At 46.5% G+C, this 58,741-nt stretch overlaps 2 protein-coding genes across 2 annotated transcripts; both read right to left on the bottom strand.

Moving 5' to 3' along the window:
• Positions 1-2,511: 2,511 nt before the first annotated feature.
• Positions 2,512-3,458, bottom strand: LOC129541338 (olfactory receptor 6B2-like). Its single transcript, XM_055403179.2, is given in 2 exon segments — positions 2,512-2,555; positions 2,558-3,458. Coding segments are annotated over 2 exon segments (945 nt in total).
• An 11,670-nt stretch (positions 3,459-15,128) lies between these two features.
• Positions 15,129-16,067, bottom strand: LOC129541311 (olfactory receptor 6B2). The gene has a single exon (XM_055403138.2). It carries the CDS (start codon positions 16,065-16,067, stop codon positions 15,129-15,131), a length of 939 nt encoding a protein of 312 aa, XP_055259113.2.
• Positions 16,068-58,741: the final 42,674 nt, after the last annotated feature.

Below are 58,741 nucleotides of genomic sequence, written 5' to 3'. Positions count from 1 at the left end.
AAATAAGCAGGGTGACAATATACAGCCTTGACGTACTCCTTTTCCTATTTGGAACCAGTCTACTGTTCCATATCCAGTTCTGACTGTTGCTTCCTGACCTGCATACAGGTTCCTCAAGAGGCAGGTCAGGTGATCTGGTATTCCCATCTCTTTCAGAATGTTCCACAGTTTATTGTGATCCACACAGTCAAAGGCTTTGGCATAGTCAATGAAGCAGAAATAGATGTTTTTTCTGGAACTCTCTTGCTTTCTCCATGATCCAGCGGATGTTGGCAATTTGATCTCTGGTTCCTCTGCCTTTTCTAAAACCTGCTTGAACATCTGGAAGTTCACGGTTCACATATTGCTGAAGCCTGGCTTGGAGAATTTTGAGCATGACTTTACTAGCGTGTGAGATGAGTGCAGTTGTGCGGTAGTTTGAGCATTCTTGGGCATTGCCTTTCTTTGGGATTGGAATGAAGAACCAATATATAAAAAGCAAGCAACATGTTTAGCCTGACAGTACACACAGTACCTTGAAAGTGCAGTAGTCCATGCCAACAGCTGGCACATGAGGGCTGGCATGGGTTGAACAGGCAAGAAGCGTTTACTGACTGGAGAAGAGAGTGGAGCTGGGCGGTGGTGGAGCTGAAGGGCCATCAGAAACAGGAGATGGCAGGCGAGCTGCGGCTTCCCTCGCGCATGACACGGGTGACACAGGCTACGGTTCCTTCCTGGGTTCAGTTCTGTCCACCCTCTTGAAAAAAAAATGATCCAGTGACGTCTGGATAGTACCTCTTTTTTCTCTTCATAGATGACATGGTAACACTGGATTGCATTCTGAATGGCTGCTGCAACCTTTGTGTACAGTTCTACTTGTGTGATTGGAGACACAAATCGTTAAGAGTCTGCAATTTGAATGTTTGTGTGTAGGGGACTTATTGTAACAAAAATATTATAGGTGCATTATCCTGAAGGCACATAGTGTGCAACAGTTTACTAATTACTTGATAAAAAATATCTACAAAAGCCTATAGCAAACATGATACTTGATGGTGAAAGACTGACGCTTTACTTCTAACCTTTCTGAAATAAGAAACCGGCTACAATGTCTGCAGGCTCCCTTGGTGGCTCAGCGTTAATCCACCTGACAGTGCAGGAGACACAGGACTGATCCCTGGGTTGGGAGATTCCCTGGAGGAGGAAATGGCAACCCACTCCAGTATTCTTGCCTGAAGAATCACATGCACGACGGTGGGGCCTGGTGGGCTGCAGTCCATGGAGTCCCAAAGAGTGGAGCACAGCTGAGTAACACTCACTTTCAAGGCATACAGATTGGAAAGATAGAAGTAAGACTATCTGTATATGTAGGTAACATGATTGTTTATGTAGAAAACTCAAAGCAACCTAAAAAAACTCCTAGAAATAATAAGTGAATTCAGCAAGATTTCAGGTTACAAAATCAACATGAAAATCAACTGCAATTCTATATACTAACAAAGAAACAAGTGGGAACAAAAAGAATGCAATGCCATTTATGATTGCTCCAAAGATGTAATACTTAGGTATAAATCTAGCAGAGACATACAAATCTAGCAAAGCATCCAAGATATGCATGCTGGAAGCTACACAACCTGAGAAGACTCAGCAGAGAGACGAGAATTCTCCCCCAACTGATCTGTAAGTTTAACGCAAGTCCTGTCAAAATCTCAGCAAGATTTTTGTTGACGTACGTGAACTTGTAATAAAATTCACTTGTCCAGGTCCTAGAGGAGCAGCAGCCATTTGGAAAAGGAAGAGTGAAGTGGGAGGGATCATTCTTCCACCGTTAAGGATTTACTCTGCGTTAATCGAGACCACGTGGTACTGACAGAAAGACCGACACAGGTCAGAAATGACGCGCACCAGGATTGTCGCCTGACGCTTTCCGGAGGCGCGGTGCAGCTCAGCGAAGGAGTGACAGCCTTTTGAGCAAATGGCGTTACAGCAGCTGGATGTCCATGGACAACAAACCTTAGTATGCCCATCACACCTTATACAGAACCTGACTCACAGTGGATCATGGCCCTTCACTGTAAGGGCAAAGCTATGAAGCCCTTAGAAAAAAGTCATAGGATAAAACCTTCAGGACTTAGGATTAGGGAAATAATTCTTGGGCTTGACATCAAGAGCATAATACACATGAATAGACAAACAGACCATGGACAAAATGAGTCCAAAAAGAGATAAGGAAAGATATTTGGTTTATGAAAAGGGTGATTTTGCAGAGGGCAAAGCGTTGTCTTTTCAACAAAGAGTGGGTTCTGGTCAATTTCATATCCATATAGAAAAGAATTAATGCTAACCCAGATCTCATACTGGAAATAAAAATCATTTTCTGATGGACTATAAATCGAGAGAAGAAAGGTAAAACAGCAAAGCTTCTGGAGTTACACAGGAGAATATCTTCATGATATTGGAATAGGCAAGCAATTCTCAAATGGAAGATAAGATGTTCTTCCTATTACCATCACAAATTAGACTATAGGACACTTAATTGTCCTGCTTTGAAACCTGGCCTAAGACCAGAGCCTTTTCAAGGCACCCTTGAACTCTTTGTTCCTCAGACAGTAGATCAAGGGGTTGATGATTGGGGTGAGGACAGTGTAAACAGCAGAGATGAGCTTGTTGGAGCTCCGGGAATCAATGGCCTGGGGCCGAACATACATGAAGATCATGGCCATGTAGAAGATGGTGACCACGGTGAGGTGCGAGGCACAGGTGGAGAAGGCTCTCCAGCGGCCCGTGGCCGAGGGGATGCGCAGGACGGCCAGGGTGATGTGCCCATAGGACAGCACCGTGGCCACGAGCGGGAACACCAGGATGAGGAAGGCCAGGATGAAGTCAACCAGCTCTGCGGTCGAGAAGTCCGTGCAGGCCAGTTTGAGGATGGGGGAGATGTCACAGAAGAAGTGGTTCAGGATGTTGGATCCACAGAACGTGGCGCTGGAGATAAAGTAGACCTTGATCACGGAGATGGTGAAGCCGCTCATGAAGGAGAAGGCCACCAGCTGGACACACAGCCCTGTGGTCATGATGGCTTGGTAGCGCAGGGGGTGGCAGATGGCCACGTAGCGGTCGTAGGCCATGGAGGCCAGGAGCACACACTCGGTGCACACCAGGGAGCTGAAGAAGTAGAGCTGGGTCATGCAGCCCACGAAGGAGATGCGCCTCCTCTGCAGGAGGAAGCCATCCAGCATCTTGGGGATGATGTCAGACACGTACCAGATCTCCAGGGAAGACATGGAGCCCAGAAAGTAGTACATGGGCCTGTGGAGGGAGGCGCTTCCCCAGACGGTGAGGATGATGGCCAGGTTCTCCACCAGCATGAAGAAGTAGGTGAGCAGGAAGAGGAGGAAGAGCAGGTACTGCAGCCGGGGGGCCGTGGGGAAGCCCACCAGGATGAAGGCGCTGACCTGGGTCACATTCTCCCTCCTCATCCTCCTGCGTGGGGCACCCAGGGCCACAAGCAACCTTCTTGCCAGATGACGACCAAGGGTGGCTGGGAGAGAAAGCAGAGGTCAGCCTGGGGGTGGGTTTTGACCCAAGGAGGAGGGTGCCTGTCTCTTCAGACAGCAGGGGAGCAGTGATACAGTGTTTGCCATGTTTTGAGTTACAAAAGCCTTTCATCCATTTACAGAGGTAATGACAGAGGACATCTCAGGAGAGTGGACATGCAAGGAGTAGTTGTTTAGGACCTAAGAGCGGAGAGCCTTTGCACGGCCCATCGGGATGTGTGACTGGAGCCAGGATGGCTGTATCGGCCCCGTCTTGGGCTGTGGGCCATGTTTTACAAGAGAACATGAGCCTGGATTCCTCGGCCACCACTAGCATCCACTGCCCCCACCACCTGCATCAGGACCAGCCATGACAAAAGCTTAGCGAATTTCCTTCCCACCAGGTTCTATACATGGCAGCTGCTCTTCCACCTGCTGGGCTCTGCCCTGGTGCAGAGAGGTGTACAGGGAAGGCGAGTCGGGTGTGACTGGGCTCATGCCTACCCCTCCCCAGAGGGAAGTGCTGCCAGGGCCTGAGAAGCTGCTGCAGGTGAGCGAGGGTCTCTAGGTCTCTGGTGGTACGACCTGCCACTCCCACCCTCAGCCCACGCCCCCAGCCATTACCGTACTCACCCACACACAGATACTCACACGTTCATCCAACACACGTACACGCACAGTCTCACACCTATACATAACACACACGGATACACACTGACACATTAATACAACACACGTACACTCACAGTCTCACACCTATACATAACACACACGGATACACACTGACACATTAATACAACATACCTACACTCACAGTCTCACATCTATACATAACACACACGGATACACACTGACACATTAATACAACATACCTAAACTCACAGTCTCACATCTATACATAACACACACGGATACACACTGACACATTAATACAACACACGTACACTCACTGTCTCATACCTATACATAACACACACGGATACACACTGACACATTAATACAACACACGTACACTCACTGTCTCATACCTATACATAACACACACGGATACACACTGACACATTAATACAACACACGTACACTCACAGTCTCACACGTATACATAACACACACGGATACACACTGACACATTAATACAACACACGTACACTCACTGTCTCACATGTATACATAACACACACAGATACACACTGACACATTAATACAACACACGTACACTCACAGTCTCACATCTATACATAACACACACGGATACACACTGACACATTAATACAACACACGTACACTCACAGTCTCACACGTATACATAACACACACAGATACACACTGACACATTAATACAACACACGTACACTCACTGTCTCACATCTATACATAACACACACGGATACACACTGACACATTAATACAACATACCTACGCTCACAGTCTCACATCTATACATAACACACACGGATACACACTGACACATTAATACAACACACGTACACTCACAGTCTCACATCTATACATAACACACACAGATACACACTGACACATTAATACAACATACCTACACTCACAGTCTCACACGTATACATAACACACACGGATACACACTGACACATTAATACAACATACCTACACTCACAGTCTCACATCTATACATAACACACACGGATACACACTGACACATTAATACAACATACCTACACTCACAGTCTCACATCTATACATAACACACACGGATACACACTGACACATTAATACAACATACCTACACTCACAGTCTCACATCTATACATAACACACACAGATACACACTGACACATTAATACAACATACCTACACTCACAGTCGCACATCTATACATAACACACACGGATACACACTGACACATTAATACAACACACGTACACTCACAGTCTCACATCTATACATAACACACACGGATACACACTGACACATTAATACAACATACCTACGCTCACAGTCTCACATCTATACATAACACACACGGATACACACTGACACATTAATACAACATACCTACACTCACAGTCTCACATCTATACATAACACACACAGATACACTGACACATTAATACAACATACCTACACTCACAGTCTCACATCTATACATAACACACACGGATACACACTGACACATTAATACAACACACGTACACTCACAGTCTCACATCTATACATAACACACACGGATACACACTGACACATTAATACAACATACCTACGCTCACAGTCTCACATCTATACATAACACACACGGATACACACTGACACATTAATACAACATACCTACACTCACAGTCTCACATCTATACATAACACACACGGATACACACTGACACATTAATACAACATACCTACACTCACAGTCTCACATCTATACATAACACACACAGATACACACTGACACATTAATACAACATACCTACACTCACAGTCGCACATCTATACATAACACACACGGATACACACTGACACATTAATACAACATACCTACGCTCACAGTCTCACATCTATACATAACACACACGGATACACACTGACACATTAATACAACACACGTACACTCACAGTCTCACATCTATACATAACACACACGGATACACACTGACACATTAATACAACATACCTACACTCACAGTCTCACATCTATACATAACACACACAGATACACTGACACATTAATACAACATACCTACGCTCACAGTCTCACATCTATACATAACACACACGGATACACACTGACACATTAATACAACACACGTACACTCACAGTCTCACATCTATACATAACACACACAGATACACACTGACACATTAATACAACATACCTACACTCACAGTCTCACACGTATACATAACACACACGGATACACACTGACACATTAATACAACATACCTACACTCACAGTCTCACATCTATACATAACACACACGGATACACACTGACACATTAATACAACATACCTACACTCACAGTCTCACATCTATACATAACACACACGGATACACACTGACACATTAATACAACATACCTACACTCACAGTCTCACATCTATACATAACACACACAGATACACACTGACACATTAATACAACATACCTACACTCACAGTCGCACATCTATACATAACACACACGGATACACACTGACACATTAATACAACACACGTACACTCACAGTCTCACATCTATACATAACACACACGGATACACACTGACACATTAATACAACATACCTACGCTCACAGTCTCACATCTATACATAACACACACGGATACACACTGACACATTAATACAACACACGTACACTCACAGTCTCACATCTATACATAACACACACGGATACACACTGACACATTAATACAACATACCTACACTCACAGTCTCACATCTATACATAACACACACGGATACACACTGACACATTAATACAACACACGTACACTCACAGTCTCACATCTATACATAACACACACGGATACACACTGACACATTAATACAACACACGTACACTCACAGTCTCACATCTATACATAACACACACGGATACACACTGACACATTAATACAACATACCTACACTCACAGTCTCACATCTATACATAACACACACAGATACACTGACACATTAATACAACATACCTACGCTCACAGTCTCACATCTATACATAACACACACGGATACACACTGACACATTAATACAACATACCTACACTCACAGTCTCACATCTATACATAACACACACGGATACACACTGACACATTAATACAACACACGTACACTCACAGTCTCACATCTATACATAACACACACGGATACACACTGACACATTAATACAACACACGTACACTCACAGTCTCACACGTATACATAACACACACGGATACACACTGACACATTAATATAACATACCTACACTCACAGTCTCACATCTATACATAACACACACGGATACACACTGACACATTAATACAACATACCTACACTCACAGTCTCACATCTATACATAACACACACGGATACACACTGACACATTAATACAACATACCTACACTCACAGTCTCACATCTATACATAACACACACGGATACACACTGACACATTAATACAACATACCTACACTCACAGTCTCACATCTATACATAACACACACGGATACACACTGACACATTAATACAACATACCTACACTCACAGTCTCACATCTATACATAACACACACAGATACACACTGACACATTAATACAACACACGTACACTCACTGTCTCATACCTATACATAACACACACGGATACACACTGACACATTAATACAACATACCTACACTCACAGTCTCACATCTATATATAACACACACAGATACACACTGACACATTAATACAACACACGTACACTCACTGTCTCATACCTATACATAACACACACGGATACACACTGACACATTAATACAACATACCTACACTCACAGTCTCACAAACACACACACACAGATACATGCTGACACATTCACACAACATGCCTATACTCAGACTCATACCCTTATCTACACACTCACAACACATAAGTACACACTGACACATTCATACAACACCGCTACCACCGGAGACTCACACCCATACATGCACACACAGATACACACTGACACGTCCTACAACACACATTCACAGCCCCACACCCATATATAAGCACTCACAAGACACTGACACATTCACACAATATGCCTACAGTCTCACGCCCATGTATACAGAGAGACACACACAGATACACACTGACACATTCATACAACTAATCTATAGTCACAGTCTCACACTCATATCAACAGACACACAGATACATACCACATTCATACAACACACCTACAGTCTCATGCCCATATGTTCATACACACACAGATAAACACTGACACAATCATGCAACACACACACAGATACACACTGGCACATTCATACAACACACCTACATTCACAGTGACACACATGTACACACACTCAGGAAGTCCTGGCTGCCTTTCCTGGCCAGAGCAGAATGTAGGGATAGGGGAGTGAATGGTGGGGGGGGCGTAGGTGAGAAGCTAGGGGTAGGGGGAGTATGACCAACAGAAGGATCAGGGCAGTCACTGCTCTGTATCAGATGGGAAGGAGGTCCCTTCCTTCCTGCTCAGCATCCACAGAGAAGATCTGAAGGAAATTTCCAAGCCTGATGAATACTCCCTCCTTCCCATCTGATACAGAGCAGTGACTGCCCTGATCCTTCTGTTGGTCATATTTCCCCTACCCACAGCCCTCAGGGAAGAATCCCCAACTGAGCTGAAGGGCTGGGAGAGGGTGGAGAAGGCTCCAGGAAAGGGTTGCAGGCTCACAGGAGATTACAGGCTGGGCAGGTGCTGTGGACCTCGCCTCTGCTGGCCCCTGGAGCTGTTTCCCCAGTCATCTAGGCAGGACATGAAGGGCAGACTGTCCTGGGGGAGGTGGGCAGGGGGCACCTGTGGTAAGAAGGCAGATGTCTGGGAGGGCAGAGCCAGTGGGCGTGCAGAGGGAAACTAAGGAGACCACTCCCAGCAAACACCCAGGATGAAGGCTGGCCTGAGGGCAGAGCGGCTCCACATGGAGCCTGACCTATATGGTGGCACCACAGGGCAGGATGACCTGAGCTGGAGGGTCCACTGCCTTCCCTGCCCCCCTGGGTGACCCCTGGCTCCCACCGCGCTCCCCCTGCTTCCATCTGCCCTGCTCCTTGCTCATCTGCTGATCTCCCTTCCACCTCACAAGGTGCCCCTTCTACTACTCTCTGCTCCAGCAGAGCAGCCTCAGGCCCTGTCTGAACCTGCTACCCACTTGCCTTCCCTAGGGTGGCACCTGGGGCTCTTGCCCAACCTCAGGGCCCCCGAGTCTTTGTCCCAGAGACACAGCAGTGTGTCCATCTTCCTGCCACACTGTAGGAGGTGATGGATGCCCAGCACCTGGGAACCTGACAGGTATGGGCTTTTATCCTGCCTGGATGCCCCACCAACCGTGCTGGCCACAGGGGACCCAGGCAGAGGGTATGGTTGCGAAGGACAACTCGCTAGGGTAATTCCAGGCATACATCACTGGAAAAGACCCTGATGCTGGGAAAGATTGAGAGCAGGAGCAACAGAGGTTGAGATGGTTGGATGGCATCACCAGCTCAGTGGACGTGAGTTTCAGCAAACTCCAGGAGACGGTGAAGGACGGGGAAGCCTGCTGTGCTGCAGTCCATGGGTTGCAAAGAGTCCAACACGACTTAGCAACTGAACAACAGCAACACAACATCTCGATTCGCACGTGATGACTGTATTACACGAGAACCGATGTGCCCAGAGATCACCAGCAGCTGTGAGCCTGTGAGAAGACACAGGGTCTCCTGGGAAGTGCTAACGTGGGAGCCCCGGACTCACGAGGGTTTCCCGGCCTCGGTCTCCATGTGGGAAGAGGTCTCCGTCTCACCAGCTCGGCTCTCACAGGTCTCTTGCTTCCTCCTTACTGTCCTATTTTCCTTGTCTTTGAAACCTATTTCTTGAACAAATGCTGGGGGCTGGGAAGGATATGCAACTGTCCTGTTCCTGATGGAGTCTGTGTTCCAGCTGAGGAGGCGGAGGACCCAGAAACACTGCAAAGGCAGCACTAAACCCGAGGAAACACGCTACATACGTGGGTTGAGGGCGCACGACCCAGAATGCGGCTCCTGGCACATCGGCTGTTTAATCTGGAAGGAGTCCAAGAAAATGGCAGGAAGAGGAGGGTCACCCTGAAGCCCCAGCACCACCATCTCCCCTGGATCAGGTCATGAGACACTCCCATGAGAGGGGCTCTTCCTGCACCCAGAGCAGAGGAGCATCCGTACCTCCAAGGACAATATGATGCTGAGAAGGAGCCAGACAGGCCTGGCTGAGGTTCCGCACTTGCCCTGAGTAGCCCCTGAGCCTCCTAGTCCACGACTGTCCACATCACATAGCATCACACCTCTAGTTATGGTAACTTCTTCAGATTTCCTTTCTTTATAAAGGCTCCTGTGTGTCACCAAATTTCTATTACATAAATACTTTTCTCCTGTTATTCTGTTTTTGTCAGTTTGACTTTAGACCCAGCCAGGTACCTAAGACAACATATTAAAATACAGAGACATGACTTGACAACAAAAGTCAGTGTGGTCAAAACTGTGGTTATTGTAGAAGTCATGTATGGCCATGAGAGTTGGACCATAAAGATGGGTGGACACCAAAGAATTGATGCTTTTGAACTGTAGTGTTGGAGAAGACTCTTGAGAGTCCCTCGGACAGCAAGGAGATCCAACCACCAATAATCGTATAGGAAATCAAGCCTGAATATTCATTGGAAGGACTGATGCTGAAGCTCCAGTACATTGGCCCCCTGATGGGAAGAGCTGACTCATTGGAAAGATAGGGAAGGCAGGAGGAGAAGGGGACAACAGAGGATGAGATGGTTGGATGGCATCAATTTACTGAATAGACTTGAGTTTTAGCAAGTTCTGGCAGATAGTGAAGAACAGGGAAGCCTGAAGTACTGCAGTCCATGGGGTTGCAAAGAGTCGGACATGATTTAGCCACTGAACAACAACTGATCACCAGTGCTTTGGCTAATTCGTACTAGATTATCTGGTTCCGTGAAAAATTGTGCTTATTTAGAAATTCTGGACAACTGGAGCTCATCATCCTTTGCCTGCACATAGGACAATGGCTGTGTTTTCTTTTTCAGCAAACCCTTTGTTTGGGAATAATTTTAGAGAAGCTGCGAAGATAGTGCAGAGGGATCCCACAGTGACATCCCCGCCCCACTGAGGGCACATCTCACACAGCACCGGAGTGCCTCAGGTCTCTGGATTAACCTCAGTCCCTGCCACCAACCAGACCCCAGCCCTGCTGGGATTTGGTCTTGTGTCCTTCTCATGGCCCTCTTCCATTTCAGGGTCCCATATGGTTTTCACAAAGCCTGCATTGTTCACGTATTGTCCCCTACCCATGCCTGTCCCCTGCTTGGAGTCCAAGAGCAGTAGGGAGCCTGGGGTTCTCTGCTGCAAAACAAGTTCTCCAGCAGCTGCAGAGAGAAGGCTTTCACCAGGCCAGTAAATGCAAACTCTTTTGGGTCCTTCTGGAAAACCCAAGAGGGGCGAAGGAAGACTCCCTTCCCAGGAAGGTGGGTTTAGGACTTGGGGGGTCTTAGAGCAGGGCCTCCCTGACTCCACCGGCACTGGCAGCCTGCAGCTGCTTGCCCCACGCCTTGGAGACCACCTGGATGGCACCTGAGCCAGCATGGGGACAGGTGTCCTTGGTCTGCCCGGTCCATGTAAGGCTGTCGTTGAGGCTGGGGGTGATGTCAGAAACGGGCTCAGCACAGGGCCCACAGGTGTGTCGTCAGCACGGGTCTACAGGTGTGAGGGCCATTTCTGGAGCACCCTTGAGTCTTGGTGATGGGACTGGAAAGGGGAGTCCTGCACAGTCCCTGCCCCAAATCGGCTGCAGGGGGCGGGCATGCATGCCCAGGCATGTCTTCTCTCTCACACACACACGCACACACATGCACACAGAATCACTCAGCCAGGATGCAGTGTACACACCACTCTCTCGAATCACAGTAAAATAACAGACACCAGCATGGAAGGTGCTGGATCCCACCTGGGGTCCGCCAGTCCTCACTGTGAGAGTGGCTTCTGGTGTCCAGCAACTCGCAGGCCAGCCACAGGACCAGTGTGAGTGGGACTCGCTCTGGAGAGGAGCATTGCCTGGGCGGCTCAAAGGCGCCGTAGTCTTGGCTTTTTCAGCTGGAGCACGAGGACTCCAGGGTCCAATTACCCTGCCAGGTAGGCAACACTGCCCACATGGCCAATTAGTGGGTCCTCGTGCCTCTGGGGCCGGCTGAGGGCAGGTCTGTGCATCCACATTGTGACCCCCGTTTCACTCCACGCAGCTCAGTGGCCGCGTCCTGGGTCAGCTTCAGGAGCCGCTGTCCCTGAGTTGGGCCTCGGTCCCACACCTCCATGCACAGGAGGGTGGCAGGGAGGGACAGCAGGCTGCTGTGAGGAGGGGTACAGGCCAAAGCCAGCGGCTTGGGACAGCCTGTGTTGACCACACAGAGTCACAGGACCAATGGGACAGGATCAGGCCCTGGACCCCAGCGCAGAACCTCCTCAGCGTCCATTCCTGAAGACAGGGCTTGGCAGGGAGGCTGGGCCACCGCCGGGAGCCTGCATCTCCTCTCTGGCCTCACCCAGACCCTCCCTCTCTCTCTGCTCTAACTCCACTGTCCTGGCCCCTCCCTCCCCCCCCACCTCAGGCTCTTCTTATGGCCCTGCCCCTCCTCCTGCCTTGGGCTCTGGACTTCTGCTGCCTCTGGACTGTCCTTCCCGAAGCACTTTCTCCCTTCCCTCCTTCCCCAGGACCATCTTGCTTTCCTCCCCACGGGATTAGTGCCCCGGATCTGCAGAAACAAAGCACCACAAACTAGGAGGCTTAACACAACACAAAATGATTCTGAAATTCCCACATCAGGGGTGGGAGTTCCCAGCTCCTCCCAGAGGCCCCAGACTAGGTTCCTTTCCACCTCTCCAGCCTCGTCGGTTCCGGACTCCCTGACCATGGACTGAGAGGTTCCCAGGAGATGGAAACGGCTTCTGTCTCAGCCGCCTAGGAGGGAGACAGGCTCTCAGGCCCCTGTGAGTACCCTGCAGTCGCCTCAGCCAAGCCGGAGCGGTGCTTTGGCTGGTGGAGCAGGAGGACGAGGGGGGATCCAGGAGGTGCCCTGCCCCTTCCGCTAAATCATGTGGGGCCATGGGGTCTGACCGAGCAGGCCAAGGGTGGACCAGACACAGATGAGGTTCTTCACACGGCAGAGGGGGATCCGGGCAGTAACTGACCTCTGCCCTAGGGCCTCCCTCCTCCTGCCCCCGGGGTCTCCCTCCACTGGCATCAGGTGCCCGCAGCTCAGTGTCCCCAGGACACACACTTCCTGCCCTTGGGAAGCTGATGTGGGATCCCTGGAGCCCCTGCCCTTCAACCTCCCACCTGCACTAGGTGGTCCCACTGGGTCTGCTCCTTGCTCAGGCTCCGACAGCACACTGCACGCCCCACACCTGACCGGCGTTTCGTGGTCCACTCAGGCCCTGTCTCCCTTGCTGGACCCTGAGGGCCGCCATGGCTAGCTGAGTCTCCCCCACCTTGTTTCTCTGCCATGGACCTTGGACCTGGCACAGAGGGATGACCAGAAAGGGAACCAAATGGTAGCAAATGCACGTGCCTGAAGGGACAAATGCAGAACAGAGATGGGCCGGGGGTCCAGGCAGCACCAGGCTCCGGCTTTGAAAGCCACTCACGTGGCGTTCCCCCCGTGCTGGTGTGAATCTGATGACTTGTTCCTTGATTCCTAATGAGACAGTAAATGACAAAGGGCCTGTGCGTGTCTCTATGGGTGCAGGACCCAGAAAGGTTAAGGGGCAGAGACCCCAGGACACAGAGGCAAGGAGGAAGCCAGATCTCTGGGGCCTCCACAGAGAGAGGTGGTCCATACGGAGCAGTTGAAAAGCCCTGAGGGTGTCCGTGGTCTCTACGGCTGTCCCCCTTTCCACACCTGGCCCTGGTCGTGTGGGTGCTCCTCAGATTATCTCTTATTGATCCCAACTGCCTGACTGACCAGGGTATGAACTCTGCAGCCAATCAGAGCTGTGTGGAAAGCTGTCTGATGTTGTGAGAGCCGTGAACACTCTTGGGCCCACACCTGTGATTCTGACCCTGGGGTCCTCAGGTGGTGACTTCGTGACCTCACCCCTGAAGGATGCTCTTCTAAGTTGCCAGCTCCTCTTCAGGACTCCTGGCGGGCTCCCTGGAGCATGAGGCTGGGGTGTTAGGGCTCCTGGTTCCTCCCTGCAGAGGACTAGAGCCTCTCGTTTGTACCTTGGAGAATTCCTTTGATAAATATTGGTGGGTTGCCCACCAGGCACCATGCAGGGCTGCCAGGGTCTCTGCACATGGCTCTCCAGGGTCCTGGGCACCTGCCTGTGTTACAGGTCAACCGGGATCACCTCATGCAGTAAGAAAACTCATTCTTTCAGCAGTGATGCATAAGGGGTGGGGGCTCATATACAGAAGAAAGAGGGGCGGAGTCTAGCCGGGACCTGAGAGGAACAGGACTTAAGCACTGAAACCAAAGTCTACGGGCCCTGATGACTCCCAGACTCACGTTGCTCTGTGGACACTGGTGCTCAGTTCACTGCCTAGTTCAAGAGCTCCATTCCCTGAAACACTGCACTTCCTTTAGGACGTGAAAACCTCAGGTGACCTGATATATTTTGCAGTTTCCTGAAAGGTGCAGGGCAATTTTAAAGATGAGGAAGTCTCGCTTTGCCTAGCCATAAAATGAGGAAATTCTTGACATTACCACCCCCACACCTATGGTACGAACAATTGTGAGGTGAAGGAGAAAAACAGACGTGGAAGTAAATTTCAAAGTAAACGAAGCACTGCAATGACGCAATGCATTTCTATTATTACAGATAAAACGGCCTCAAAGAGAAGAGCTGCATTTTCAGACTTTGTTTCGGATGAACAGAATGAAAGCCAAGGACATGCCTGCTACAGCGGAGCTCGACCAAAGCCCAGAGCCATTTTCAAGGCGCCCTTGAACTCTTTGTTCCTCAGACAGTAGATCAAGGGGTTGATGATTGGGGTGAGGACAGTGTACAAAACAGAGATGAGCTTGTTGGAGCTCCGTGTATCAATGGCCTGGGGCCGGACATACATGAAAAGCAAGGCTGTGTAGAAGATGGTGACCACGGTGAGGTGCGAGGCACAGGTGGAGAAGGCTCTCCAGCAGCCCGTGGCCGAGGGGATGCGCAGGACGGCCAGGGTGATGTGCCCATAGGACAGCACCGTGGCCACGAGTGGGAACACCAGGATGAGGAAGGCCAGGACGAAGTCAACCAGCTCTGCGGTCGAGAAGTCCGTGCAGGCCAGTTTGAGGATGGGGGAGATGTCACAGAAGAAGTGGTCCAGGATGTTGGATCCACAGAACGTGGCGCTGGAGATAAAGTAGACCTTGATCATGGAGATGGTGAAGCCGCTCATGAAGGAGAAGGCCACCAGCTGGACACACAGCCCCGTGGTCATGATGGCTTGGTAGCGCAGGGGGTGGCAGATGGCCACGTAGCGGTCATAGGCCATGGAGGCCAGGAGCACACACTCGGTGCACACCAGGGAGCTGAAGAAGTAGAGCTGGGTCATGCAGCCCACGAAGGAGATGCGCCTCCTCTGCAGGAGGAAGCCGTCCAGCATCTTGGGGATGATGTCAGACACGTACCAGATCTCCAGGGAAGACATGGTGCCCAGAAAGTAGTACATGGGCCTGTGGAGGGAGGCGCTGCCCCAGACGGTGAGGATGATGGCCAGGTTCTCCACCAGCACGAAGAAGTAGGTGAGCAGGAAGAGGAGGAAGAGCAGGTACTGCAGCCGGGGGGCCGTGGGGAAGCCCACCAGGATGAAGGCGCTGACCTGGGTCATGTTCTCCCCCCTCATCCTCCTGCGCGGGGCACCCAGGGCCACAAGCAACCTTCTTGCCAGATGACGACCAAGGGCGGCTGGGAGAGAAAGCAGAGGTCAGCCTGGGGGTGGGTTTTGACCCAAGGAGGTGGTGCCTGTCTCCTCAGACAGCAGGGGAACAGAAACTGTCTCTAAGTTAAGCCTGAAGCACTCAATGTGGGGGTCTAGGTCTCCTGGGGACTGGACACCCTAGAGCAGGTGGAGCTCTGGAATACCCTGCCCTTTTCCTCCTCCTGGTGACCTTCCAATCGTGTGACTGCTTTTATAGCCTGGACTTCCCCCAAGGAGCCTAATGACCATAAGGGATGTCCACTGTCCTCGGCTGCATTGGAACACACTCGGTTCTTCAGCCGGTTTCAGACATGATTTTGGAAAAGGATACCAGGGGCTGGTAGGGTTTACGGGTCTCTCTGGTCAGCCAGACCCCAGACCCATGGCATCTCTCCACAGAGCTGGGGGTCTGAAGAGCAGGAGGAGTCTCCCAGGTCAACAGGAGACAGTTGTCGCCTCAGGGCCCCCTTGAGATCTGGTAAAGTGTGAAAAGATAAAGGCCCACAGCGTCAGAAACTCCCGAGGGAAGTTCCTGCAAGGGGAGGTGTCAACGGGGTTCTGGAGGAGAGGAACCAGAGGCAGAGGGGCTGGGGCAGCTGATTGGGAGAGTCCAGAATGTTCTTGAGGGGCCTGTCATCACCGAGGGAGAAGCCACCTGCCCAGTGAGCCCATGACCAGGGTGATGGGTGTGCGTGACAGGGCCATGAAGACAGAGCTCTACATGCAGTGTCTGCAGAACAGTCCAGGGGCTGCCCCACACGCTTTCTCCACCCTGCAGGTGGGGCCCCCAGAGCCAGGCTCCTCTGTAGCCCGCCAGGCTCCTCTGTCCATGGGATCCTCCAGGCCAGGATACTGGACTGGGTTGCCATTTCCTTCTCCAGGGGATCTTCCCAACCCTAGCCCTTATCACATGTCAGATGTAACTCACATACGTTCCCTCTTGTAACCCTCACCATGGCCATGGGGAAACAAGGCTCACATTTTTCAGGTGAAAATCTGAGGCTAACAGTGAAAAGTTCAGGGACTCACCAAGACACATGGGTCCTCAGACGCTGAGGCCACGACTCTTCCCACAGGGCGTCAACAAGAGAAACAGCCCATTTGGGTGCGGGCTAGAGATTCGGAATCATTAGGATGGACTGTTAGAGCTTCGGGTTGCCTCTGACACTATTCTAACAGGCTATAAAAGAGAAAGTCACAAATAAATAGTGTCACCAGAAGAGGCAGAGGTCTACGCCATGGTTTTCTTTCTTCTTCTTTTTTTTTTTAATGAATTTAATTTATTTTATTTTTATTTTTAATTTATTTTATTGGAGGCAAATTACCTTACATTAATATATTGGTTGGTTTTGCCACACATTGACACGAATCCGCCCCAGGTGTACATGTGTTCCCTTTCTTGAAGCCCCCTCCCACCTCCCTCTCCCCACATCCTCCCTCCATGTCATCCCCGTGCACCAGCCCCAAGCATCCTGTATCATGCGTCAAACCTGGACTGGTGATTCATTTCACATATGATAATATACATGCTACAATGCCGTTCTCCCCAATCATCCCACCTTCACCCTCTCCCACAGAGTCCCAAAGACTGTTCTATATGCCTATGTCTCTTTTCCAGTCTCGTGTACAGGGTTCAGGTTACCATCTTTCTAAATTCCATATATATACGTTAATATACGGTATTGATGTTCTTCTTTCTGGCTTACTTCACTCTGTATAATTGGCTCCAATTTCATCCACCTCATTAAAACTGATTCAAATGCATTCTTTTTGATGGCTGAGAAATACTCCATTGTGTATATGTACCAAAGCTTTCTTATCCATTCGTCTGCAGATGGACATCTAGGTTGCTTCCATGTCCTGGCTATTATAAACAGTGCTGCAATGAACATTGGAGTACATGTGTCTCTTTCAATTCTGGTTTCCTCGGTGTGTATGCCCAGGAGTGCGATTGCTGGATCATATGGCAGTTCTATTTCCAGTTTTTTGAGGAATCTCCACACTGTTCTCCATAGTGGCTGTACTAGTTTGCATTCCCACCAACAGTGTAAGAGGGTTCCCTTCTCTCCACACCCTCTCCAGCATTTATTGCTTGTAGACTTTTGGATAGCAGCCATTCTGACTGGTGTGAAATGGTATCTCATTGTGGTTTTGATTTGCATTTCTCTGATTATGAGGGATGTTGAGCATTTTTTCATGTGTTTGTTAGCCATCTTTATGTCTTCTTTGGAGAAATGTCTGTTTAGTTCTTTGGCCCATTTTTTGATTGGGTCACTTAGTTTTCTGGAATTGAGCTGCAGGAGCTGCTTGTATATTTTGGAGATTAATCCTTTATCAGTTGCTTCATTTGCTATTATTTTCTCCCATTCTGAAGGCTGTCTTTTCACCTTGCTTTTCACCTTTCTTGCTTAGAAAATCCCATGGATGGAGGAGCCTGGTAGGCTGCAGTCCGTGGGGTCGCTAAGGGTCGGACACGACTGAGCGACTTCACTTTCACTTTTCACTTTCACACATTGGAGAAGGAAATGGCAACCCACTCCAGTGTTCTTGCCTGGAGAATCCCAGGGACGGGGGAGCCTGGTGGGCTTCCGTCTATGGGGTCACACAGAGTCGGACACGACTGAAGTGACTTAGCAGCAGCAGCAGAGTTTCCTTTGCTGTGCAGAAGCTTTTGATTTTAATTAGGTCCCATTTGTTTATTTTTGCTTTTATTTCCAATATTCTGGGAGGTGGGTCTTGGAGGATCCTGCTGTGATTTATGTCAGAGAGTGTTTTGCCTACGTTCTCCTCTAGGAGTTTTATAGTATCTGGTCTTACATTTAGCTCTCTAATCCATTTTGAGTTTATTTTGGTGTATGGTGTGGTTTTCTTATAACTTAACTTCACAGATGAAAATTACACACCAAGAGCTTAGACAATTCCTATGTCCTTTTCAATTCCAGGGGACTGGAATGCAAAAGTAGGAAGTCAAGAAACACCTGGAGTAACAGGCAAATTTGGCCTTGGAGCACGGAATGAAGCAGGGCAAAGGCTAATAGAGTTTTGCCAAGAGAATGCCAAGAGAACGCACTGGTCATAGCAAACACCCTCTTCCAACAACACAAGAGAAGACTCTACACGTGGACATCACCAGATGGTCAACACCGAAATCAGATTGATTATATTCTTTGCAGCCAAAGATGGAGAAGCTCTATACAGTTAGCAAAAACAAGACCAGGAGCTGACTGTGGCTCAGATCATGAACTCCTTATTGCCAAATTCAGACTTAAATTGAAGAAAATAGGGAAAACCACTAGACCATTCAGATATGACCTAAATCAAATCCCTTATGATTACACAGTGGAAGTGAGAAATAGATTTAAGGGACTAGATCTGATAGATAGAGTGCCTGATGAACTCTGGATGGAGGTTCGTGACATTGTACAGGAGACAGGGACCAAGACCATCCCCATGGAAAAGAAATGCAAAAAAGCAAAATGGCTGTCTGAGGAGGCCTTACAAATAGCTGTGAAAAGAAGAGAGGCAAAAAGCAAAGGAGAAAAGGAAAGATATAAGCATCTGAATGCAGAGTTCCAAAGAATAGCAAGGAGAGATAAGAAAGCCTTCCTCAGCGATCAATGCAAAGAAATAGAGGAAAACAACAGAATAGGAAAGACTAGAGATCTCTTCAAGAAAATTAGAGATTCCAAGGGAACATTTCATGCAAAGATGGGCTCGATAAAGGACAGAAATGGTAGGGACCTAACAGAAGCAGAAGATATTAAGAAGAGGTGGCAAGAACACACAGAAGAACTGTACAAAAAAGATCTTCATGACCAAGATAGTCACGAAGGTGTGATCACTCACCAAGAGCCAGACATCTTGGAATGTGAAGTCAAGTGGGCCTTAGAAAGCATCACTATGAACAAAGCCAGTGGAGGTGATGGAATTCCAGTTGAGCTATTTCAAATCTTGAAAGATGATGCTGTGAAAGTGCTGCACTCAATATGCCCGGAAAACTCAGCAGTGGCCACAGGACTGGAAGAGGTCAGTCTTCATTCCAATCCCAAAGAAAGGCAATGCCAAAGAATGCTCAAACTACCGCACAACTGCACTCATCTCACACGCTAGTGAAGTCATGCTCAAAATTCTCCAAGCCAGGCTTCAGCAATATGTGAACCGTGAACTTCCAGATGTTCAAGCAGGTTTTAGAAAAGGCAGAGGAACCAGAGATCAAATTGCCAACATCTGCTGGATCATCGAAAAAGCAAGAGAGTTCCAGAAAAACATCTATTTCTTCTTCATTGACTATGCCAAAGCCTTTGACTGTGTGGATCACAATAAACTGTGGAACATTCTGAAAGAGATGGGAATACCAGACCACCTGACCTGCCTCTTGAGAAACCTATATGCAGGTCAGGAAGCAACAGTTAGTACTGGACATGGAACAACAGACTGGTTCCAAATAGGAAAAGGAGTACATCAAGGCTGTATATTGTCACGCTGCTTATTTAACTTCTATGCAGAGTACATCATGAGGAATGCTGGGCTGGAAGAAGCACAAGCTGGAATCAAGATTGCCAGGAGAAATATCAATAACCTCAGATATGCAGATGACACCACTCTTTTGGCAGAAAGTGAAGAGGAACTAAAAAACCTCTTGATGAAAGTGAAAGAGGAGAGTGAAAAAGTTGGCTTGAAGCTCAACATTCAGAAAACTATGATCATGGCATCTGGTCCCATCACTTCATGGGAAATAAATGGGGAAACAGTGGAAACAGTGTCAGACTTCATTTTTGGGGGCTCCAAAATCACTGCGGAAGCTGACTGCAGCCATGAAATTAAAAGACGCTTACTCCTTGGAAGGAAAGTTATGACCAACCTAGATAGCGTATTAAAGAGCAGAGACATTACTTTGCCAACAAAGGTCCATCTAGTCAAGGCTATGGTTTTTCCCATGGTCATGTATGGATGTGAGAGTTGGACTGTGAAGAAAGCTGAGCACTGACGAATTGATGCTTTTGAACTGTGGTGTTGGAGAAGACTCTTGAGAGTCCCTTGGAGGACTTGGAGTCCCAAGGAGGTCCAACCAGTCCATCCTAAAGGAGATCAGTCCTGGGTGTTCATTGGAAGGACTGATGCTAAAGCTGAAACTCCAATATTTTGGCCACCTCATGAGAAGAGTTGACTCATTGGAAAAGACTCTGATGCTGGGAAAGTTTGGGGGCGGGAGGAGAAGGGGACGACGGAGAATGAGATGGCTGGATGGCATCACCGACTCGATGGACATGAGTCTGAGTGAATTCCAGGAGTTGGTGATGGACAGGGAGGCCTGGCGTGCTGTGCTTCATGGGGTCGCAAGGAGTTGGACACGACTGAGCGACTGAACTGAACTGAAAGGCACTCACGGGATGGCCAGCGTTAGAGTCTCAAGGTCCCCACTTTCTGAGAAAGCTGACAGGACAGAAGGCCCCATGTCCCCACGATTAAACACAAGAACTGTTAGAGATGCTTCAGAGACAGCCATGGCCTCAGATGCTGTACCAACATGAATCTTCCACTTCTCTCAGGAGCAGAGCTTTCTGGTGGCTTGTAAACTGTCACAGGGTTGGGAATTTCCCAATTCATTTCACAAAGTGGCAAATTCCTTTCCACAAAAGGAGAACTGTATGCCAATGAGCTACTCTGTGTGTGTGTGTGTGTGTGTGTGTGTGTGTGGTCTTGCTGTAGTTACAAAACTCAAATAAAAAGCCAGCAGATAGCACCCAGAAGCACACTAGGAGGACGAATGCCACAGACAAGCTAGCGTGCCCGCGCTCAGCATGCGAGCAGCTGCCGGGGGATCAGACGTATCAGGGTGATGATGGGGTCCCGCTGACACGGAAAGGCTTTGACCAAAAATGATTCCAAACTTTGTATACATTTTCCATCCCCAAATAAGTGAATTATTTGAATATTAATATACATGTAATCTCTGACTCAACATAGAAAATAAGCTTATGGTTACCAAAGGGGCACGTGGGGGGCACTTTAGGAGTTTGGGATAACGGATACATACACACTACTACATATAACATGGAGAACCAATGGAGTCCTCCTCTGCAGCAAAGGGAGCTACACTCAGCATCTTGTAATAACCCGTAACCGAAAAGAGTCTGTGGCTGGATCATCTTGCTGTACCCCTGAAACTAACAGAACATCATAAAGCAACTGTGCTCCAACAAAAATGCGAAAACAAGTCAAAAATGTCAGTACCATTTGCTCTAGATTCTCTTAGCAATGACTTCCAATAAATAATGACTTCAGGTAAGAAAAAATGTCTCTCCCTCAGCCAAGAGCCTGTGACATCCCCATGGTCAGTACCAGACTTGCTCACTTTCTGCAGAGACTAGGAGGAAGACGGGTCTCCTTTAAAACCACCGAGAAGTGAGAATGCCACCCTCTGCTACCTACCACAACAATGGGTAAAGAAGTAGACAAGACTGTCATTATGTCCAGATAACGTGTCTTTAACCTAGAAAACCCAAAATATAATTGATTGTTGGTGTTGTGCAGTCACCCAGTTGGGTCTGACTCTTTGCAACCCCAAGGACGGTAGCACGCCAGGCCTCTCTGTTCCTCACCATCTCCCAAAGTTTGCCCAAGTTCATGCATAATTGATTAAGGGATTTGAAAGCGATATTAAAGCTATAGTCTTCCTATATGGCTTCCCAGGTGGCACTGGTGGTAAAGAACCTACCTGCCGGTGAAGGAGACGTAAGAGACACAGGCTCAATCCCTGGGTCACCAGCAAGTAATCATGAAAATGTCCCTCGAAGACACATTGTAAAGCCGTCAATATTTCCAAGTGGATTTTAGAATTTAAGCTGATTATAGTTGTGCATTCATGTGCTAAATCACTTCAGTAGTTTCCGATTCTTCATGACCCCATGAACTGTAGCCCACCAGGCTCCTCTGTCCATGGGATTCTCCAGGCAAGAATACTGGAGTGGGGTGCCATGCCCTCCTCCAGGGGACCTTCCCAACCCAGGCATCTCTTGTCTCCTGCAATGGCAGATGGGTTCTTTACCACTAGCGCTAGCAGGGAAGCTTTGATCACAGTTGAAATCTCACCAAATCTTATTTTCCTTAAAACAGAATGAAATAATCCTTAAAATCATCTTCAAGTATGAACAGATGGGAATATCAAAGAAGGTTCAGGAAAAAGAAAGGAGAGGATTAGTGAAGAGGACTTGCTATTTCAGAGATGAGAAAATACAGCAAAGTGAAAGTAATGGTTTAATAAGAGAAATGTTAAAAATGATGAGTGCTGCCACTTAGTCAGCGGGACAGTGTGAAAACAGTATGCTGCTGTTGTTCAGCTGCTCAGTCGTGTCCGACTCTGCGACCCCATGGACTGCAGCGCGCCAGGCCTCCCTGTCCATCACCATCTCCCAGAGTTTGCTCAAACTCATGTCCATTGAGTGGATGATGCCATCCAACCATCTCATCCTCTGTCGTCCCCTTCTCCCCCCACCTTCAATCTTCCCCGGCATCAGGGTCTTTTCCAAGGAGTCGGCTCTTAGATATCTCTAGCTCTTAGATAGAAAATTCTAAATCCGATCTCATGGGATATAATTCGGAAGAAAAGGGAGGATTGTTTAATGAATGCTTCCAAGGTCATCTGCTAAATATTTGTTAAAAAACTGAACGAGTCTTTTCTTTATATGAAACACCAGAAAGCAGACTTCTGATGGATAAAACATCAGTACTCAAAGGTCCACCAGCCCTGCCCTGCTTCTCCACGGACACCACGGAGTGGAGAGCGTGACCCACATGTGGAGGCAGAAGCCACTCTGGACTTTGGTTGTTAACGAATAAGTCAAAGATTTAGAGTGACATTTTAAAACACCTGGGGGGTCAGATTTCGTGGTGGGGCAGAGAGAGAGCTTAAATGGAGCTGAGCAACTCTGAGGCAACTCCCAGACACCACTGTGTTATCACACCCGCATCTCATCCTACACGCTTTATCACAGAAAATTCTTTACACCCTCACTTTGACCGTTGTTTTGGACAATCAGAACATTGCACAGAGAAGCACAGATTTCTGGCTTCTCTTGAAAAATTGAAAGATCTGGGGAGGGGGGCAGCATGGTCGGAGTTCCCACACACCCACGCAGGCTGGACCGTCAGACAGCCTGGACCCTAGGACAGTGTGAGAACCACTCCTGCTCCCCAGGCTGCCCTCGAGTTGTTAGCACCCACGGCCCCTCTGTTACCTGGCTCCAGCCAAGTGCACAGGGCTCCTGCAGAGCTGAGCCACCCCCACTGCACTGCGTGAGCCCCGTTCCATCTCCTCCTGCTTCTTCTCTGCTTTGCCGTGGGCTCTGCTGAGCAGTGAGACATCTCCCTGACTCGGCATCCCTGCTGTACCACCGTCTGTCTCATCTGCAACTGCTCACCTGTGCCACGGTCTTAGCCCCCATGCCCACAGGCGCCTGACTTCTGTCCCCACACCGGCGGTCCCACAGGTCCCTGTGACCAGCCCGTCCTAATTTCCCGGCCACGATCCAGTTCTTTCTCCACCCGCCTCTCCTCCACATGTGCTGCCTGGGCCCCAGCCGTCTGCTCTCACCGTCCACACTCAGCAAGGCTACCCACTCCCAAGTCTCCACCTAGTGATGCCCACACCCCCGTCTCTCTACCGATCCCGCCCATGTGTCCAGCCAAAGGCGAGAGGCCTCCGCTGGCCCTGCAGTCCACACCCTCCTCCTTGTGCTCATCTTTAGACAGCGGCACCACCGTGCACCCAGCTGCCCCCGCAGACGCCAAGCTTCAGTCCCCCCTGGCGTGGCTCAGCCAGGGCTGGTCCTCCCGCACCCTCGGCATCTCTAGAATCAGCTCCCTTGCCTCCACTCTCCTGGGCTTCTGTCCAGCTACTCCACGTTCAGGCTCCATTATCACGCTGGAATGATGGTCCCTGAACTCTAACTGATCCGCACTCGCCTTCCTGACTCCGACTGGTCCACCCTCCACAGGGTGGAGAACGGCACACAGATATTCCAGCCATGTCCATGGAACGTTCTTGGCACAAACTCTGCTCTCCCGACAGACCCGCCTGCTCACCCCTCACCCCCACCCCCTCCTACAACAGAGTGCTGCCCAAGGAGCCACTTTCAGTCCCAGAGAGCACCCTGCCGACCTCAGGTGCTCCCGCTGCCCTGCCACAGCCAGAACTCGGGCATCCGCCAGGCCTCAGATATCCTCGTCCAGAGGGCTGTCTGGGCCCCCAGTGCTGCTCCAAGACGCCCTGAAGGGGAGACTTCAGGATCTGGGTGCAGAGGGGAGAAAGCACGCTTGTGAGAGGTAGGAGGAGGAACAGCTGGGTTTGGGCTGTGCTGGATCTGAGGGGCCCCGATGTCCAGACCTCACGCGGGGGGTGGGGGGCAGGCGGGGGGGTCATCTGACACTGAGTGCCACTACTGGGAAGTTAGGATTGCAAGGCCCTTGGGTTCAGTCAGGAGCGAAAATGGTCTACAACTTGCGCCTTCATGAAATGCAACTTCTAGATGTAAGAACTTTATGTAAGGTTCAAAATGTAAGGCGGAGAAGCAGAAAGAAAGTGACCCATGCTTGTAACTTGCAGATCAGTTGCTGAGGACGTTCCCAGGTGATGAGGAGACGTAGGGCAGGTCAAGGCGGTGGGGCTGGCGGTGCTGGGCGTGGGAGAGGGCGCCAGCGAGGGGTAGCACCGGGCACAGTCCTGATGCGGTGAGGACTGGCCGGGCAGCTGTGTGGGGAGGACCCTAGCAGGGCAGCTAGGAGACAAGCCCGCTGGAGCAGTGAGACAGCGCAGCGGCCGGGGGCCCCGTCACTGGGACAGGAGGGGAGTCACCCCATGGAGGCCGAGGGGCAGGAGCAGAGGGTGCCAGGGCAGCCCTCCCCCGAAATCAGGGGTCCCTTCCACTGAGACTCAGGTCTCCCCTGATGGGGGCTGTGGGCAAAGCGGAAGTCTGCCACCGACACCTGCTCTGACCGCAGAAAACAGAGCAGACGCAGAACGCGGCCCCATCTGACAGCGTCCCTCCCTGCCCCTCCCTGTGAGGGCAGGAGGGAACAAAAGGAGGGCAGGGGAGGCAGAGAGCAGCCTCGAGGGGCCTGGGGCGCCGGCAGGGGCAGCAGGCTCCAGCCAAGCTGCCCCCACATTTCTAGAGTGGACGGTAGGAGGAGAGCCTGGGACCCTCCATGGATCCCTTCAGAGCTCAGAGGGGAGGATGCTGGAGATGTGGCTGGGTGGTGGTGGGGGGAGCATGGGAGGGAGAAGCCCCCACTCCTGAGATCAGGGAGGGGGCTCTGCGGGTGGGGAGGGGCCTCTCAGTCCTGGCCCCGCTCCACACATTCCTAAGGGACCGGGTCCAGAGGCAGCCAGACTGACCCCTCGACTGAGAGGAAGGACCCCCAGGAACTTACCTGAGAGCCCCAGGTGCCGCTGGCTTCCCCGAGCCCAGCACAGGCTGCTGTCGCCCCCTCTGCCCACTGACCCCCGAGCAGACAGCGCCCATGTGGCCTGGCCCATCCTCAGATGCAGCTGGCTAGCTCTGGGACTCTGCTGGTTTAAAGGAGGCACCAGGAAGAAGGCTGTTGACTTCCTCCCCATCACCCCAAGACACGGGGCTCCAGGGTCCAATTACCCCACCACGGAGACTGCCCCCACGCCACCAATTAGTGCAGAATCTCCCAGCCTGTGCCTCCAGGCCCTGCTGGGCTGACGGCACGGGGCATCTGCTGAGGACGCAGCCCTGCTGGGCTTCGGTGCTGACCCGCCCTCGCCCCGTCCAGGTGCCCAGGCCCTGGACTGAGCTTCGTCCCCTGTCCGCTCCGTCTCCCACCACAGAGTGCTGTCTTCACCCCGACCCCCGCAGCCGCTTCCCGTCACGACTGTGAAGGCGTTAACGCCTGCTCGGGGCCAAAGGGCGCTCCGGGGACAATGGCCACGACCTGCTCCAGGGGTGGGCGCAGTGGGGGTCCTGCGCTATCCCAGGGTTCTTGGACGTTACTATTCACAGAGGGGCAGGGAAATTTGAGTTTCTGTCACAAGACGAGAACCTTTCCCCCACATCCATACTCAACACACACACCATTCTATCCGTTCAGGTCAGTCGCTCAGTCGTGTCCAACCCTGTGCGACCCCATGGACTGTGGCACGCCAGGCCTCGCTGTCCATCACCAACTGCCGGAGTTCACTCACACTCATGTCCATTGAGTCAGAGATGCCATCCAACCATCTCATCCTCTGTCGTCCCCTTCTCCTCCCACCTTCAATCTTCTCAGCATCAGGGTATTTTCCAAGCGGTCAGTTCTTCTCATTTGGTGGCCAAAGTATAGAGTTTCAGCATCAGTCCTTCCAATGAACACCCAGGACTGATCTCCTTTAGGATGGACTGGTTGGATCTCCTTGCAGTCCAAGGGACTCTCAAGAGTCTTCTCCAACACCACAGTTCAAAAGCATCAATTCTTCGGTGCTCAGTTTTCTTGATAGTCCAACTCTCGCATCCAAACTTGACCACTGGAAAACCACAGCCTTGGGACTGAGAGGCCTGTGCTCGGCCAGGTTGTCAGGGGCTGTCCTTGTCGAGAATCTGAGCTTGGACATGGCGAGAGAGTGCAGAGGGGAGGCTGCCATTCTTGTAACAAACACCCCAACTTGCCAGTGACTTTCCTACTCTAGGGAAAGTCACTGGAATGGATGAAGGGTTACAAAATGGGCAGACAGGCATGTCGTCAAGGAGGATAAAGACACATCGTCAGAGAGGACAAGGAATGGCAAAAAGCACACGAAAAGACGTGCGCCACCATTAGCCATGGGGGAGTGCAAGCAAGACCGTGATGAGATCCCGCGTCCTGTCAGAACGGCTGAAATAAAAACACAGTGGCGACACTCACAGCTGGCCAGGGTGCAGGGAGGCGGGGCCCCTGATGGCGCAGCTGCGGCGCTGTTGGTGCCGTCCCCCGGAAAACAGCGCAGCAGTTCGTTACAAAGCTAAGTGTGCCCTCACACACAGACCTGTGTGGGAATGTGTTGGCAGCTCTTTCCAAGGTGATTAAAGCCTGGAAACGGCCCCGATGCCCTTCAGTGCGTACATAGACAAGCAAACTGTGCTGTGTCCACACAATAAAAGCCAACTAGTGAGGTCTGAGGGTGGAGCTCACGTTTTCATATGTTCTTGTCCATTTGCATATGGTCTTCTATTTTCAACATGCACTTCCCTAGCTGCTGAGAAAATTGGGCCCCTGTTCAAATGCTTAGTGCCCAGTTGGCTCGCTCTCTTAAGAAGCAAATACTTTCTTTTACTTGTTTGCTTTTTAATTTGATTGTACTGTAATTGTTTTAGGATGCCGGGTTAGTTTCAGGCGTACAGCAAGGTGAATCAGTTGCGCATGGACACACACTCTTTTTCAGACTCCCTTCCTATACAGGCCGTTACAGAGGAGGGAGTAGGGTCCTCCGTGCTGCACAGGAGGCCCTTATGAGCTCTCTATTTCATACAGAGTGGTGTGTGCGCGTCCATCCCACTCCCCCAATTCATCCCTCCCCACTTGCCTCATAACTCCAGGAAAAGACTTAGGTCTTTCACTTGCTGTTAACTGAACTCACTTTATTTCTTTCATTGATTCGAATTCTGTATTCAAAGTTTAGGTATTCTTCCGTAACTTACCTGCATTATGAGTGTGTTCCCCCACCCTGTATGTTGGCCTGTTCTCCGCTCTTCACCTCACTAATTTTTCTGATGACAGGGCCCTGGGTACCAGCTTGTCCACATGCCCATCCTTTCCTACTGAGTCCACGGGACTTGGGGAAGACCATCCATTCCCAACTCCTGTAAGTAAGTAAGTGTTAATCGCTCAGTCGTGCCTGACTCTGTGCGACCCCCTGGGCCGCAGCCCACCAGGCTCCTCTGTCCATACATTTTCCAGGCAAGAATACTGGAGTGGGTTGCCATTTCCTTCTCCAGGGGATCTTCCTGACCCAGGGATCGAATCTGGGTCTCCTGCATTGCAGGCGGATTCTTTACCAATAGAGCTGCAAGGGAAGCCCTAACTCCTGGGAGAGGGCTAGTCAGTCTAAGCCAGTGTGCTTAGCATGGTTATCACATCCGCTTGTCCTCAGTGTGGCCTCAAGAACCCAGAATCCAGACAGCCAGCTGCAGTGCTGCCCTGCAACGAGTTCAGCTTCGGGTACACGTGTGGCCTGAGTTCGCCCCTGATGCTGACAGGAAGATGTTGATCCTTATCGGTGGACAGATACCTTCTCCGTTACCGGCTCATTGGTTCACTTTTCCCTTTAGGTTGGCCCTGTTTAAGAAATTCACGCTCTCAGAGTCACGGGGGTTCCCGTGTTTCCTGGCTGGGGGCCGTCTGGACCCGCTCCTGCAGACCCCGCTCCTGCGTCCTCTGCCCTCAGGCGTCACCTTTCTCCTCATCCCTCGCTCACTTCCCCTTTCCGAAGGGGTGTTGGTTTCAGCCCCTTGTGCTGGCCCAGAGCCCTGGCAGCAGTGCCCGTCCAGCAGCGCCCTCTCGTCCTTCTCTCCCCCACAGGGTGGGGGCCCAGGGGCAGAGCCCACGGGCCTCCCCCAGCCCCACCACACGCTCAGGAGGCAAGTGTGCCAGCCCTCCGTGCCCTTCACACACGCGTCGCAATGACCCGTTCCAGTCCCCACCAAACCAGCGCTCTGAGGATGAAATGCAGCCGGACGTGTCCATGGATGCGGTGTCCCCTGCTCACTGCTGGCCTCCGCGCACCATGGAGCACGCTCCCTGGTGTGAAGAAGCGTGGCCCGGTGCTCCGGATCTGCCGGGTCTTCTTTCCAGTCCTCTCCCGTATTCCAGCACTTTCACCCACCATCACTGTGCAAAGCCTCACCCCCAGCGTCGTTCCGTCAGGAGCATTTCCCGCCTCCTGGGGAGCCAGGCAGCGGTCTGGTGTAGTCCATCTGCCTGCTCTATTCGGGCTTGTCCCCCGGGGGAACCTGACCCCGCGCCATCTGCAGTCTCTTTCCTGCTGGCCCGGGGGCACGAGGCGGGTGTGTCTGTGATCACATCGGCTCTTTGGCGCCGCAGCCCCTCTGTCCACCCCTTCCATGGACCCAGGCGGTCGCCTCCAGTGACAACACTGGAGTATCCTTTTGCTGGTTCTAATCACCTTATGATCTTCTGATCCCTACTCTAAAGGGCCCCAACTCCCGTAGAGTTTTCTGTAGGGCCATGCCCCACACCAGCACCCTTTTAACAGGGGAGGTTTCCACTGCCCGTCTGCCTGGCCATGTAGCCAGCCCGTTGACTGCTGCCCCCAAGTGAGTCAACACCAGACACCGGGGCCTGTTGCTCTGCTGAGTTCTGCCATCACTGCGAGAACAGCCGCTCGCTGTCCAGCCCCCTGCACCAGCAGCCTCTCCCTGCTTCAACCAGGGCTCCCCATCAGTTGGTCATAGGATGCAGGATTCCAAACAGGATGCTGTTGTCCACCTGGAGCTGCCCTTCCTAAACCAGCACACTTGCGGCTGGTCAGTCAAGAGCCACTCGCAGAACGTTGTCCATGTGGCAGCGGGGCCTGGCCACTCGGCAGACGGTCCTAAAGCCGGCCCTGGAGAAAGAGGCACCCAGCTCATTACACCAGGCTCCTGAACGGCCATTTCCGTGTGATCATGGAACTGCCCCTTATCGCAGTGTTTCTCTGACGTCACCCAAGACTTTAAGTGTGTCTTGGCTTCAGGATTATGTCACATCGTCAGTCTGGGGACACTGGCACCCAATGCTCAAGAGTAGCTGGTGACTGTCCCTCAGATGGTTCGTTTCATCATCCCTGGGTCTGGAAATGCCCTGGTCCAAAATCCCAGTGTTTGCCGCTAGGTGGCACTCGCAGGCTTTAGCCATGTGCTCCAGCCTGCAAGACTGTGACTTACAGATTCTTCCCAAGTCTGAGACCACATCCTCTTCAGGGCCAAGGGCACAGTAGAGACTCAGATATAAGCTGCAGCTGTTCAGCTTCCCTTCAAACATGGCTTCTTTCAGGTGTAGGTAGGAGCCAGCAGTCTTCAAATGCGGCGTTTTGCATCCTCTGAACAACACACCCGTGCATGGCGTTTCTCCTTAGTTCCAGGGGGAGACAAGGACTGCAGTCTATTTTCAGATGCCGGTAGGATGTCAAGGGTGGCTTCTGTGTCGTTCCTAAGAATGTCTCTGTCTGTCTGGGCCCTTCTATCGTCGCTGGACGGACCTACCAGCTTCTGTTAGTCACGTGTGCCAGCATGTGCGTAAGTCACTCCCAGCTTGCTCTTCAGTGTCTGACGTTATTGCGACATCGGTTTAGTGTTTATTACAGTCAGGCCCTGCGTCAAGTACAAATGTCGTCCTACCAAATTATGACGGTAAGCTGGCAAATTCAGGAAGCCCTGTGACTATTCGGTAAACGTAAAATGGGATGCTCTCCACATGGAGACACACTGTGGTTGACTTCTCTAAGACACTGAGAAGGGCCATCGCAGGACCCGTCCCGAGCACACATCTCCTTTAGCTTGCTTGGCTTTTGTTCTTTTTGCACTGAAACCACAGGAAGAACTTCTGATGCTTTGGGTGGTATGTGTATGCTCTGTCCTTGGGATTCCCCAGGCAAGAATACTGGAGTGGGTTGCTACTTCCTCCTCCAGAGGATCTTTCCGACCACGGATTTAACCCACGTCTCCTGTGGATTCTGCCCTGGCAGGTAGGTTCTTTACCACCAAGCCAGCCGGGAAGCCCCGTTTTTGGCCTTAATTTGAGCCTTCATAGTCTGTGTGGGTCTCCACTAGCAGCCTGTTTTTCTCACAGGCTGCACAGGAACCTGTGAGAAATACAGAAATTTGTTTACAAACAGCCCAGTTTTTAACATGTTATTAATTAAAGTGGTTATCTCTTCTTGTCTACTATACATTCGTTTATAATTCTATACTATTTCAAATTAACAACCTGTACGGGCTTGGGCAGGTCTTTGGGTGCCCATGTGGTACACTGAGTTAACACTGAACCAAGGGCAAGCTTACACATGTCCCGTGTTGCAAAACTAGGCAGGGGAAGCGTTCCCAAGTCAGACACAGTGTCTATCCCAATAATACAGGTAAAGGTGATGCAGCCACTTCAGTGAAGCCCATTCAAGTATTCCAGTTTTCATCCAGACGTCCACCTTGATCCCATCACCGCCCAGTATAGCTCCATTTCCTCCCAATCTACCTGTGTCTCCAGGTAGGACTTTACCTGGAAGGCTTGCCAACAGCTTTTGGAGCCAAACTGGGCTCCTATGTCAAGGTTTCCAAGAAAAATATTTTCTCCACCCTCTGGTCATTGTTCCAATAACCATGCATATGTGCTAAGTCAATCGTGTCCAACTCTGTGCGACCCCGTGGACTATAGCCCGCCAGGCTCCTCTGTCCATGGGATTCTCCAGGCAAGAATACTGGAGTGGGTGGCCCGGCCCTCCTCCAGGGGATCTTCCTGACCCAGGGATTGAACCCAGGTCTCCTGCGTTGGCAGGTAGATTCTTTACCATCTGAATGACCAGGGAAGCCCATATTTCTCCCTTATTCCTGCTTCTGTCTTTTCTCTGTCCCTATATTATTTCTCTTCTAAAAAGTATGTAGTTTTATATAGGTTTTTTTTATTTAGCCAATCTGATAATATTTATTACACTAAAGCTTTGTGTAAATGATATATAATTTTATTAACATGTGTTGCTTGTTTTCATTTGGCCCCTCTATTTATATTTTTTATCTACCCGCAATTGAATGGATTTTTTTTTTTAGATTTTTGCTTTCTTCTTATTATTACATTATCACACATTTTATACTATTATCTTCTTGCTATCTTATGAAAGACAACATGCATTATTCTCTTATTATAGTTAAAGGAGAACTGTTACTTTGTAACTGCTATGATAATGCCAGAGCCTTAAAAGTTCAAGTTCATGTACTCTCTCCCGACTTTTGCAAATTCCCACATAAATCTTAGTCCACATATCATTTCTCTTATTTTTATACAACCAAAGACATTAATATTCATCCATTTATTTATGCCTCAATTACTCTTCACTGATTTTTTACATTATTCTATTTCCATCTGGGATTATTTAAGTGACTCTGAAAAATGTGAAAGTGAAAATGTTAGTTGCTCAGTCGTATCTGACTCTGAGACCCCATGGACTGCAACCCGCCAGGTCCTCTGTCCATGGCATTCTCCAGGCAAGAACACTGGAGTGGGCTGCCACTCCCTGCTCCAGGGGATCTTCCCAACCCAGGACTCTAACTCGGGACTCCTACATTGCGGGCAGATTAAGGGAATGTAGTGTTTGTATTTTAAAAGTATGGACATAATACATTTCTCTATTAGGTCTACTTTAACTTTCCTTTTCAAGGTTCTGCAATTTATAGTGCAGACATCATGTATCAGTTCAGTTCAGTTCAGTTCAGTCGCTCAGTCGTGTCCGACTCTCCGCGACCCCATGAATCACAGCACGCCAGGCCTCCCTGTCCATCACCAATTCCCGGAGTTCACTCAAACTCATGTCCATCGAGTCGTTGATGCCATCCAGCCATCTCATTCTCTGTTGTCCCCTTCTCCTCCCGCCCCCAACCTTTCCCAGCATCAGACTCTTTTCCAGTGAGTCAACTCGTCGCATGAGGTGGCGAAAGTATTGGACTTTCAGCTTTAGCATCAGTCCTTCCAATGAACACCCAGGATTGATCTCCTTTAGAATGGACTGGTTGGATCTCCTTGCAGTCCAAGGGACTCTCAAGAGTCTTCTCCAGCACCACAGTTCAAAAGCATCAATTCTTTGGCGATCAGCTTTCTTCACAGTCCAACTCTCACATCCATACATGACCACGGGAAAAACCATAGCCTTCACTAGATGGACCTTGGTTGGCAAAGTAATGTCTCTGCTTTTTAATATGCTGTCTAGGTTGGTCATAACTTTCCTTCCAAGGAGCAAGCGTCTTTTAATTTCCTGGCTGCAATCAGCATGTATGCTATTATTAAATCCTTATTTTTTTACTATCATAAATAGCTTTCACATTAAATTATTTCCCTGTTACTTGTTACTAGTATATCAAAAAGCAGCTCATTTTGTATAAGTTATGTTCTATGGCTTAACTAAGTTCGTTATTGCACTCATCTCACACCCTAGCAAAGTCATGCTCAAAATTCTCCAAGCCAGGCTTCAGCAATATGTGAACCGTGAACTCCCAGATGTTCAAGCAGGTTTTAGAAAAGGCAGAGGCACCAGAGATCAAATTGCCAACATCCGCTGGATCATAGAGAAAGCAAGAGAGTTCCAGAAAAACATCTATTTCTGCTTCATTGACTATGCCAAAGCCTTTGACTGTGTGATCACAACAAACTGTGGAAAATTCTTAAAGAGATGGGAATACCAGACCACCTGACCTGCCTCTTGAGAAACCTGTATGCAGGTCAGGAAGCAACAGTTAGAACTGGACATGGAACAACAGACTGGTTCCAAATAGGAAAAGGAGTACGTCAAGGCTGTATATTGTCACCCTGCTTATTTAACTTATGTGCAGAGTACATCATGAGGAACGCTGGGCTGGAAGAAGCACAAACTGGAATCAAGATTGCCAGGAGAAATATCAATAACTTCAGATATGCAGATGACACCACCCTTATGGCAGAAAGTGAAGAGGAACTAAAAAGCCTCTTGATGAAAGTGAAAGAGGAGAATGAAAAAGTTGGCTTGAAGCTCAACATTCAGAAAACTAAGATCATGGCATCTGGTCCCATCACTTCCTGGGAAATAGATGGGGAAACAGTGGAAACAGTGTCAGACTTTATTTTTTTGGGCTCCAAAATCACTGCAGATGGTGATTGCAGCCACGAAATGAAAAGATGCTTAGTCCTTGGAAGGAAAGTTATGACCAACCTAGATAGCATATTAAAAAGCAGAGACATTACTTTGCCAACAAAGGTCCATCTAGTCAAGGCTATGGTTTTTCCCGTGGTCATGTATGGATGTGAGAGTTGGACTATGAAGAAAGCTGATCGCAGAAGAATTGATGCTTTTGAACTGTGGTGTTGGAGAAGACTCTTGAGAGTCCCTTGAACTGCAAGGAGATCCAACTAGTCCATTCTAAAGGAGATCAGTCCTGGGTGTTCATTGGAAGGACTGATGCTAAAGCTGAAACTCCAATACTTTCGCCACCTCATGCAAAGAGTTGACTCACTGGAAAAGACTCTGATGCTGGGAGGGATTGGGGGCAGGAGGAGAAGGGGACGACAGAGAATGAGATGGCTGGATGGCATCACTGACTCGATGGACATGAGTTTGAGTGAACTCCGGAAGTTGGTGATGGACAGAGAGGCCTGGCGTGCTGTGATTCATGGGATCGCAAAGAGTTGGACACGACTGAGCAACTGAACTGAACTGAAGTTCGTTATTAGGTTGAATAGTTGGGTTGTAGATTCCTGAGTATATTATACAATGAAAATAATATTATTTGTAAATAAATAGCATCTTAAATTTTTGGTCCAAATTTCTACGTCTCATGTTTTTTCTTTGTCTTCTTACCCTTGTTGGAGTCTCCAGCACAAAGTTAAGTGGGGGTAGGGAGAGCAGAGAGCCACGCTCCACTCCTGATCTTAGGGGAAAGATTCCAATTTCCACCATCATGTGTGATGCTAGCTTTAAGTTTAGAGATGCCCTTTTTGGCCAGAGGACATTTTCTTTAATTATTCTACTCCTGCTTTCTCAGATATTAATTTTGAATGAGCATTGAATTTTGTCAAGGGTTTTTTTTTCATGCATTGATGAGATCATCATATGTTTTTTTCTCTTCTATTCTGTTAACTTGGTAAATTATCGTAAAAATTTCTGAACATTCTCCAGCCTGGAATGGTCCCTGCTTGGTCATGCCATGACACCCTTCCTGTATTTATGGGTTCTTTGCTCCCATTTTGAGAGACTTCTGTGACTATGCTAATGAGCGAATGATCTGTTGTCTTCTGCTCTTGTAACATCTGTGTTTTGGAAGCAGGGTTTTAGTAGCTTCAACCACAGATTTTCTGGCAGTGTCTGTGAGGTGGGTATTATTTTTCATTACATTTTTATAAAGATTTCTGTGAAATCATATGGACCTAGAATTTTCTTTGTCAGAAGATTTTGTTTACAAGTTCCGTATGTTTAACTGAAATCTGTCTATTAAGGATTTCTACTGTGTCTGATGTCATATTTGGTACGGTGAATTTCCACAGTATGCAGATTTTTCATGCAGGTTGTCAAATTTGTGGGGCTTCCCAAGTGACTCAGTGGTAAAGAATCTGCCTGCCAACGCAGGAGATGTGGGTTTGACCCCGGGATCAGTAAGGCCCTCTGCAGTAGAAAACGGCGACCCGCTCTAGTGCTCTTGCCTGGAGAATCCCATGGACAGAGGAGCCTGATGGGCTGCAGTCCGTGGGGTCACCACGGTTGGACACGACCTAGTGACGGAACGGCAGCAGCAATGAGAATCTACGGTTCAGCACAGGGGACTCGACTCAATCGTCTGCAGTGACCTGATCGGGAAGGAAACCCGAAAGAGAGGGGATCTGTGCACACGTGTAGCTGATTCCCTTGCTGTACAGTAGGAGCTAACACAACATTATAAAGCAACCTATACTCCAATAAAAACTAGTTTAAACGTGTTGTTAGGCTCCTGGGACTCTGAAGAGGGAATCTTAGAGCTTCCATCCAAAGCAATGTTGTACTAACACTAACCACATAGGGTCCATTAGGTTTGACTGTGGAGTCTTTGAGTTTTGGAGCTAACTGCAGGATGAAAATTGGCTTTGACTGTTCAATTTGTGTTGGGCTGACAATTTCACAGTCAGAAATTTTTGGAGAAAGCTTCTGCTTTCCTTGGCCTACATTCCCCCTTCTTCCTGGGAAAGGGAGAGTGGTAATTTATTCTTCAGCCTTTTCAGTGCATATTTATTTGAGAAGAAAAATGATTGTTCCTATTTTTCAGAGCTTAGAAAGCCACTACGGAAAGGAGACAGGCCTCTTGGAATTATTGGATAAGCACAGGGAATCTGTGCAAAGAGCACTTTCAAAAAATATCTGCCTTTTTAAAGCAAAGTTACTGATTTTAGAATTTAACACGCTTAAAAACATAAAGGCAAGAAGCTGCTATATGACACAGGGAGCCCAGCCGGTGCTCCGTGAAGACCTAGAAGGGTGAGAGTCCAGAAGGGGCTGGCGGGCTACAGTCCATGAGGTTGCAAGAGTCAGATACAACTGAGTGACCGGGACACACACAACCAACATCTCACTAAAAGTGGCTTAAATGAAGATGTCTCTATTACCGCGCCAAGGGCGCAGCCCGAGCGTAGCACTGAAGGGGCTCCAAGAGCTCAAAGATGCAGGCTCCTTCCTCCTTCCCCACATTCCTCAGAGCACTGAGGATAGCACTCAGGGTTTCCACGTGACTACTGCAACTCTGAACATCACATCCAGCCTCAAACATACCCAGAGAGAGAAAGAAAGGGCACATGGAGGGAAGTGTGTATTATTTAGGATTTGGGAGTGATAGAAAACCCCCAACAACAGTGGCTTACATAAGAAGAAAGTTCACTTATTTTTTGTTAGGCCTTCCTGGTAGGTAGTCCAAGGTTGCTGTGGAGCTCCGTGTAGCAAGAACTCACATTTCTCCTTCCCTTTTCTCCACCCATTTGATCACGAATCCATGGTCCAAGCTGGTAAGATCTGTTATAAATGGAAGGCCAGAGGGAGAGACAAATAAGGGAGCAGACTGTATACGTGTGCCGTCTCTTTAGAAAGGTCCTGGGAAATTGCTCAGTTCAGTTTAATCGCTCAGTCGTGTCTGACTCTTTGTGACCCCATGGACTGCAGCACGCCAGGCCTCCCTGTCCATCGCCAACTCCTGGAGCTTACCCAAATTCATGTCCATTGAGTCAGTGATGCCATCCAACCATGTCATCCTCTGTCGTCCCCTTCTCCTGCTGCCTTCAACCTTTCCCAGCATCAGAGTCTTTTCAAATGAGTCAGTTCTTCGAATCAGGCGGCCAAACTATCGGAGTTTCGGTTTCAGCATCAATCCTTCCAATGAACATTCAGGACTGATTTCCTTTAGGATGGACCAGTTGGATCTCCTCACAGTCCAAGAGACTCTTAAGAGTCTTCTCCAACACCACAGTTCAAAAGCATCAATCCTTTGGCGCTCAGCTTTCTTGATAGTCCAAATCTCACGTGCATACATGACTACTGGAAAAACCATAGCTTTGACTAGATGGACCTTTGTTGACAAAGTAATGTCTCTGCTTTTTAATATGTCTAGGTTTAATATGTCTCTGTCTAGGTTGGTCATAACTTTCCTTCCAAGGAGAAAGCATCTTTCAATTCCATGGCTGCAGCCACCATCTGCAGTGATTTTGGAGCCCAAGAAAGTAAATTCTCTCACCATTTCCCCATCTATTTGCCATGAAGTGATGGGAGCAGATGTCATGATCTTAGTTTTATGAATGTTGAGTTTTAAGCCAACTTTCCACTCTCCTCTTTCACTTTCATCAAGAGGCTCTTTAGCTCTTCTTTACTTTCTGCCATAAGGGTGGTGTCATCTGCATCTCTGACGTTATTGATGTTTCTCCCGGCAATCTTGGTTCCAACTTGTGCTTCTTCCAGTTCAGTATTTCTCATGATGTACTCTGCATATAAGTTAAATAAGCAGAGTGACAATATAGAGCCTTGAAGTACTCCGTTCCTGTTTTGGAAAAATAAAGGCAAGAAGCTGCTATATTAGACAGAGAGTCCAGCCTGGTGCTCTGTGAAGACCTGGGCGGGGGTTAGGTAGGTCCAAGAGGAATGGTGTATATTTCCACCTGTCAATGCCAGAGACACAGAGACACAGCCTTGATCCCAAGATCAGGAAGGTCGTCTGGAGTGGAAAATGGCAACCCACTCAAGCATTCTTGCCTGGAAAATTCCACGGACAGAGGAATCTGGTGGGCTACAGTCTGTGGGGTCACAAAAGAGTCAGACACGACTGAGTGGCTGAGCACACACGACAGACGTCTCTCTAAAGCAGGGGTTGCTGTATTACATTAGTCAGAGCTCAGCTTCGTTGCCACACCCACTGCCGAAGAGAGTGAAAATGACTGTCTTTCATCTGGGTGACCACATCAACAGCTAACAATAGGGATGTTTTAGAATGTAATAAAAGGAAATGGATATTGACGGAAATTATTAGTCTTTTCTGCAGAGGGTATCGGCCTCCTCTCCCTTTTGAGCATGAGTAAATGATCTGTTTCCCAGATCACTCCCCTTGATATCTCCTTGGTCACAACTGCACCAACATAAGTACTGCAGCTCTAAGGGGGTAAAGAAAGCTGGGGTCTGGCCTTTCTAATCTCTGCCATGGACGGTGGCTATGCCAATGAGCAGATAACAAGGAAAAGCCTGCTTAAGCAGCAGTACAAGAAAGCATTACCTTTATAATACATGTGAATATCCTCTGGGGGAAAAATCTCTCCTCATTGTTCTTTTTCAAAGTTTTCAGTTATTTTCGATTTGTGATTGACATCTGAGTTTGTACAACCTGTTATATCCCTGTTTCTCTAGGCCCCATTTTCTTTTGCCATCAAATGATAGGATTTGGCTACATGAACTTCTGGATATTTCCAAGTTTTCCGGTTCTGATCCCACAAATCAGTGACCTATTCAGAAGCCAGTGTTTGATAACTTAGACAAAGGAGGAGCATTTGTGTCTGGGTGGGTGCATGTCAGGAACTACGGAGTGTGAGGCTTAGCTTTGCAGCTGTTGGTTTGTCAGCATGACCATCTTAGCAGATGTGGTTCACCAAGGTGGTGCCCTGGAAGTTAGGGTGGAAACCTCATGCTCATTACCACACGTACTTTGATCCAGCGTACTCAAGGGTAGCTGTTTGTGTGCCAAGCTCGCTCATTAGAACCCCCAAAGCTTCAAGGCTGAGTTCTCCAGGGGTTCAAATCTCAACCCTCCTTGTTTCAAAAGCTGCATCCTCCGAGGACCTTTTCTTGGCTGCACTCTATCCATGTTTGATTACCTCATTAGAAACTCTTTAATGAGGCAAGAGTTTCAGGATGGTTAGCAGCAGAGTTAGCTTGAAGACAGAGCCCAAGGGAGTGTATTACCTCACGGCTGGGGAAAAACAGGCTCCAGTATTACTGGGAAACAGTCCGAGGCCATAGCTACCTCATTTCTGATAAGGCAAGGTTAGAAGGCAACAGAAAAGAGCAGCTTTCATGCAGAATCAGCGCTAAGTTTGTATTATAAGACCCAGACCTGAGTCCCAGGTCAGTCACCAGCAGCAAGCTCTCTGAAAAGAGCCAATTACCAAGCACTGTTACTACCTGATTAACAGTGTTGTTCAGTCAGTTCAGTTCAGTCGCTCAGTCGTGTCCGACTCTCCGCGACCCCATGAATCACAGCACACCAGGCCTCCCCGTCCATCACCAACTCCTGGAGTTCACTCAAACTCATGTCCACAGAGTCGGTGATGCCATCCAGCCATCTCATTCTCTGTTGTCCCCTTCTCCTCCCACCTCCAACCTTTCCCAGCATCAGAGTCTTTTCCAGTGAGTCAATTCGTCGCATGAGGTGGCCAAAGTATTGCAGTTTCAGCTTTAGCATCAGTCCCTCCAATGAACATCCAGGATTGATCTCCTTTAGAATGGACTGGTTGGATCTCCTTGCAGTACAAGGGACTCTCAAGAGTCTTCTCCAGCACCACAGTTCAAAAGCATCAATTCTTTGGCGATCAGCTTTATTCACAGTCCAACTCTCACATTCATACATGACCACGGGAAAAACCATATCCTTGACTAGATGGACCTTTGTTGGCAAAGTAATGTCTCTGCTTTTTAATATACTATCAAGGTTGGTCATAACTTGCCTTCCAAGGAGTAAGCGTCTTTTAATTTCATGGCTGCAACCAGCATCTGCAGTGATTTTGGAGCCCAAAAAAATAAAGTCTGTGTTAGAATATATTTAAATAAGCATGTTAATGCATTTTAGCTGCATAGCATAGTATAAGAATAGGTTGATTAGGATTATTATTTTGAAAGATGTATTTGAATACAGTGTCTAATCCCTTAAGTACTAACATGTCATTTAAATACACTCAAATATATATCACGTTTCCCTGGTGGCTCAGATGGTAAAGAATCTGCCTGCAATGCAGGTGACCCAGGTTCAATCCTTGAGTTGGGAAGATCCCCTGGAGAAGGAAATAGCTACCCACTTCAGTATTCTTGCCTGGAGAATTCCATGGATAGATCTATTAAAGTGATACGTGAGTACTCATGTGCTTAGAAATTTTAAAATCTATTTTAACCCTTTGAATCTTTTTTAGTCTCTTCTGTATTGAATAAAAATTAATTAATTTGGAAGTTAATAAAGATTCAGATTAAAAATCCAAATAATAGGTGTCACTTATTGTATTGTTACCAAACTGAAACTGTATTGGAGAGATGGCTGAATAAACACGTTTGGTTTTTCTTGTGTCCACTCCAGATTCCATTAAACGACAGAAAAGGTCATTTCTGAAATGTAAAACTGCATTAATAATTACGAAAGTCAGAAATAATGTCACTGGTTAGCAGATATTTTATAGATTACTTCAGAAAGGAAAAGACCTGTGAAGTGACCGAGGCAGTACAGATGAAAACCCCCAAATATGCAGGGGAAGATTTCTATGAAGATAAGCATGATTGGTGTTCTATTAACACACGCGAGAGGCAGAAATGACTCCAGGGCTTTGCCAGGTGATTAACTGGGGAGCTATTTGAGCAAATCTACATGAACCAGTTCCTCCCCAGTTTTCTTAGGGTGCATTTGTCCACAGTTCAACATTACTATTTGTTGAAATCAGAGCCAGAGAAGTGTGGTCCTGTATAGGTAGCCACAGATCCAAAAAGGTAAGATTCTGGTACATCACGCTCACCAAGTAAAGGAGATAACTGTATGTGATACATTCCGGTAAAACAAACGGTTCAAAAATGAGAGAGACGGGGATAAAAGAAATCAGGGTGAAAAACAAAAATGTAAATCATATTTTTAAGCCTCATGACTTTTTATACAGAATGTAATACAGTGTTTTTTTTTAATAGAATCTGTTTCTAAAGTGCTGCTGCTAAGTCGCTTCAGTCGTGTCCGACTCTGTGCAACCCCAAAGATGGCAGCCCACCAGGCTCCCCCATCTCTGGGATTCTCCAGGCAAGAACACTGGAGTGGGTTGCCATTGCCTTCTCCGTCTAAAGTGCTAAATAATGTTAATTTTAGAGTAGTTGGTTTGGGGAAAGAGCATGCTAATGTTCTTGGTTTCTTGAGGAAGCAGATTCTGATCCAATATAAAATATGTTTAACATGTGTTAAAAATGCAAGAGAAACTATAAAAGAATAGCTATAAATGTGAAATTTCCAAAATACTGAGTAAAAAGTGGAAGAAAAATTTTATTTATACAATTCATAGATAAAAGGTAAGAAAAATGACCAGATTTTAAATACCAAATAACATAATAAATACATGAGTTACAAATCAAAATATATCAAAAATTGCAATAAAGAAAAACATAATAAATTAAACTTTTCAGGGAGAATTGCTCTTCAGTTCAGTTCAGTCTCTCAGTCGTGTCCGACTCTTTGAGACCCCATGAATCACAGCACGCCAGGCCTCCCTGTCCATCACCAACTCCCGGAGTTCACTCAAACTCATGTCCATCGAGTCGGTGATGCCATCCAGCCGTCTCATTCTCTGTCATCCCCGTCTCCTCCCACCCCCAATCCCTCCCAGCATCAGAGTCTTTTCCAGTGAGTCAACTCTTCGCATGAGGTGGCCAAAGTGTTGGAGTTTCAGCTTTAGCATCAGTCCTTCCAATGAACACCCAGTACTGATCTCCTTTAGGATGGACTGGTTGGACTCCTTGCAGTCCAAGGGACTCTCAAGAGTCTTCTCCAGCACCACAGTTCAAAAGCATCAATTCTTTGGCACTCAGCTTTCTTTATAATCCAACTGTCACATCCATACATGACCACTGGAAAAACCATAGCTTTGACTAGACAGACCGTTGTTGACAAAATAATTGCTCTTAGTATGATAAAAAAAATACAACTACATGTTTCTTTATATTTTATCTATAAACTACATCTAAAACAAAACGGCATGGACGGGTCAAAGAGGAAATACTGAACGGAAGAAAATATTTGCAAATGATATCACTGAGAAGGGATTAATTTCTACAGTAAATAAATAGCTCACACAACTCAACATCAAAAAAATAGAGAAACAATCCTATTAAAAAATGGGCAGAAGACCTGAAAAGACAATTTTCCAAAGAGGAAATACAGATGGCCAACAGGCTGTGAAATGATGTTTCACATCGCTAACTATCAGGGAAATACAAATCAACACCACAATAAGATATCACCTCATACTTGTCAGAATGGCTATCATCAAAATGAATACAAGCAACAAATGTCTGTAAGGGTGTGGAGAACAGGGAACCCTTGTACGCTACTGATAGAAATGCGTATTGGTACAGCCACTATGGAAACCGGAATAGATTGTTCTCCAAAAACTGAAAATAGAACCACCACATGACCCAGAAATTTCACTCCTGGGTGTATACTAAAAAAAAGAAAAAGAAAAAAAAGATACTAATTTGAAAAGACATGTGAATCCCAATGTTCATAGCAATATTATCTACAAATGTCAGAAAAGGAAGCAAATTAAGTGTCCATCAACAGGTGAATGAAGTAAGAAGTGTACTATTTATAAAATAGAGTTGCTTTTCAGTCAGTAAGTTCTGTCCAACTCTTCGTGACCCCACGGACTGCAGCACATCAGCTTCTCTGTCCTCTACTCTTTCCCGGAGTTTGCTCAGATTCATGTCTATTGAGTCACTGATGCTATCCAACCATCTCATCCTCTGCTGCCCCCTTCTCCTTTTGCCCTCAATCTTTCCCAGCATCAGGGTCTGTTCCAATGAGTTGGCTCTTCACATCAGATGGCCAAAGTATTGGATCTTCAGTTTTAGCCTCAGGCCTTCCAATGAATATTCAGGACTGATTTCCTTTAGGATTGTCTGGTTTGATCCCCTTGCAGTCCAGGGGACTCTCAAGAGTCTTCTCCAACACCACAGTTCAAAAGCATCAACTCCGGCACTCAGCCTTCTTTATGGTCTAGACAGTAGTCCACAAGTAGAATGAAATAAAAAGAATGAAATTTTGCCATGTGCAAAACATGGTTGAATTTGGAGGACGTTATGCTAAGTGAAATAAATCAGACAAATACTGTATTATTATCAATTATATGTGGAATCTAAAAAGCTCTGCAGATTAGTGAATATGAGAAAAAAGAGGCAGACTGACAGACATGGAGAACAAGCTGCTGGTTACCAGTGGGGAGAGGGAAGGGGTAGGGGTTATAGGGGAAGGACTAAGAGGCACAAATTATTACTTGTGAAATAATCCACAAGAATATGTTGAACTGCATAGGGAATATAGCCAATATTTCATAATAAATGTAAATTAAAACATTTAGAAATTGTGAATCACTATATTGTACATCAATAACATAATATTGCACATTGAATATATTTCAGTTTAAAAAGCATATATTGGGTTTATTTTGTTTATTTATAGAATATTCCAAAATTACATCTTTGCTTGGACATACACTGAAATCTTTATAAGTTTAAGTGGCTAATTCATGCCAATATACAGCAGAAATCAAACCAATATTGTAACGTGAAAGTGAAAGTCACTCAGTCGTGTCCTACTCTTTGCGACCCCATGGACTGTACAGTCCGTGGAATTCTCCAGGCCAGAATACTGGAGTGGGTTGCCTTTCCCTTCTCTTCCCAACCCAGGGATCGAACCCAGGTCTCCCACATTGCAGGCTGATTCTTTACCAGCTGAGCCATCAGGGAAGCCCATATTGTAAGCCAATCATCAATCAATTAAAAACAAATAAATATTTTTAAAACTTCGTTCTTTTCTAAACCTGGTTTTCTGGTCATATACAACAAAATTTTAAATATTTATTTAAAGGGGGAAAATTCTAACTTTTGGAGACTTAGAAACATGTTTCTAAATGTGCCTTGAGTGAAAGGGAAAATAAACAGAAATCATAAATTAATTGAAAAGTAATAAAGTAAGAATTTCTTCTACTAGCTTTGAGCTTGTTTTTTTTTTTTTCTTTTGCTATTTCCTTGAATTGTATGGTTATGTTGTTTGAGCTCTTTCTTATTTCTTAATGTAGGTACATATTATCATTAACTTCCTTCTTAGAACTGTTTTTGCTGCATCTCACAAGTTTTGATACTCTGTATTTTCACTTGTCTCAATCGATTTTTTATTTCTGTCTTGATTTCATCTTTGATATGTTGGTTTTTCCGTAGCATAATGTTTAAGCCACATATAACTGTGAACTATCTAGTTTTCTTCTTGTATCTAATTTCTAGAGCCATACATTTGTGGTAAGAATAAATACTTAAGCTGATTTCAGTCCCCTTCAATGCAGTCAAACATTTTTTTGTGGCCTCACATCTGGTCTGTCCTGGAGAACACTGCCTGTGTGATTGAGGAGAGCATGTATCCCGTTGCTGTGGGACGTGAGGTCCATCTGCTCTAACGTCACAGTCTGACGTTCCCTTCTTGATTTTCTGTCTGGACAATTTACACATCGCTAACAGGGGGCCATTGACATTTCCTACTCTCATTGCACTGTCTGTTTCTTCTTTTGCGCCTGTTAATTCTTGCTTCATATATTTAGGTGCACCTATGTTAGGTGCATATGGGCTTCCCTGGTGGCTCAGACAGCAAAGAGTCTGCCTGCAATGCGGGAGATCTGGGTTCGATCCCTGGGTGGGGAAGAGCCCCTGGAGGAGGGCATGGCAGTCCACTCCAGTATTCTTGCCTGGAGAATCCCCATGGACAGAGGAGCCTGGTGGGGCTACAGTCCATGGGGTTGCAAAGAGTCTGAGTGACTAACCACATGTTGGGTGCATAAGCATTTTTGAATATTGTATCCTCTCATTGAATTGACTCCCTCATCATTATATATTGAGCTTTGTCTCTTATTATAATCTTTGGTTTAAATTCTGCTATGTCTGAAATAAGTAAAGCTACTACTTTCTTGCAGTTTGCATTTGCATGAAGTAACTTCCATCCCTTCATTTTCAATCTGTATGTGTTCTTACACATTATGTGAGTATTTTGTAGGCAGCACATCGCTATATTTTTCCTTTTTATTCATCAGCCAATCTGTGTCTTTTGATTAAAGCATTTGCCCTTACAAGAATTTTGCCCTTTTACATTTAGAATTATTTTAGGTGTGGACTTACTACTGTGATTTTGTTAACTGCTTGCTGGCTGTTCTGTAATTCCGTTGTTCCAATGCTTTCCCTTGCTGTCTTCTGTGATCTGATGGCTTTCTCTGGTGATGTGCTTGGATCCTTTCCTTTTTATCTTTTGTGTATCCACTATGGGTTTTTATCTTGTAGTTACCTTGTCGTTACCATGCTTTCCCGGTGGCTTGCCCAGTGAAGGAGATGTAGGAAATGCTGCTTGACCCCTGGATCAGGAAGACTGCCTAGAGGAGGGCATGGCAACCCACTCCAGTATTCTTGCCAGGAAAATCCCACGGACAGAGGAACCTGGTAGCTGCAACCCCCAGGGTCGCAAAGAGTCAGATATGACTGGAGTGACTAAGCCCACACCCATACATTGCTTTTAGGGCTTCCCTGGTAGCTCAGGTGGTAAAGAGCCTGCCTGCAAGCAGGAGACCCTGGTTTGAGTCCCCGGTCAGCAAGATCCCCTGGAGGAGGGAAAGGCTACCCACTCCAATAACAGTTCGTGAGGTCGCAAAGAGTCAGACACGACTAAGTCTCTTTCACTTCACCATGAGTTTGTCACAAAACATATTTACAAAAGTATATTTTAAGCTGATAACAACTAAACTTCAAAAACATACTAAAGTTCTACATTTTTGCTGTTCCCTCTCTCACATTTTATGTTCTTAATTTGCATTTTTTTACACTTGTACATCCATTAACATAGTATTTTAGCTAAAGTTTTTAAAATGCTTTTAGCTTTTAATTGTCATATTAGAGTTACAAGTAATTTACCCGTCATCATGATTCCATTAGAGTATTTTGAATTTGCTTATAAATTTACCTTTATCAGTGAGACTTTTAGTCTCCTATGTTTTCCTCTGGTTGATTAGCATCCTCTCATTTCAGTTTGAAGAAGTCCATTTAACATTTCTTGTAAGGCTGGTCTAGAGGTGGTGAAATCTTTCAGCTTTTGTCTGTCTGGAAAGCTCATTATTTTTCCCTCAATTCTGAAGGACAACTTTCCCAGGGGGGGATGTTCTTGGTTTAACTTTTTTCTTTTAGCTCTTTGAATACATTATGCCACTCTCTGGTGTGCAAAATCGTTGCTGAAAAATCTGCTGGGAGTCTTATGGGAGTTCTTGTTGTGTAGCAAGCTGTTTTTCTCTTGCTACTTTTAAGATTCTTTCTTAAAAAGTTTTCCATTCACTTTTGACAGTTTAATTATAATGTGTCTCTGTGTGGGTCTCTTTGGATACATCTTACTTGGACGCTATGGGCATCCTGGGTCTGTATGTCTGTTTTCCCAGGTTAAGAGCATTTTCAGCCCTATTTGTTTGAATAAGTTCTGTCCCCTTTCTCGTTCCTTCTCTTTCTCGGACCCCAGTAATGAAAACATTGGCCTGATTTATGGTGCTCCATTAGACCCTTACGTTATCCTCATTCTTTTTTCCTTCCTTTTTCTGTGTTGTTTCTCTAATTGATTGAATTGCACTGCTCTGTCTTCAAGTCCACTGATCCTTTTTCCACTTGATCTTGTCTACTGCTCAACTCCTCTAGTGAATTTTTCAGTTCAGTCAACATATTCTTCAGCTCTGAAGAATAATACTTTCACATATTTTCAATCACTTTCTTGAAATTCTCACTTTGTTCATACATTGTTTTGACTTTGGTGAGCAGCTTTATTATCATTATTTTGAGCTCATTATCAGATAATCACATCTCTTCATTTTACTAAAGTCTGTTTTTGGAGCTTTACCTTGTTCTTCTGCTTAGAATACAGTCTTCTGCTTCTTTGTTTTCTTGACTTTCTGCGTTCGTTTCTGTGCATTCAGTTCAGTCGCTCAGTCGTGTCCGACTCTCCGCGACCCCATGAATCACAGCACGCCAGGCCTCCCTGTCCATCACCAACTCCCAGAGTTCACTCAAACTCATGTCCACAGAGTCGGTGATGCCATCCAGCCATCTCGTTCTCTGTCGTCCCCTTCTCCTCCCGCCCCCAACCTTTCCCAGCATCAGAGTCTTTTCCACTGAGTCAACTCGTCATTAGATGAACATAAGCCCTACTGGCCACTAGAAACAGACTATCATGAGGTATATGTCCTGCGTAGTAGCTAAAAATGCCAGGGTGCCAGACGTGTGTACAAACTCCTTCTGGGGAAACATTGTCAGTTTGTGGTGGCTACAAGGAGAATGAAAGATGATGTCTCCTGTTCCTCTGTTACCTAGAGATGATTGCAGTCATTCCCTAGATGTAGACTAACTTAGAAATCTGACCCTCAGGTACCAGTTTTTGAAGTATTCAAGTATGTATCGTCCAGAGGAAGCCTGAGATGTGCACGTTTCTGTGTGCCCCCTTTCTGCTGAGGCGTGGGGACCAGCCACAGTGAGTCTTTGTGAGCCCTCTAAGAGCTGATTCTTTGTTTACTACAGGCTTCATGAGTCTTGTGCATGCTAGCCCCATTTGGCTTTCAGACCTAGGTGTTTAGGGGGACCCATCTCTCAGATGAAGTCTTAGAGGTTTCTAGATGTTGGGCCCAAATCATTTGTTCCTCAGAGAGAAGCTGGAGAGTTGTGAGTTCCCTCCCAATAATAATACATCACTGTGTCAGGAGTGGGGTTTATCGTGAGAGTGTATCCAGCCTTTCCTACCCATTTTTGATGTAAATATTTCCTCATTTGCCCAAAGTGTTTCTCAATTAGTTTCTGAATTTCTTCCAGAAGAATTTTTTCCATGAATAGGTATAGATCTGGTGTGTCTGTGGAAGGAGGTGAGTTTTGGAGCCTCCTATGTCACCATTTTGGACTGGAATTCCTCTAGACAAACCCTTAGCCAGATTTATGAAGGGAAGTCATTCTTTTTGGTGAATTTTACCAAAAATTTAAAGAGAAATTAATCACAGTCTTTCTCAAATTCTTCCAAAGCTGGAGAAGGGAACATTTCCCAACTCATTTTACAAGCCAATGTTACCCTGATTCCAAAACCAGAAGAGGACCCTACAAGGAAAGAAAATCACAAGCTAAAATTCCTGATGAACATGGATTCAATATCCTTTAAAAAAAAATGTTAGCAAATCAGTCTTAAAAATACATTAAAAGGATGATCAGTTCAGTTCAGTCGCTCAGTCATGTCCGACTCTTTGCGACCCCATGAATCACAGCACGCCAGGCCTCCCTGTCCGTCACCAACTCCCGGATTTCACTCAAACTCATGTCCATCGAGTCGGTGATGCCATCCATCCATCTCATTCTCTGTCGTCCCCTTCTCCTCCTGCCCCCAATCCTTCCCACACCAGAGTCTTTTCTAGTGAGTCAACTCTTCGCATGAGGTGGCCAAAGTATTGGAGCTTCAGGTTTAGCATCAGTCTTTCCAATGAACACCCAAGACTGATCTCCTTTAGAATGGACTAGTTGGATCTCCTTGCAGTCCAAGGGACTCTCAAGAGTCTTCTCCAGCACCACAGTTCAAAAGCATCAATTCTTCGGCGTTCAGCTTTCTTCACAGTCCAACTCTCACATCCATACATGACCACTGGAAAAACCATAGCCTTGACATCCTCTATAGGTGAAATTTATTTCAAGGGTGAAAAGATAGTTCAACATCCACAAATTAATCAATATGATATAAATAAACATTAAAAGAAAAAAATTATCTCAACAGATGCAGAAAAAAAGTTTGATAAAATTCAACATCCATTCATGATAAAAGTTGTCAAGAAGCAGAATATAGAATTAACATACCTCAACATAATAAAGGCCATGAATGACAATCCCACATCTAACGTCATACTTAACAATAAAAATTTGAAATCTTTTCCTCTAAGATCGGTAAAAAGACAGACGTTCCATTCTTGCCACTTTTATTCAACATGGTACTGGAATTTCTAGACAGAGCAACTAGCAAGAAATGGAAATAAAAGACATCTAAATCAGAAAGAAATAAGACCATCTCTACATACAGACGACAAAATCTTATATATATTAATAGAAGGCCATGATATTCCACCAGAAATGTTTAGAACCAATAAAGGAATTCAGTAAATTTACAGGATATAAAATCAATAGACAAAAAGTTTATTTTTGTGTATTTATTGATCATCACTGATAAGTGCACTTACCTGTTCATATCCATACACTAATAATGGACTGTCAGAGTGAGAAACTAAGAAAACAGCTTCATTTACAAGTGCATCTAAAGAGTGAGTTACTTAGAAACAAATTTAAGCAAAATTTGGTAAAAGACCTGTGCATTGAAAACTATGAGACATTGATTGAAAACTTGAAGACACAAATAAATGGAAATATAATCTCTGTTAATGGACTGATGCTAAAGCTAAAGCTCCAATACTTTGGCCACCTGATGTGAAGAGCCAAATCATTAGAAAAGATCCTGATGCTGGGGGAGATTGAAGGCAGGAAGAGAAGGGGACGACAGAGGGTGAGACGGTTGGATGGTCTCACCGACTCAATGGACATGAGGTTAAGCAAGCTCTGGGAGGTGGTGAAGGATGGGGGAGACTGGTGTGCTGCGGTCCATGGGATCTCAGAGTCGGACACCGCGGAGCCACTGGAAAACAACAAAGGATTGGGAGGAGGAAAATTGTTAAAGTGTCCACAGCGCATGAAGGATTCAATTCAGTCCATAATAAAGTTTCAATGGCATTTTTCACAGGAATAGAAAAAGCAATCTTTAGTTTGTATGGAGTCACAAAAGATTCTAAATAACTAAAGCAGTGCTGAAAACAAAGAACAAATGTGAAGGCATCACACTTGCTGACGTCAAACTCCATTAATATGTAGTCATCAAAACGGAATGATATCGGCATAAAACACACACGTACATCAGTGAAGCAGAGCAGAGAGCCTAGAAATAAGCTGACATGTACGGTCAATTATTTTACAACAGAGGAACCTACAATTAAATGTCTTTAAGTAGATGTCCATAAGAAATAAAATTTAAACATTGGGAAATTTAAGACACATTCTTTTAAGTAACTCTCCAGTCAAAGAATAAATAATGAAAAGGTAAATAGGTAAAACTAAATGATACTGAAAATTCTGCATATCAAAGCTTAGGTAATCCAGCTAAAGTACGATACTTCATGGCGGTGTTTTCACTTGATAAAATGTATCTGTTAGAATCACACAGTAGACAGCAGTAAAACATTAATGTGTTTTCTCCAAAGATATAATATCTTTTTGTGCTGCCCAGCTAGTTCAGTCAGTAGAGCATGAAACTGTTAAAGATTTAACATTGAGAAAAAAATACAACATGAGTTCATCCTCTTACAGTTCTGGAAGGCAGAAGCCCAAAGTCAGTTTCAATGGGTCAAAATGAAATTGTCTCTCGAACTGTGTTCCTCCTGCAAGCTCTAGAGGAAAATCGGTTTCCTTGCCTTTTCCAGCTCCAAGAGCCTGCTTCCATTCCTTGGCTTGTAGCTCATTCCTCCACAGTATGGGCTTCCTGGTAACTCAGCTGGTAATGAATCCACCTGCAATGCAGGGGACCTGGGTTCAATACCTGGGTCAGGAAGATCCCCTGGAGGAGGGCATGGCAAGCCATTCCAGTATTCTGGCCTGGAGCAGCCCCATGGACAGAGCAGCCTGGTGGGCTGTAGTCCATGAGGTTGCAAAGAGTTGGACATGACTGAGTGACTAAGCAAAGCACAGCATGGTACTGGCACAAAAACAGAAATATAAACCAATGGAAGACGATAGAAAACCCTGAGATAAACCCATGCACATATTATCACCTAATCTATGAAAAAGGAAGCAAGAATATACAATGAAGAAAAGACAGCCTCTTCAATAAGTGGTACTGGAAAAACTAGACAGCTACTTCCACAATAATGAAATTAGAACTCTCACTAACACCATACACAAAAATAAACTCAAAATGGATTAGAGACCTGAATGTAAGGTCAAACACCGTAAAACACTTAGAAGAAAACATAGGCAGAACATTCTGACATAAATTGTAGTATCTCTGTCTCTACCTACCTTCTAGAGCAATGAAAATATAAATGAAAATTAGCAAATGGGACGTAATTAAACTTAAAAGCTTCTACATAACAAAGGAACCCATAAACAAGATGAAAAGATAACCCTCAGAATGGGAGAAAACATTTGTAAATGAAGCAAGTGACAAAGGGTTAATCTCCAAAATATGCAAACAGCTCATGCAGCTCAATATCAAAAAAACAAGCAATCCAATTAAAAAAAAATGGGTGAAAGACTTAAATAGACATTTTCCCAAAGAAGACACACAGATGATCAACAAATACACGGAAAAATGCTGAGCATCACAAACTATTAGAGAAAAGCAAGTCAAAACTATAATGAGGGATCATTTCACATCTGTCAGAATGGCCATTATTTAAAAATCTACAAACAATAAATGCTAGAGAGGGTGTGAGAAAAAAGGGACCCCCTTGCACTGGTGGCAGGAATGTAAATTGATACAACCACTATGGAGAACAGTATGGCAGTTCCTTTAAAAATTAAAAATAGAGTTACCCCATGACCCAGCAATCCACTACTGGGCATATGCCCAGGATAAGCCATAATTCAGAAAGACACATGCACCGCAGTGTTCACTGAAGCATGATTTACAATAGCCAGGATGTGGAATCAACCTAAAAGTCCATCAACAGAGGAATGGATAAAGGCAACGTGGTACATATATGTGATGGAATATTAATCAGTCACTCAGTTCAGTTCAGTTCAGTCGCTCAGTCGTGTCTGACTCTTTGCGACCCCGTGAATCACAGCACGGCAGGCCTCCCTGTCCATCACCAACTCCTGGAGTTCACTCAAACTCATGTCCATCGAGTCGTTAGAAAGAACAAAACCATGCCATTTGCAGAAACGTGGATTCACCTAGAGGTTATCATATTAAGTGAAGAAAATCGACAGAGAAAAGCAAACATTGTATACGTGCACGTGGACTCTAGAAGCCTGTATAGATGATCTCACTGGCAAAACAGAAATAGAGACAGGTGTAGACAACAAACGTACCAAGTTGGGGAAGGGGGCGGGGGATGAGCTGGGCGACAGGGAGTGACCTACACACACTGCTGATGCTGCGCATAGGATAGATAACCAATGAGAGCCTACTGTATAGCTCTACCCCATGCTCTGTGGTGGCCCAGATGGGAAGGAAATCCAAAGCAGAGGAGCTGTATATATAGAGATAGCTGATGACCTTTGCTTTACAGCTATGCATACACAGGATGTGTACGTAAATCAGCTATACCTCTACGTACAGCTCCTCTGTTTTGGATTTCCTTCCCATTTAGGTCACCACAGAACATGGAGGAGAGTTAAACAACAGGTTCTCATTTGTCATCTATTCCGTCAGTTCAGTTCAGTTCAGTTCAATTCAGTCGCTCAGTCGTGTCTGACTCTCCGCGACCCCATGAATCACAGCACGCCAGGCCTCCCTGTCCATCACCAACTCCCGGAGTTCACGCAAACTCACATCCATCAAGTCGGTCATGCCATCCAGCCATCTCATTCTCTGTCGTCCCCGTCTCCTCCCGCCCCCAATCCTTCCCATCATCAGAGTCTTTTCCAGTGAGTCAACTCGTCACATAAGGTGGCCAAAGTATTGGAGTTTCAGCTTTAGCATCAGTCCTTCTAATGAACACCCAGGATTCATCTCCTTTAGAATGGACTGGATGGATCTCCTCACTTCACGGCAAATAGATGGGGGAAAAATGGAAACAGTGACGGATTTCATTTTCTTGGGTTCCAGAATCACTGCAGATGGTGACTGCAGCCATGAAATTAAAAAACACTTGCTCCTTGCAAGAAAGTTCAGTTTAGTTCAGTTGTTCAATCGTGTCCGACTCCATGCAGCATGCCAGGCTTCCCTGTCCCTCACCAACTCCCGGAGTTTACTCAAACTTATGTCCATTGAGTCGGTGATGCCATCCAACCATCTCATCCTCTGTCATCCCCTTCTCCTCCTGCCTTCAATCTTTCTCAGCATCAGGGTCTTTTTCAGTGAGTCAGTTCTTTGCATCAGGTGGCCAAAGGATTGCAGTTTCAGCTTCAGCATCAGTCCTTCTAGGGAATATTCAGGACTTATTTCCTTTAGGATGGACTGGTTGGATCTCCTTGCAGTCCAAGGGACTCTCAAGAGTCTTCTCCAACACCACAATTCGAAAGCATCAATTCTTCAGCACTCAGCTTTCCTTATAGTCCAACTCTCACATCCATACATGACTACCGGAAAAACCACAGCTTTGACTAGATGGACCTTTGTTGGCAAAGTAATTTCTCTGCTTTTTAACATGCTATCTAGGTTGGTCATAGCTTTTCTTCCAAGGAGCAAGTGTCTTTTAATTTCATGGCTGCAGTCACCATCTGCAGTGATTTTGAAGTCCAAAAAGTAAAGTTTGTTCCACTGTTTCCCCATCTATTTGCCATGAAGTGATGGGACCAGATGCCATGGTCTTAGTTTTTTCGATGTTGAGTCTTAAGCCAGCGTTTTCACTCTCCTCTTTCACATCATCAAGAGGCTCTTTAGTTTTCCTTCTCTTTCTGCCATAAGGGTGAAAGAAAAACTTCGAAGAAAAGCTATGACAAATTTAGACTGTGTATTAAAAATCAGAGACATCACTTTCGTTACAAAGGTCCGTATAGTCAAAGCTATGGTTTATCCAGTAGTTATGTATGGATGTGAGAGTTGGACCATAAAGAAGGCTGAGTGCCAGAGAATTTATGCTTTCGAACTGTGTTGTTGGAGAAGACTCTTGAGAGTCCCTTGGACTGCAAGGAGATCAAACCAGTCAATCCTAAAGAAAATCAACCCTGAATATTCATTGGAAGGACTGATGCTGAAGCTCTCATACTTTAGCCACCTGATGTGAAGAGCTTACTCATTGGAAAAGATCCTGATGCTGGGAAAGATTGAGGGCAAGAGGAGAAGGGGACGACAGAGGATGAGATGGTTGGATGGCATCACCATCTCAATGGACATGAATTTGAGCAAACTCTGAGAGATAGTGAAAAACAGGGAAGCCTGGCATCCTGCAGTTCATGCTGTCTCAAAGAGTTGGACACAACATAGCACCAAAAACATATATAGGCTAAGGACTTAAATAGACAATTCTCCAAAGAAGACATATTCATACCAATAACCAACAGACACACTGAAAAATGCTCAACATCACTAATCACCAGGGAAATTCAAATCAAAAGCAAAGTATCATCTAATACTTGTCAGGATGGCTATTTTCAAAAATGAAAATGCAAGGAGACAGATTTTGGCAAAGATATGGAGGAATTGTACAGTGTGGACGAGAATGCAGAATGATTCATGTCTATGTAAGAAGCATAAACATTTCTCAAAAAATGAAAACTAGAACTACACATGAACGAACAATCCTTTTTCGGGGTATTTTTCCAAAAGAACTGAAATCAGCATCTGGAAGAGATTTTAGCATTCCTATGTTCACTGCTTCGCTATTCACAGCTGCCAAGGTGTGGAAGCAATCCAACTGTCCGTCAACAGGTGAATGAGCAAAGGAACTGCTGTCTGTGCGAACAGTGGAATGCTATCTCACCTTTCAGAAAAGGGAAGTTTTGCTCACAAACCTTTATGCTAGCATCCATTGTTTGCTTTGCACACCTTATTCAAGATTCCACGTTGTATTTAGTTGCACTGAGCAGCTTCAGCTGCTTGCAACAAATTCTGACAAATTCTCTTTTCATTTTTATTGTTAAAAATGTCTTCAAATTTTCCTTGTTATGGCATATTAGACACAGACATCATTTAAAAGTAGACATTTAAATTTCCAAAAATAGGGTTTTTTTAAAAATGTCTTTGAGATTAATTTATCATTTTGATATTAATTTATCATTTAAATACTTTCTTCTCTACACTCACCCTCTGTGCTTTTCCATCCTTTTAATTTTATCAAGGTTTTCAATGGCTAACTCAAAGAGCTCTCTTGGAAAACGTCACATTGCAATTGAAACTATGTGGGCTATTTTCAAATATTTTTGATATTTACTTCTAACATAATTCCACAGTAATAAGAGAGCAGCCTCTGTATCATTTCAATGTCTTTACAGCATGAAATTTCTACACCTTGTTTTATGTCCCTGGAAATGTTCCAGTGTCTCCTCGTTTATAGTCTATGGGAACTTGAATAGAATTTGTATCCTGCTGTTGTGTGAAAATTGTTTAAATCTTAACTATATTGAATTGGTATATAGTGCTTTTCAGGTCTACTATATCCTTCTACTTTTTGTCTATTTATTCTATTAATTTTTGAGAAAATAATTAATAATTAATTTTTTCTATTAATATTGAAACTGCAACTAAAAATCTTATCTACTTAAAAAATAATTATAATATATAGTGGAACTATATGTAACCTGTTCTGTATTTTCCAAGTCTCCTGTAAATGTGTTATCATATTTTCATAACTTAAAAAATAAAACATTTTTACAAAGGGAAATTTTGCACTATGCAAAAGCATGGGTAAACCTGGAGTTTATTATGCTAAGTAAAATAAGCCAATCACTAAATTGTATTATTCCACTAATTTGAGGTATCTAAAATACTCAAATTCATAGAATCAAACAGTAAGCAGGTGGTTGCAATGCAACTGGGCAGAGCTATTATTTAGGAGGCATAAATTTTCATTCAAACAAGATGAATAAGCTCTAGGGTTCTGCTATACAGTATTGTACCTACAGTCAATACTTTCAAATTTGTTAAGCAGTAGATCTCTAAGTGTTCTTTACGTAACAACAACAAAAAAATAATGTGATATCCTAAATATTCATTTTCGTGGAGTTCAGTCAACAGACTACGATCTTCCCATACATTGGAGACATTGAAAGCCTGGCTTAGAAGGACAAAGATTACAGTGTTTGGTTAAAAAATTGCAAGCCTGATGTGTAGTGTGACCATATTTTTGTAAGGAAAAATCAAATTCTACAAAATGCACATGTACACTGATGCCCCCTCCTCCCCTCATGGTTTCAGAAGTGAAGACATCAAACTGCTGGCCAAGGTTAGATCAGTGATTGGCAAAGACACAGGGGCATCCTCACGGCTGGCTCCAAACACCTTCTATTTGTCTGCCTTTGTCAGGCACGTTCTGGTTTTATGGTTTTGAGAATCAAGATTTTTCAATTATCATGCTTCACCTTCCTCCATCCCTCCCAGGAAAGAAATATATTCAAGATGGGGAACACATGTACACCCAGGGCGGATTCATGTCAGTGTATGGCAAAACCAATACCATATTGTAAAGTAAGAAAAAAAGAAATGTATTTAGGGTGGTCTTCTCTCTCTCTTGGGGAGTGACTTGCACAAGGTCAGGATTCACTGGAGGGAGGAGCCCAGGAGGGTCCGGGGGAGGATTTTGTTTCTCGCCAGTCATTTAAGACAGAGAGTAGTGCACGTTGGGTGGGGGCGGGGAGGGGCTGATGGCTCAACTTTGGACCAGGGGTCCACCCCTGCCACCCCCGGGGGACACGTCCACTGAGGGTCACGGGGCCAGTTCTTCGAATCTGGGCTTGTCTCCTGTTTGCCCCTCTGGAAGCTGAGGGACTTCTGGGCTTTGCTTTCTGGACCTTGATGTGAAGCACGATCAGACAAGGGCTGGTGACTGGGGACCCAGGAGAACACGGAGTCCCAGTTCACTGCAGAGGCTGGGATGCAAAGCGGCTCACCTAATTAGCCACTGGAGGCAGCGAGTCTCATTATGCCAGGTGGAGAGATCTCCCCAGCAGAGTGACCCAAGTAGGGGCCTGACCTGCTGCCTGGGCGATGCAACAGGAGCTGGACGGGCAGGTGAGCTGATAGACTCCCCCTGCTTCTGCCAAGACCCAGGGGCTTCCCGCTTCAGAACCCGGAGCGCCAGCCTGATGCTTGCTGAGACCGCAGCATCCTTCCCTACCCCCTCCCCACTGGCGCTTCACGGCGTGGTGTGGGAAGCCAGAGGTGAATGGGGAGGGGCGGGGGTCCTCGATGCCGCCTCAGACGCCCCCACAGACCTGGGTCAGAAGCTCAGGAGAGCTGGGCGAGCAGATCCTGTGTGTGGGGGCTTGAGTGAGTCAGGACCCTCCCCCAGACAGGGTAAGATCAGGGCAGCCACCCGCGGGGCTGCAGGAGTGGGAGGAGACCATGTGTGTAAGGGGGCAGCAGAGCGATGTATACAGTAAGCACTCAGGTCTGCTCTCTGCAGGGGAAGTGGTAACACCCTCCTGCCTG

This window comes from Moschus berezovskii, chromosome 4 (assembly GCF_049115385.1).
Source record: "Moschus berezovskii isolate FMDL1 chromosome 4, NW_MosBer_1.0, whole genome shotgun sequence".
Lineage (NCBI taxonomy): Eukaryota > Metazoa > Chordata > Mammalia > Artiodactyla > Moschidae > Moschus > Moschus berezovskii.
Note: the sequence above shows the minus strand (reverse complement) of the source record. Positions and strands in the feature narration are given on the sequence as shown.

Coding starts and splice junctions, on each gene's coding strand:
- LOC129541311 (XM_055403138.2), bottom strand. CDS start 16,067: ATGAGGGGGGAGAACATGACCCAGGTCAGCGCCTTCATCCTGGTGGGC.